This window comes from Spinacia oleracea, chromosome 2 (assembly GCF_020520425.1).
Source record: "Spinacia oleracea cultivar Varoflay chromosome 2, BTI_SOV_V1, whole genome shotgun sequence".
Lineage (NCBI taxonomy): Eukaryota > Viridiplantae > Streptophyta > Magnoliopsida > Caryophyllales > Amaranthaceae > Spinacia > Spinacia oleracea.
Genome location: NC_079488.1, coordinates 56,665,484 through 56,737,572, shown reverse-complemented (window position 1 = coordinate 56,737,572; position 72,089 = coordinate 56,665,484). Strand labels below are relative to the sequence as shown.

The 72,089-nt window shown below is 37.2% G+C and overlaps 4 protein-coding genes across 5 annotated transcripts; 1 reads left to right on the top strand and 3 right to left on the bottom strand.

Annotated features, from left to right (window-relative positions):
- The first annotated feature begins 33,339 nt into the window (after positions 1-33,339).
- LOC110806041 (DNA-binding protein RHL1) lies at positions 33,340-46,249 on the top strand. 2 transcript variants are annotated; one of them, XM_056836834.1, is made up of 12 exons: positions 33,361-34,066; positions 34,507-34,617; positions 36,145-36,231; positions 36,325-36,548; positions 37,919-37,999; positions 38,676-38,862; positions 43,363-43,402; positions 43,491-43,546; positions 43,656-43,704; positions 44,267-44,310; positions 45,011-45,049; positions 45,920-46,249. In XM_056836834.1, the coding sequence occupies exons 1-12, from the start codon at positions 33,743-33,745 to the stop codon at positions 45,953-45,955; spliced, it is 1,278 nt and encodes a 425-aa protein (XP_056692812.1). In that variant the 5' UTR covers positions 33,361-33,742; the 3' UTR covers positions 45,956-46,249. The 2 variants fall into 2 exon arrangements, 1 of the variants encoding a protein (XP_056692812.1); XR_008927840.1 differs by lacking the exons at positions 44,267-44,310; positions 45,011-45,049; positions 45,920-46,249 and adding an exon at positions 40,139-40,406 and having other exon boundaries at positions 33,340-34,066; positions 43,656-43,697.
- Positions 46,250-46,403: 154 nt separating this feature from the next.
- Positions 46,404-47,743, bottom strand: LOC130467434 (protein FAR1-RELATED SEQUENCE 5-like). Its single transcript, XM_056835939.1, has 4 exons — positions 47,532-47,743; positions 47,288-47,443; positions 46,925-47,240; positions 46,404-46,844 (listed from the first exon to the last, which is right to left on the bottom strand). Exons 1-4 carry the CDS (start codon positions 47,741-47,743, stop codon positions 46,404-46,406), a joined length of 1,125 nt encoding a protein of 374 aa, XP_056691917.1.
- A 451-nt stretch (positions 47,744-48,194) lies between these two features.
- Positions 48,195-49,209, bottom strand: LOC110806038 (protein FAR-RED ELONGATED HYPOCOTYL 3). Its single transcript, XM_022011677.2, has 2 exons — positions 49,086-49,209; positions 48,195-48,634 (listed from the first exon to the last, which is right to left on the bottom strand). Exons 1-2 carry the CDS (start codon positions 49,207-49,209, stop codon positions 48,195-48,197), a joined length of 564 nt encoding a protein of 187 aa, XP_021867369.1.
- A 340-nt stretch (positions 49,210-49,549) lies between these two features.
- Positions 49,550-69,267, bottom strand: LOC110806042 (biotin carboxylase 2, chloroplastic). The gene is made up of 17 exons (XM_022011684.2): positions 69,071-69,267; positions 68,905-68,975; positions 67,641-67,966; positions 66,764-66,905; positions 65,640-65,738; positions 65,453-65,509; positions 64,080-64,151; positions 63,727-63,816; positions 62,689-62,748; positions 59,572-59,757; positions 59,389-59,481; positions 59,225-59,306; positions 58,547-58,653; positions 57,503-57,578; positions 57,259-57,305; positions 57,111-57,173; positions 49,550-50,074 (listed from the first exon to the last, which is right to left on the bottom strand). Exons 2-17 carry the CDS (start codon positions 68,956-68,958, stop codon positions 50,018-50,020), a joined length of 1,611 nt encoding a protein of 536 aa, XP_021867376.1. The 5' UTR covers positions 68,959-68,975; positions 69,071-69,267; the 3' UTR covers positions 49,550-50,017.
- Between the last annotated feature and the right edge of the window lie 2,822 nt (positions 69,268-72,089).

Genomic DNA, 72,089 nt, shown 5'->3' with positions numbered 1-72,089 from the left:
GTCAATCTTAAGGCGGATCCGGACGTGCTGTGGACTATCTACGGAGGGACGACACTTGGAGTCCTAAAGACTTGTTCTTGTTCGGTTCGGGCGCAGCTAGGGAAGGCACTCAACAAAGAGTATGCATCTAAATTATGCTATATGATTATGTGTAAATAATATGTATTCCTGGCTAAATGGTTGTTTCCGCATGATTTATGAATTGTCATATGTATCATAACCTAACAGTGGTATCAGAGCCCCTTATTATTTTCATAATCTAAATTGCTAAACATGGTTAAATATTACAAATTTGCAAGAATTAAAATGGGTGATTAATTTTCGTAATTGTTAATTAATTGCAAATTGCGTTTATTTAATTATACGTACGCAGTTTTTCGGCAGTTTCTTCGTTACTCATCCAAATCGAGTGATTTTTGTATCAATTCCGCATGTAAAAGGCATTCTAAAATTTTGACAAAAATAGTTTTTTTCTGCCGAACCCAGAATTCTCAAATTCGAAGCCTAACTATGACTTTTCGAAGGTTTTAGTTTTTCGAATGCAAAATTTCGTAAATTTAAGATGTTAAATTAAATATTTGCGATTCTTGTTGATAAATCTTGAATTTTTGATTGACCTACAGTATATGTTTAACAAAATTGAATGCCTAGCCTTGTTAATTATGCAATCTAATTTGTAATTATGATTAATTTGTTGAAAATTAGAATAATTTAGAATTAATTTGATTTTCATAATTAATTATAATCTAATTAGAAACCTATGATTAAAAACCACCATAAAAATTGTAAATTTATGATAAATTTTAAATTTTTATGACCTAGACTTGAATCCATGACAATCGGAAATCAATTGAATAATAAATTTTCGATTTTTTCGCCCTAAAATTATGAAATTAATATTTTTTATTAATTTGTCATTAATTTTAAATATAAATTTTAAATTTTTATGCGATTCGTTCATATAACTTGCACGCACAAAGCAATGGACGCTTCGTGTTACCCTTAAGGGGTGTTGTATAGTGCGGGCATGCGACGACGAGCAAGGGAGCTCGTCGCCCGTGCGGCACGAATGCAATGAGCAAGGCATGGTGCACGAGCACAAGGCAGCAGCCCTGCCTTGTGTCGTGGGCCACGAGCTATGGACGAATGGGCATGGGCGAAAGGCAAGCCATGGCAGTCGCGTGTGGGCAGCAAGCGAGCTGCGCCACAACGCGCACTGCCTCGCGCAAGGGCGCGCAGCCTCGCGCGCAGCGAGCGCAAGCTCGCGTGCCACGAGCGCTGCGCCCAGCGTTGATCGCGCAGAATTGCTCGCGCACAGCGAGCGATGGCTCGCGCGCACAGCGAGCAATGGCTCGCGCGCACAGCGAGCGATGGAGCGCGCGCAGCGAGCGCTGGCGAGCGCGCACAGCGAGCGATGGCTCGCGTGCGTCGAGCGCTGGCGCGCGCGCAGCAAGCACCATAGCGTGCGATGGCTTGCGATGGAAGATGCAGCAGCTATGCGACGAGCGTATGGGCTGCGCGCACATGGCCAGCGATGGCTGTGTGCGTGCGGCCCATGGGCGTGCGATACGTAGGGTGTTTGCGTTGCGAATAGATCGTTTTGAATGTTTAATTTGAAATTTTTCAGTTTGCGTAATTTTAATTAATTTTAAAATTAATAATTTAAATTATTTCTTGGATTTTAATTTTGAATATTGTAATTATAATAAATTTTATTTATTCTAATTATTTTACTAAAATTAAAATCATGAATTAATTTAAATACGACTGAAATTAAATTAAACTTTTTGGATTCAATTATAAATTTATATGAGCTTTAAATTTTAATTAAATTTGTATGTTTCCGGTTAGACTAGAAATACATTTTTATGTTTAAAATTAGTAAAGCATATGAATTTATTGGTTTGAGTGGGAGCCCTTTTTAGTCATAAACTCTTGATTAGGTCTACAAATCCTTAAGGTTAAAACAACTTGATTAGAATTAATAAGGACTGAATAATTGGTAGATTATTGGTGCCCTTGATTAATTGTTGCAAATGTTTACGTGATGCATAATGTGTTTTACTAACCAGCTATGTGGGCCATTCATGATAATGAATGGGTGAATGGTATATATTGTATATGTACTGTTTTGCAGGTTATGAAGTGACTAGTATGGCCCAAATAGGATAGAAAATATGGTCTGCGTACCATTAATTTGAATGTAATTGGTCTAAAGTACCAAAGTCGTTTTTCAATTCAAATATGGTCTGCGTACCATCAAATAGTTGTAATTAGTTTTAATTATAGCTTATCCTATTTGAAGAAAATGGTGCCTCCCACGGAGATTTTCAAGACGGACTTTGAAGTTAAAGCTTCAAGATGAAGTCGGGCCATACTAGATCACACTTATCTTATGCATGTTTTAAGTTATTTATTGCTTTTAAATATGTCTTAAAATGCATGAGATCAAAAATCTTGATTATGTTGCATGATTAAGGATTTTAGTTCACTTAAAATCTAACCAACATAGTAAGAGCCTTAAGTTCCAAACTTAAAAATTGAGTTAAAAGGTGCCATGCCAAAATATACACTTGCTTGGATATCCTTTACATCAATCTAGTAATAGTTTTCGCTCAGCGAGGTGTTACTTATTGGTCCTAAAGGGGCAAGGTACACAAATAATTGTGAGTACATGTTAGTTTTGGTGAAACTCAACGATATAAGTAAGGAGTCCTTTTATGTCGTGGCAAAATCGATAGGTTTACCTAATAAGTTTTTAGACGTACCTGTCAACCAAGAGTAGTTTCTAGACTATTAGCAAAAGGCTTTTGCTTACCTAAGATGTTTTAGGATTAAGTCGACAAACTGTGCTTAGTTCTTCAATGATTTTAGGATCTTGGAATCATTTTATTCACACCTGCCGGAACAATAAATTCGAATAAAATGCTAATAACTTGTTGAAATTGCATGATTGCTTTGATTTTCAAGTTATTATTCATGATAAATGTTTAGACTTTGCATGCTTCAATGTATGTTTTAATTATTGTTTATAATTAAATATCTTGCACTGCAATAAATCCTTTTAGAAAGGTAACAGTAAATTTCCTCGATTGGTAGTGAATCCAAGAACGATTCACGGAAATGAGAGAAAGTGAGCAATTTAAAATGTACGTTTCTTTTAGCGACTTTTATGGTTGTTTTCGAATATCAAAATCGAATGGCAAACCAATTGGTGCTTGTGAATTCAAAATACAATGTAGTTTTGAGATCATAAAGCATTGAGTTTAATACGCTCAGCTTTACCAATGGTTAACAACCTAATATCTTTGTCCATTTAATTCTCGAATGAGTCTAGTCCCTAGACATTCGAATAGATCGATGCTTAGAGAACTTTAGAAGCTTCTGGTAAGATCATCTAGTTGAAACAAAATATTCAACATAAATTAAAATGGTAAAGAACCTTGTTGGTGACATTGGACATGTCTAACAAAGTATAAAAGTCAACACTAAAGAATTCAATTCTTAAGACTATAAGAAAGGGTACAAGAAATAGGAAAACGAGGAATAAATGAAAGGAATTTACGATTCCGTTTCTACCTATAAATTTATGTTTAAAGAGAAGTGACCTAGCAATCAAACTTCCTTGGTATCATATACCGCTTGAGGTTCTTACTTCGGTAATAACTCAAACAATGGAAGCTAGGATACACTAATGACCTACAAGTGGGAAATGAAGCATGGCAATGCTACATTAGTTGTAGGGTCATCTAGTTTGTTTTAAGTTCTTTCAAAAGCTGGAACTAAATGGCTATTTTGTTCCATAATCAGCATACCTAAATTTCTGCTTCAAACACAGAAAGACTCACATTCAGAAGAACAAAAACAATGCTTGTTTGTTTGTTTATTTGAATGAAATGGTCATTTACGGAATGAGTCAATATGCTTGATTAAAACAAACAACTCTTTAAAGAACTTTACTAGGTTCAAATCAACCCCTTGATTTGAGTTCCACTAATCTTTGGCATTGTTGCTTAGACCATATCAACAAGTTAACATTCAAAAGCTCTATTTTAATGGACTTTTGAAAGTTGGTTGATTTCTAGATCAACTTAAGACAAGCTAGTCTTACTTGTTGAAAGTAACAAAAGATATGAACTATTGTTAGAACGCCTAGACAATAGAGTTCAAAGCTAAAGAAAGATTTTATGACTTTATTATTTCACATGGATTTGAGTGAATATAGGTTTATTGACTCAAATGTGATATAAGTTGAATCTGTTTGGGTAGTTCCAAGATTCAGAAGTATAAAATCCACTTGGCAAGAAATCATAAAGATCTAGGTTAGATCATGTTGATGATTACTTGAGACCAAATATGATCATCAATGATTGTGTGTTGTAATTTCACAATCTAGGTCCATAAGATATGGCATATCGTAGTTGGAATAATCGAAGTCAATTAGTACTTGATTCGATCAATGATGAATCATAAAGACTTTTCCTATAATTTCTAAAACAAAATGCTCAACTACCACCAAACTAAACCAAATTCGTCAAAGCTATTGAAAAGTAATTTCATGATATCTTTTCAATTATATATATCTAAAGAGTTGCTAAACTCAGTGGGAGCTTAGTGTTTGTTATTCAACAAACTAAGGCCCAAGTCTAGATATATGTTTCATTGTGATTTATTCAAATGAGACACAAGGGTATTGTTTCTACCACGAATTTTTGAGAACATAATGTTTGTTTGCTCAAAATAATGTCCTTTTGGAGATTCGTTTCCAAAATGACAAGTGGGAGAAAATAGACCTCGAAAGTCTTCGAGGCAAACAACAAACATAAACGGACATTCCGGAGGCTTTTCGAAGTGCTTCAGAAAAACCGAACTTATTCTTTAAGGACTTTAGAAGTGGCTTTAAAGAATAGACATCTCTTAGAAGACTTTACAAGTGCTTCAAGGAGAACAAAATATTCAAAGGACTTTCAAGTGGCTATTGATATTGTTTGATGTTCTATACCCAAGTAGGCATAGAATTCAAGTCACTGAAACTATGCAATTCTTCTATTAGATAGTAAAGAAACCTACAACTTGCAGTCAAACTAAAAGAAGTGACTTGTAAGAAAGCTATGACGAAACCCAGATTCCCTAAAATGGTTAGAGGCCATATATAGACTATATGTTTAATTGGTTAAAGGCCATAAAACATACTCAATGTTTTGATGACAAAATTGAAATTTTGTTGATTTGCAAGAATAGTTTCACACCTATTGGTTGCAAGTTTGTTTTAAGGATAAAAACCATCAAACATGGAATTGTGTTCACACACAAAGCTAGATTAGTTGCTAAAGGTTAAAAGCAAATTCATGGCATGGATTGTGTTGAAACCTCATGCAAAATTGTAATGCTTAAGTCTATAATTCAAGCAATGATTGCATATTGGTACATATGGCAATTGGATGACAAAACGTATTCCTCAATCAAATGTTGGAATATAATATGTACATGGTATGTCATAGAATTTGTGGATCCAAATAAATGCTTGAAAAGGAAAGCTAGCTTATAAAATCTAAGTACAGATTTAAGCAAGCAATTGGGAATTGGAACTGTATTTTAAGTGAAGCTAATAAGCATTTTAGTTTCATAAAATATACATGATTCTTATAGATATATAAGAAGTTTAGTGGGAGTACTTAAAACTTAATTGGTCCTATGTGTATTACACACATATCTCTCTATTGTGAAACAACATTCAAATGCTAATGACTTAGATTTGAAATTATTCATCAATGATGGACCATGGCGAAACTTAGTACATACTGGGTATTAAGATCTATTTACAAAGATCTTATGATATTGTTTTGGATTAAGTAATGGCATTTACTAAATCAAACACGAAAGTCTCCATTGGAGATATTCGACCCATGTGAATAAATCTAAGTAAAGGATGTTTGAACTATGTATAAGCATTTACTAAGTTAAACATCAAAGGATCTAAATAAGATTCTTAACCTATATTATATGTCAAAGAATTTAGCTGAATTTAGTATCTACTGAAACTAGATAAGCTAAAGTTACATGAATAGAATTCAATTGGGAATTATTCTGCAAAAGAATTTATCATGTATGATATAATATGAGGATCGCCAAAAACGTATCGTATGACTTTAGCCATGACGAACATATACCAATCTCTATTGATCTAAGTAAAGATCAACTAGATTAAGATCAAGAATACTTATGGTACTTGAAAAGGTACATAGGAATAGTTCTTGATTCAAGGAAATAAAGATATGCTAAATATTGATGCTACACGCATAAACACTGGCAAAGGATCAAGCAAGACCCTTTGGAGTTAACCATTGATAAGGACGAGCTATAGAGCATCGTGTTTTGAAAATGGCAACATGGGTTGGAGACCATGAGTTGTTGCGTGGGAAATTAAAATAATAATTTCTATGTTCTAAGATATAGTTGGAGAATCTTCCACATATCTATGAACTGCCTGGATAGGTAAATCCAAACAAAGCATCACTAGCAACCTATACAGTTGAAGTAAAAGTAATTATTGCCTAAGAAGCAATAAAACAGGGTTGTTTAAAGTTCTTCACTGAACTTGGGTAGATCACCTATCTGCTGGCTTGATGGTTCTTCATTGAAAAATGCGTAGAACCACTCTTGAAGCAAGAAAAACGTCTGCTAACTTGATGGTTCTTCATTGCAAAATGAGTAAAACCACCATCGAAGTAAGAAAGACTAGATCACATAATAAACAAACTCGAAAAGATCTTATCATCATATCTCGAAGAACATTCGATGAAAAGGATATTAAGATTGGAAAAGCATGATAACTAAACCTATGCAACAAGTGAGAAGCAACACTCACGTTGTAGCACTGGAAATCAAGCATAGCTTTGAATTCCATGAATTGTTTTAGAAGATGGTTTTGAGGCCCATGGTTGTAAAACATTGGGGTTGAACATTTATCATATATGAAATGTATTTTCATATTCCATTTAATCTTGGTTTAGTATTAAATGATGAGTCCCTTCAAATTTGACGATATATTCAAGATAGACTGTCAGGACCAGTCCTGTGACTAAGAAATGTCTATCAAGTGAACTTGAATGTCAAAGGTTGAAAATGGTCCCTAGTCGGAGTTTTCTATAAAATTGGACGCATAGAAAACGTTAGACGATTAGAATGCAAGATGACTAGTAGTTCCGTTTCTTGAACTATGTGGACATGGCAATGTCATAATCATTTGCATAGATACTTACTTTGGGAAGACTAGTATCGGACAAGACCTATGAAACTTTACTGTAAGAGATGAAAATCTGTCATAAGTAAATTTCATTAAAATTATTAGACACTAAATCCTCAATACCTGAGTGATTTGAGATTACTTGTTTGAGAACTGGTTGCTTTGACGTTGACCAACCGTCGCACCGTAAAAGGAGGCTATAAAGGCAACGCTCAGGTAATCACCTATCAAACGAAGTCTAATCTCAAGATCGCAAGATTGGGATTGTCCTCCCATAAATCGGGATGAGATGCTTAAAAGTTGTACAAGGCCACTCGGAGAGCTAGAAACTGTGAAATGCATGGCCGTGCTCGGATGAATCATAGGCTATGATTATCTGTTTATTTGATCAGTTGAACTCTGAAACCGAGAAACACCTCTGGACATAATAAGGATGACAACTCTTACCTTATGTTCAAGAGCAAGCATCGAGCGACAAAGGAATTAGGAAATGCACACTTGTCCCTAAGGACAAGTGGGAGACTGAAGGAAATAATGCCCTTGGTCCAAGTATGCATTCTATGTTAAGTCTAATAAATGCGGTTCAGTATTAATTAACAAGTTAATAATTCAGTGAGATCAAGTGAGCTGAATGCCTAGCTAGAGGCCGCTTCAGTTCAAGTGGAATTAATGATATTAATCCACAGCTTACTCTTGACTGAACCCGTAGGGTCACACAAATAGTACGTAAACGGATCAAGTATTTAATGGCATTAGATACTCCATCTATGGATATTCGGAATCGGCGGATCTTGGTTTCAGTGGGAGCTGAGATCGTCACAGGCAAGAAATGAATACTCCGGAAACGATGATATTGCCGGAAACGGAAATATGGATCGTATCGGAAATATAAATATTATCCAAGTCGTAGATGTTGCCGGAAACGGATACATGGTACGTATCGGAAAATATTATCGGAAATGGAAATATTGCCAGAATCGGAAATATTGCCGGAAACGGAAATATTGTCAGAATCGGAAATATTATCGGAATCGGAAAATAATTCCGGAAACGGAAATATTAAATATTTGTTCGAAACGGAAATTGATTTCGGAAATATTAAATATTGTTCGTATCGGAAATGAATTCCGGAACCGGGAATTTAATCGGAAGCGTATCGTACGAATTAGCATCGGACGAGGCCTGCCGGACGAAGGCCCAGCACGAAGTCGGGCCATCGCCCAGCAAGCCAAACGCGCGCCACAAGCCCAGCCAAGGCAGCGCCCAGGCCACCGCAAGGCAGGCCCAGCGCGCGCCAAGGCCACGGCTGCGTGGGCCTCGTGGCGTGGGCTGCTGCTCGCACGCACACGCATGGGCGGCCCTCGTGGCTGCCGTGTGTGTGTGAGTTTGTGTTCATGCATGATTCCTAAAACTATTAGAGTTAGTATATGATTAAATTCCTATTCCTAAAAGGATAAATTAATTAATTAGAGTTCTTGTAGGATTCTAAGTTTAATTAATTCGCATCCTACTAGGATTCCAATTCCCTTTCCATAACTCTATAAATACGTGCCTAGGGTCACATATTTTCAGAGATTAATTCAAGTATTCAAAGTGAGTTTTGAGAGAAAAAATTCAGTCATATTTCTTACCTAAGAGTGCCGAAAATTCTAGTACCTTAAGGGCGATTCTAGTTGGTCAATCTTAAGGCGGATCCGGACGTGCTGTGGACTATCTACGGAGGGACGACACTTGGAGTCCTAAAGACTTGTTCTTGTTCGGTTCGGGCGCAGCTAGGGAAGGCACGCAACAAAGAGTATGCATCTAAATTATGCTATATGATTATGTGTAAATAATATGTATTCCTGGCTAAATGGTTGTTTCCGCATGATTTATGAATTGTCATATGTATCATAACCTAACAGTAAGAACTGCAAAGGAGAATTAGTGACCTGCAACTATTGTCAGAAAAGGGGGCATAGGGAGTATGAGTGCTTCACTAAGCATAGAAAGGAACAAAATAGTAATGGAGGTATAAACCAAGTGAGGTTTAACCAGTCTGGAGGTCAAAATTCAAAGCCTGGAGGGGCACAAAACAATCAAGAGAACTATAATAAGCCTGCAAATGATCACAACAACGCGAATAAGGCTCCAGGAAAGTTGTACATGATGAATCAGAATGAAAATGAACGATCTGCCGATATAGATTCTGGTACTTTTCTATTAACTCCGCGCAAGTTAAGCATTATTTAATTCGTGGTGACTTGTTCTTTTGTTTCGTCATCCGTTGTGAAAAGTATAAAATTAGTAGTTTTAGTGAAACAAGAATTTTGAGGATAGAATTCGTCGAAAGAAATTTTGGTTAGTTATTCCCTGGGGTGAGTTACGAGGGTGTAACTCGTTTTCTTTAAGGGGGGTAGAATGCGCTAGAAATTCACGTTTTTTTTACCTATTTTATGGCACTTTTATGCATTTTTATGCTTATTTTAGCAAATTTTACAAGTTTAGGCAAAGCAAATAGACTCTTCGCATAAGAAAAGGTGTTCATGAGTAACACAAACAGCTTTGAGTTGGCAAAAGAGTGCACATAGGTGGCACAAGTACTTCTCTAGTAAGAATAAGTTAAAAACTTTTGGGGAAAATGTGGGAAATTTCGTGTCAAGTTTCGGGACGAAACTTCTTTTAAGAGGGGTAGATTGTAATCCCCCGTAAATTTATAAATTTTATTAATATATTTTAACGTATATTATTTATATTTAAATAGAATTTATGAATTCTAAGTAATAAATATATAATTAACGTATATTTATTTTATTTTAAGTACGTTCTAAATACTTAACGATTTTTTTTGAACCTTATTATATTTATATATTTAATGTATATTTAATTTCATTTAAATATCACTAGTAGAAAAAACCCCTGTTGCAGCCCCCTTGTTGCAGCGTACATGTATAAATACGCTTCAACAACCAGTCGGTCAACGCGGGTCAAACCCTTTAAAGGGTTATCGCAGCGTACATTTTAAATGTTCGCAGCAAATGTGTTTGTTGCAGCGTACAAAATAAAAGCCCGCAGCAACAACCCGACTTTATCGCAGCGTACATGCTATTGCCCCCTGCAACAAGTCCGCATTTCAAAATTTTTTGCTGCAATAACGTTATTTCGTCAATAGCTTTTTCACTTAACAAAATATCTCAAAATTTTATTTTCCAGCGCTCTCTCAACTCCTTCTCTCCAAGCATCTGGCCTTCGAACTCAGCCGTCGAACTCAGCCGTCGTCGAACTCAGCAGCCGTCGAACTCAGGCGTTGCTCGGCCTTGCGTCGCTGTCTTCGCCGGGGGGTCTGTGTTCTCGCCTCATCTCCCCCATCGCGTTCTGTTCTCGCCGTCACAGTCCCAAGTATTTCGATCTCTTACTCTCTCTTGCGCGAATCTGTTTGAGGAGGTATAGTTTTCCAACTTTTTGTGTTTGTTTTTCCCTAATTTCGTATTTTTAGGGTTTGCTTTCAGTCAATTCTTGATTTTTTCCCCCAATTTCGTATTTTTAGGGTTTGATTACATAAATTATTCTTATTTTTTGTGTTAATTAATACATTTTTTTCCGATATTGATTGTTAGGGTTTGATTTTTTTTGGTAGCTTATAATTCATCTGTTGACCGGTTTCCTACTGAAAAGAAGAAGATTGTGGTGAGTGGGAATCCGGTTAGGTTGTTAATAAAGAAGTTTGTGTCAAAAGCCGTGGCAAGGACGTATTTTTTCCCTAGGTTGGCTAAGGTATTAGAATCGGAGGCGGTGGTGCTGCTGGTGCTTGGGGGATCCTTTGGGGCTAATTCTATGAACATTGCTCTATTCAATATTTATTTTCAGATGTTGGAGCAGCGGCCAAATTTGCATATAATTTGGGAGACTGGTGTTGAATCATTGAATGAGATGGAGAGCCTTGTTCGAAACCATCCTCGATTGGTATTGGCACCGTGAGTTTTCGATTCCCATTCCATTTTAACTCACCACTATAGCTGTTCCAATGTTCCATTGATGTTTATTTATGAGAAAGCTATTGTCATACTGTACTAAGTTGCTAACTAGCTGAGTAGTTTTACTCCTCTTCAATTGCTTCATATAACTATAGATAATCCTAGCCTATGTTGATTTACAAATTACAATTTGTCAAGATAAATCCGCAGGCTACATGCCAAGCTTGTACACCAAATGCATAAGATTTTGGTTCCTTGGAGAGGATATTTTGGCACTGTTGTACCACAAGTGTCCTATCTTCACCATAGATAATAAGTCATTGTTACGTTAGGTTAGAGCATCTTTGCTCGTGTTCCAATTCACTGTTATCCTGTAAAGAAATTCATATAATAACTAATAAGTGGTGACTAGAGAATAACCTATCCCAGAAGCAAGTTTATTCCCTCAGCTCTTGAATACTTGATTAATTTTAACAATGGCCTTTTTAGCTGTTTTGAAATGAAATGATTGTCACATTCCTTTTGGGGTTTGTGGTTGTCAGTTGTCACCCTTCCTCTCCTTATCACATGGGCCTCATCAAAATGTGTGATAATCCCCTATGTTATAGAATGAAGGGAGTATATGTTTTATCTTTTATTCAGTACCCAATTCTGTTCCTGGAAGTCAATGTTGTTGATCCAAATCTTTTCTTTGGTTTACAGGCCTGCTTCAACTGTCAATTTTGTACTTGACTTTTTGTGTTGATTTTGAACACGAAATCATTATCCGTAAACCTCTTTTGTCTGTTTCAGATATATATATATATATATATATATATATATATATATGCTTGCGTGTGTGTCTCAAAACTTTTACTATCATCTTTAGGATCAGTAAAGTCCATCTGATTGTTCTTTTTTTCCCGTACATGATCTGAACATAATTTTCGTTTTTTATAAGGTTTTTGCGTTCTATGGACATGGGATATGGAGCTGCAGATCTTATTGTTTCTAGGGCTGGATCGATGACTTGTACTGAACTACTAGTTACAGGGAAACCTGCCATCCTGGTAACAACCTTTGCTTCCTTTATGGTCTCTTCAATTTTTGAATTGCTATAAGGCTTGTTTGGTCGTTATAGGTCATATTAGGCTAAAATGAGGTTTTTTTGCTCCCAAATATGAAATAAAGAACCTTAGGACTCATTTTAAACATATTAAATGTTTTATATGATTAGTTTTAACTTTCCAAGACTTACTCCAATCTATTTATGCACATTCGAGACTTCTTTGGCCGTTATAGGTCATATTTAGGCTAAAATGACATTTTCGCTCCCAACTTTGATCTAACGAACTTAAAAACTAATTTCAAACTTATTACATGATTCATATGATTATTTTTAACTTTTCAAGACTCAATCCGATCTATTATGCACATTTGAGACTTGTTTGGTCGTTATAGGTCATATTTAGGCTAAAATGAAGCATTTTCGCTCCCAACTTTGAACTAAAGAACCTAAGGACTCATTTTATACTTATTATATGTAATATGAATATTTTTAACTTTCTAACACTCATTCCAATCTACTTATGCAAATTTAAGGCTTGTTTGGTCGTTATAGGTCATATTAGGCTAAAATGAGGCTTTTTTGCTCCCAAATATGAAATAAAGAACCTTAGGACTCATTTTAAACATATTAAATGTTTTATATGATTAGTTTTAACTTTCCAAGACTTACTCCAATCTATTTATGCACATTCGAGACTTCTTTGGCCGTTATAGGTCATATTTAGGCTAAAATGACATTTTCGCTCCCAACTTTGATCTAACGAACTTAAAAACTAATTTCAAACTTATTACATGATTCATATGATTATTTTTAACTTTTCAAGACTCAATCCGATCTATTATGCACATTTGAGACTTGTTTGGTCGTTATAGGTCATATTTAGGCTAAAATGAGACATTTTCGCTCCTAACCTTGAACTAAAGAACCTAAAGACTCATTTTAAACCCTTTACATGATTAATATTCTTAGTTTTAAGTTTCCAAGACCCTTTCCAATCTATTTACGCACATTTAAGGCTCATTGGGTCGTTATAGGTCATATTTAGACTAAAATGACATTTTCGTTCCCAAATGTGAACTAAAGAACCTAATGACTTATTTCAAACTTATTACATGTTTAATATGCTTACTTTTAAAGTTTTCAAATACTCATTTCAATCTATTTATGCACATTTAAGGCTCATTGGGTCGTTATAGTTCATATTTAGACTAAAATGACATTTAATCTAATGCTCCCATCAAATTTTTGTTTTTGAAGGTCTATACTACAGGAATGCGCCTTATGCTAGTGAGGAAATTGATGTGGTTCGTGAGCAATGGGCTAAGTTTTTTACCAGAAAGTATTTATTATTGGCCTGAGCGCGTTTGATCGAGTTGGCTTAGATGTTATAGAACAATATTTTGTATTAAAATGTATGCGTACGTTGAAATTGGAACGTACATATATTTAAATGTATTAGTACGTGCACTTTGGTTTTGGAATATATACAAAACTACAGTTATTGTTTATATATTTGTTATACAGGTTGTGATATTCTATTATTGTTATGACAGGTTTCTATATTTGGTGCAAAGTCCCTAAACAAAATTAGAATTTTCCCGCCAAAAGTGCTTTGTTGCAGCGTACATATATATGTGTACGCTGCAACAAGGGTCTAAATTTTGGCAAATTTTCAGACTTGTTGCAGCGTACAAATAGATGTACGCAGCAACAAGTGGAGTTTTTTGCAGCGTACACTTCTTTGTACGCTGCAACAAGTCACTATTTTTGCCAAAATTTTGACACTTGTTGCAGCGTACATACATATGTACGCTGCAAAAAAGTACTTTTTGCAGCGAACATTGTACGCTGCAACAAGTTCAGACTTGTTGCAGGCCCCCCAGTTGCAGCATACGATGTACGCTGCAACAGGGGTCTAAAAGCCCGCTGCAATAAGGGTTTTTTCTACTAGTGTATATTCTAAATATTTTAACGGTCTGTGCAATCAAGAATAATTTTAGAATTTTATGTTGAAAGAATTTGAATTAGGAACACTCGTTGAATTCGGAAAAACAATCCTAACTATTTTTGGATTCGATCAACCTCAATTCTAGTCCTAGCCCACTTGGGAAAGCCCAATAGTATAAACCCATAACCCCTTTTCTATTTCACGTAAATCACAAAAATATCTCAAACCCTTCTTCTTGCTTTAGCCTTCACGTGAAAGCATCCACGACGCACAAACCCTGCCCTCTCCTTGTCGCCGCCGTCCAGCCAGTCACGCCGGACCACCCTCGTCCCTCGCCAGCCGCCGGTAATCCCCCTTCTCCTCTCTCTCTCTTCGTTCTCCTTCTTTTCTTTTTTCTGAATTTTTCGTCCTCCCTCACCATTGCTTCCCTCTTGTTTAAGTTTCGCGCAGCCAAGTCGTGAGCCTCCCTCGCCGCCAGCCGTCGTCGCCGTGAAAGGTCGCCGTCGTTGCTCGGTAGTTCGCCCATCCTCCCTTCTCTTTTTGTCTTTCGTTCTCTTTCTTTTTCTATTTCGTTCGTGGCACTCATTCGTGCCCTGTTTATGCCGACAGCAACCGCCGCCCACCAGTCGCAACCACCAACCCAGCAGCTGCCGCGCCGCCGTGCCCCGGACCGCCGGCCGCCCACTCTCTTCTCTTTAGTTTGGTTGTTTTTCTTAAACCCTAAGTTATTTAAATGTTTAATTAAGTTTATTAATTTAATTTATGTCTCTTGAATTAAATTTATGATTTTTATGATTAAGTTATGAAATTTCAGATTATATGTTGTTGAAATTAATTTAATTATTTTCAGATTTATTAACTACGTTTAATTTAGGGTCTTAATGAAGTTTTATTAATTTAATTCATGCTCCTTGAATGTAAATTATAAGTTATCATGATTAAATTATATTTTCATATTATATATTATGTTTCAATAATAAATTTAATTTTCAGATTATGTAATTGAATTGAAATAAGGAATTTAATTATTAAAGCATGGATTTTTAAGGTTTTAATATTCTAAAATCATAATAGAATGATTATATATTATTAAAGCTATTATTTTTATGATTTTAAGAACGTTGATTATGTTTTGTGGACGTTTGAAATAATTTTATATTGCTGGAAATTTTAAAAGGGATGTTTTATTGGAGTTTAGAACGATTTGGGATCATTAGTTTAATAGTTATTATGCTTGGAGGTTATTTAGTTAAGTTTCGATATTGGGGATGGTTCAAAATATGTTTAGGATGTATTTGGAATACTTTAGTATTGCTGTAAATTGTTGGAAATTGATTGGGGAATTTTATTGGTTGTTTTTAGGCGGAGAATTCTTTGTGGGCGACTTTTGAATTCGTTAAAGTGGCCTATCAGTTTGTTTACACAAGGTATGTACATACCGTGTGCTTGGATGTGTGTTGTATTGAGAATATGATGAATATATTTATGAACTTGTCTATGTTGGAATTTCATGTTCAATGTCGTTGAATTAATGCGTTGAGCATAGAACTTTATTTATAAGAATTGAATCATGTTAGCATGGAATATTGATGCAAGCATGTTGGTTTTGTGGAACTTTATATTATTTAATATTGGTTTAGATCTTTATTGATCGTTGTTCCTCTTTAGATTTTCACTACTTTATAAGGGCCGAGGACCTTGTTTGGTAGTTGAACCTTATACCTAATAAAGGTTTTTAAATATGGATAAAGGAAGGATTAAAATAGTTGGAATTGACTCTTGGTTGAATGTTGTGATCACTGGTTTAATTCAAAGATAAAAGAAGTTGTGTTTACTTGTTGAATATAATATTTATGTTTGATGAGTCATAACCAAGTATTAAAAGTTAAGTCATGTAAAGTGAAAATGAGTAGCAATAGCTTTAGACTGTGCACGTCTAAAGTGACGGACAATCAGGAGTTGGGGTCATGGGTAGCCTATGGCTTTTTCTGGGGCCGGATTGATCACCGGTTCTATTTTTTTTTTTAAAGTCCCTCGATATCGCAGGTCATTGGGGTTTACGGAGTCGCGCCCGTACCTCGTCTTCCTTAGTGAAGAAGAAGAAGTTTCTAGTAGACAACTCAGTCCATTGACTATTTCAATTAAAATAATTTTAATGATACAAAGGTCTAGTTCAGTCAAATATAGTCTTCAAGTCAATATATCTTGATTATCCTTGCTTATGTTTTATTTAGTACCATGTTAGGATTGTTCGTTTAATAGAATCATGTTAGGATTATTATTGATTTAGTATGTAGTACTCAGCTTTGCTGATTACGTGCTTTTGCTTGTGCATGTTGATCATGGCTATGCCTTATTGATCCTGTGATGACCCAATCTTTGGTGAGCAGTCTCTAAGGATCAATAAGCATTGTCCATCTGCAGGTTTAAAGATGTTGCATCATTGGGATCGGGAATAGAGAGCTTGTATTTAGTTTTGATTTACTAAGTTGACTTGGGTTTGTTAATTGGGACCTTAAACTTGTCGTACTATTTATATTTCCTTATTTTCGTTGGATGATTTTTGGGACTAAACCTGTAATCGATTATTTATAAACCTAAAGTTAGTTTTATGTTTTCCGCTGCAAAATTCTGAATAAGCCGTTACGTTTTCACACGGGCGATAATGCCTTGATAATTCTCTACGTTTTATATTAAAAGATTATTTTAGAAAAGAGAGAATTGTCGGGGTGTTACGCAAATGTTTTTGGATTTATTGCCAAATGTGCTTTGAGCGGCATCACCCCTTCCCTTCCTGCTTTCCTTCGTCTTATAGTCATTGCCCCTTCCTCTCGTTCTCCCCAGGGATGGTTCACCCTTTACAGTCGTCGGGGATATAAGACGGTGGTGGGTAAGACTTCTAGTTGGTTTTGGTGGAGGAAGAAGTGGTCTATTGTTCGAATGGAAGACCTCTCTCTTTCAAGACGACTTTCTAGGTGGAACCGTCGGCCCCGCTATTTGTCTAAAGATGACGCCTTCCCTCGCCTTTCATCCAGGGAATGGGGACTAGTGAAGCCCCTGTTCCAGGCCGAGATGTATCGGATGTCGTCAAAGAGCCATGACTGGGTGCCTAATGCTTGGCTTCCCCACTTCGGCCAGTTCACCAATATAGTCTTTCTTTCGGCCGTTGGTCTTTGTTCCTGTTTGAGTAGAGGTAGTTTCCCATAGATTTTCACTCAACATCGCTCTTTTTTTTTACTAACCCTTGGCTTTGTAGATTCTGCCATGGATCGCCTATCCTCCGAAGACAAGGGCGTAGTGGACGTACCCGCTTGGCTGTCCGAGGTATACACTGAGGACATTCTCAAGGCCGTGGAGGCCAAGAAAAAGGACTCCTCCAAGAAGTCCAGCGAGGGTGCCTCTGGTGACGTCACCAAGGTAATTTTTATTTATTATTATTATTATTTTTTTTATGCCTCTGTGTTCTTTTCTGATTACGATTTGGTCGTTGATTTCCTACATTTTTAGGAACCCACTTCGCCAGCTACGAAGAAGCGTCCTGCATCTTCGATGGAGGCTCCTAAGCCAAAACGACCCTTCTTTAAGAAGATGGGTACGGCCGTTGCTGCAGCAAAGCCGTCGGTACCAAAACCGTCTGCTCCCCTAGCTGGGGGAGAGGTTCTTCCTAATTAGGCGTCCATTCCTCCTCCTGAGCAAAAGGAGGTCCCTCCCTAGGTGGACACCGAAAGGGATTTCGCTGCCGGAGCGGCTGCTAATGAAGTAGCAGCCGAACAGGCCGAGGCTGGTGACGCCACCACCTCGTCCAAGGAGGACAAGGGTAAAGGCAAGGAAGCTGAAGCTCCTTCTATTGATAATGCCTCCTGCAGCTTCGCCAATTGGTTAGTGTTTCTATATGATATATGCGTTTTATATAGAGTTTTTACCCCCGTCCCTTAGTACTTTTTTATCTCAAATGAGCTCTTCGGAGCGATTTTTAGTACTAATGTGCTCCTTGTAGTGTGTTTGTAGTTTCAGGTTCATCATTGTAGGAATTAACATATTTTTTTGCATTTCCTACTTATTTGAATCAATACAAGAGATTATATACTTTCGAGAGCGCAAACATTGAGTTGGAAGAATTTTCATGCAAAGCGAATAGTGAAAGAAGTAGAAAACTGAATGTCGTCCACTCTTTTGATCATAACTCGAGTTATACAACTCCAAATGCAGCGATTCAAATTGGGTTGGATTCTAGACTTCAAGAGCTTTCTAACGAGTAGTCACTCGCCTAATTCCGACTTATAACGAAGGAGATATGGTATTTTTAAGATACGGGATCGTGTAGTTTGACGAGCAGATCGCCTGATCGGGCGGCCCATTGCCCGATCGGACGACGACAACCCCTGGGCGCGGATTTTTGCTTTGTTTCCGGTTTTTTTCTTCTACTTTTGGGCAAGACTATAAATATAGCCCTTAGACATATTATTTGGGATCTTATTTTTCTAGTACCTTAGTTTATTGCTTAGTTTTTATTCTTTCTCTAAACTTTTGTTAATTACTTTTATTATTGCTTTCAAGTTTCAAACTTTAAATTTCATCCTTTGTTCTTCAATTTGGTATTTATTATTTCTTTCCTTCTTTATTCAATTTTAATTATGTTTTCATTAATCATGTTTGCTTTGTTTAAATTAAATATTTGTGAGTAGTTTATATTCTAGGGTTTTGGGAATCCATGAATTAATATGAAGGGATGATTGAATGTTGTTGATTGTTGGTATTGTGGTTAATTCCTATTGATTGATTTCATTTACTATGCGATTAGATTTGCGTAGGTCTAATTGTATTAGTTTAGCAATATCAAGTTAAGATTCGAGAGATGCAATTTGATGTTTAGGCTTGTGTCAATAGGTATAACTGGAATTAATACGTAGCGAGAGCCCGTTAATTCTAAGTCTATGATTAGTATCGATTCGAGAGAGCATGCTAATCTAATTAACTGTTCTATTGATTATTGATATTGTTTATCATCCCGGATTGTTGTTCATTGGTGAACCTATGCCCTAGACCTCTTAATATCTTATTTATTCCTCTTTTATTATTGTCTTAGTTTTAATATACAAATCAACCAACTTTCTTGTTTCCCAATAGTTTAGACCTTAGTTTTAATAGTAGAAAGAACGCTTGTTTCCCTGTGGATACGATCCTGACTTCCCTTGCTACCTTGTTAGTGGAATTAGGTTTATTTTTGACTAGGTGATACGACTTTAGCCTGTCACTATACTTTAAATCTGTTGTGTCAAGTCGGTATTTGCTTGATGTTTGATAACTTGACGTTTGGTTCAGTTGAGATGTTCAAGCGGATGCGGCGGGCCGAGGTGGCGAGCATCCCCCCTTCTGACGGTTTTAGCTCAGAGGCGAAGGATAAGATCCTTGCGGACGTGTATGCGGCCATCCCTGAGGAGTATGTGAGGTCACTCCCCGGGATTGACTTGGGGTTCTTTGGGTCCATTCAGTCCCTCGTCCTTGATGTGAGACACTTACTCCTAGATCTCTGTATTTATGATTATATATACTTTTTAAACTCTATTTTGTCTTCGGCAGCTTTTCATCCGATGTGCCGAGAGTAGGAACTACCGCTTTGATATGCATAATGAGATGCTCAAGCACAAGGACCAGATTGAGAATCATGAGCAATATGCTGAGAAGACGGCCATATTGATCAACTTGGACGCGGACAAGAAGATCAAGTCCAAAACGGAAGCTCTGAGGAAGGCCGAGGAGGACGCCGAGAAGTATAAAGAGAAGTTGCTGGAGAATGAGGAGAGGTTGGTCGTGCTGAGAAAGGAGTACTCCTCCGTCTCGGAGCGGGTGACTAATTTCTCTTCCAAGGTGAACGTCCTTGAGGGTCAGCTCAAGGCCATGCAGGGAAAGATTGAGGCTGTGCGCAAGGAGGCTGCAAGCTCTTTCAAGTTGGGCGAGGAGTCCATTTTGGAGAGTGCCCAAAAGGCGTGGGATCAGTCTATGGACGGGAAAGACTTTTCCTGGTTCAAACGCCGTATCTCCTACCAGATAGCCGTTTCGACGGCTAGACGCCTAGGCTTAGATCCCCCTGAGTTCGTTAGTGACGGGGAGGAGGACATGGAGGAGGACGAGGTGAACTCCCCTGAAGGCCAAGACGTCCAGGACGGGAGTTCTATTGCCCCTCATCCTTGAGCATCTTTTCTCGTGGTTGGTTTGAATGACGCCGTGGGCGTTTGTAATAACTTTGGTGCCTTTTGGCATTTATTTGATTTGTTTTGTTTGCGCCTTGAGCGCTATGTATAAACATTTTGTGCCGTTGTGCACTTTATTTTATTTTAATTCCATCAGTTCGTTACTGATTTCTTGGGAATTCTTTTTGGGTCCATTTGTTGGACGGAAACCTCAGTGTTTTAGGTGATCAGCCTAATTTGAGGTGCTAATCTAGGCCACTTCTCAGGCCGTCAAATGATTAGTCTTTTTAGACGTCATCCAAGGAGGAGGTCTTATGTCTGAATGTTTGCTCTTGTTGAGTCTTCTTTTTTTGGCGCCTTTCGAAGAGAAGGCGTCATGTTGGACGTCTGAACCCTTTGTGTTTATTAGCACTGGGTATTGTTTATTTAGTAGATATTGATGCCACTATTTAGGGATTGTTTTCTGGTGAGTTTCTTCACCCCTTAGTGTTTCTTTTTTAAAGGTTTAACTGAGACTTGTATTCGTCAGATAAGAAAATATTCATTTACTAAATTGCACGCTAAATTCACCGCGTCTTAGGCGGGCATTTACAGGCCGTTTTGTGGGCTCTAGTACAATAGCTAGGCCGTTTTGTAGGCTCTGAGTACAATAGCTAGGCCGTTTTGTAGGCTCTGAGTACAATAGTTAACCTAATGATATTCTATTTTCAGCCACTTTCTTCAATCTTGACCGCTTCTATTTGGACGGGTTTAGTTTCTTTGGCGACTTGAGGTTCATCTTCATGCTTTCGTTTTCCTCTGACTTTGGCAGAATCTTGCTTCCATGCTGACGGGTTGAGGGTCGTCAAATAACAGTCCCTAGCCTGTTGTTGATCTCCATGTATGGTGCCAATCACTCCATCATTGCACACAAACTTCAAAAGCATCAGATGGGTGACGACTACAGCTTTAATCTTGTTTAAGGTGGGTCGTCCCAAGATGACATTGTATGCAGTCAAGTCTTTAACAATTAGGAAGTCCACCTCCATCTTTCGTCCATTTTTCCTATCCCCAATTCGAACCGGCAGAGTGATGACGCCCACAGGGTGAATGATACTCCTTCCGAAACCAATGATGGGATAGTGAATTCTTTCGATGGTTTTGGGGTCATGTGCTAGGCGATTGAGGCATTCTAGACTCATTATGTCGGACGAGCTTCCCGTGTCTATTAGTATGCGTTTAACCCTCATGTTAGATATCTTGAATTCAACCACAAGGGGATCATCATGCGGAGTGGCTATCCGTCCACCATCTGACTCACATATTTCTATCCTTGGGAATGGATCCATGGGTGATTTTGCTGACAGCGGCACTTGTCCTAAGCGGCGAGCATAATCTTTCTGTCCTGTCATGGTGGATCCTCCAGCGGCCGGTCCTCCAGATATGACGGCTACAAATCCTCCGTCGCTGTGTTGTCCCTTGGTAGGTGAGGCAGGTGACTTGTTCTTTTTGTATTGGTTTTTTCCAAAGCCATGAGCATTCTACTGTAAGTAGTTCTTGAGGTGTCCTTTGGAGGCTAGGCCATCTAAAGCCCTTTTCAAGCTTCTACAATTCTTAGTTTCATGTCCTATGTCTTCATGGAACTGGCAATATAATTTGGGATCTCGACTCTCAGCAGGAGATTTCATGGGGAAAGGTCGATCAAGGTCGTACCTTGTCCCTACGTCTTTTAGTATGGTGAGAAGATCTGTGTTGTACTCAAAATATTCCCTTTCCTGCGGTCGTTCTCTCTGTGCCCAGGAGAGTTGGTATCATGCTCTTTTGAGAGGGCCCATGTGTCATTCACTCGTGGGGCTTTTCGGTCCACTTTATCCTTCTTCCCGGAGGAGTCTGCTGTTTCTCCAATCCTTCCTTCCTTTGACGCGCTGCATATTTCTGTTGCATGGATAAATGCTTCAGCCTCATCCAGGACCTCGGCCATAGTCCTTACACCCTTCTTAACCAGATCAAACTTGAAGGATCCCTTCTTCAATCCTGTGATAAAATTATCAAAGGAGACGCCATAATAATAATAATGATAATAATAATAATAATAATAAGGATTTCCCACATTACTTAACTCGTACCAGCAGCTTGTATTATAATACGCTTTACTAGCTTATTTGAGGTCTTGCAAATACCCAAGTCTAGTGAGAAGGTGCAGGAATTTTCATCCCACATCAACATTTAACAAACTCTTTGACTTTCATGTAAGAATTCTCACGACCACCATGACAAAATAATGGGCAAATAAAAAAAAATAATAAAAAAAAAATAATAATAATAATAATAATAAAAAATAATAATAATCATTACTAGTAGGATAATCAAAAACCCCGTTTTTATTTCAAAAAACAATCGTCCAAACCTTGGGAGTGTCACTGCTACATTTATTCTCCATAGAAAATAAATGCAAAGCAACAAAACTATTTAAAACCATTAAAGTCAAAATTAACTAAGTGGTCTAAAGGTGGTCAATAAAATATTACAACCAATTAATCCCCATAAAATAAATAACAAAATCCAACTTAAACTGGAAAAGAAATTGTCTCTTGACTAGGTGGTTATTCTAAGCGTCTCCTCACTCGTAGCTAAGTACCTTTACCAACCTGCAAAAATAAATAGAAAAGACACAAGAGAGACAAACTCCCAAAAATCAGATAAACTGAGTAATTCCAACTCCATCCCGTAAAATAAATAATTTTAGTTTGAAAACGTTTTGGGTACATAAAATAAATAATCAAACAACAAGTATCGATTTAATAACTCCATTATTAACTTATCACATAAGATCAATATTAATTAAGTGAGGGAAAGAGAACGCTAAGGGTCGCGCGTAACCCTTGAGAATGGCCAAGTAAGATGAGTACAGAATGTCCCTAGTGTGCACACCCCTCACTAATTAACTATGGGTCTCCGCGACCGCGCACCAATAGAATTAGGAGGAAGACTAAGCAGAAAGTTTAATACAGAATAATAGAAACCTACTAGAAGCCTACCGGGTCTCCACTGAAGTGCACCGATAGAACAACATCTAGAAGGGCAACCTGTTCCAAACCCTTACGGGCTTTTCCCTCAAAGATTACACTTTACGTCGTTAGTATTTTAAGAAGATTCAAAAATATAATCAACCAACACAATTAGCCCATCATTACCACGTAAGAGATTGTACATTTTAGCTAGTGCTTATCATATCAAATAGCTCAGTAAGATCAACCAATTTACGTCCTCATATTGGAAATATCCAATACGCAGCCTTAATTCACTATCATCACAATTATATCACTTTACTCCAATATTGCAATTCACAACTTAATAGTTCAATGTAATGTGCTACGTAGTCATTAAACAATATTAACAATAGTCCCATACTAGTTTCCCGTTATCTGATACTATACTCCACTTCGTATAATCTCAACAAATATAAACAAAAGATGTTGTTTCGTAAAGTAACGGTAGTAGTGCAAATAATATTTACATAATATTACTAACTTCATACATGCCCATAAATTCAAATCACATAGTTCACATACACAACCCTTAATCTCCCTATCACATAATAACACATATATATGTCCAAAATATTTTACTTAACGGGACCTAAAGACGATGGACATTGAAAATTACCTTGAACACACGCGTATTTCGAACTAGTAGTCTCCTTGCGTATCTCCTAAGTAATTATCGTCTGTAATTAAACAAAAATAAGTAAAACTAAATTAATACACGATACCTTAATCTACTGTTAGTACTCTCAACTTGTCCTATAATCTAAAATAACAAATTAATACCAGTTAATATGCTTTAGCGCTACTTCAAAACCGAAGGTCAACTATCACTTATTTCTTAATTAAATATTTATAAAATCAAACACTATACAAAGGTATAAAAGTTATGTTAATTTAAAACACATTAAAGAAGTTTACGAATGAATCATTTAGAAAGTAAAATAATTAATATGCAAACGTGTTGGGGCTAGATTGAGGGTGAATCCATGCTTACCAGATAGAAGGGATTGAGAATCGATGGAAGGGGAAACGATGGTGATGAAACTGACGGCTGACAAACATAAATTTTGTTTTCTTCGAGCCACCTAGGAACATTTTGGGAGTTTAAGGGTATATAAATAACTAGGGTATTAGGGTTTAATTAGGAGACTTAATTTCAGAAAATTTATAAAATAAATCTGAAAATATACTTGTAGTGACTATTAGTTAAAACTCATTAAAAACTTTATTTTAATTGTAAAATTATCTTAATTTATCAAAATGATTTATTAGAAAATACCCGAAAATTCGGGGTATTACATCTACTCCCCCTAAAAACAAAGTTCGTCCTCGAACTTAAGGTTAACCCAATGTGCTAAAAGAACGATACTGACCTGTTAGCATCCTATTTCACCCCCCTTAAAAAGAGTTTCGTCCTCGAAACTTAGCATACCTGCTCAAATAGTTCTGGATAACGCTTTTTCATATCGTCCTCGGCTTCCCACGTTGCCTCTTCGGAATTTTGATTCGACCATAGCACTTTAACTAACTTAACGACCTTATTCCGCGTACTTCTGGTTTTGGTATCAAGAATATTAATAGGGCGTTCTTTGGAGGTTAATGACTCGTCTAACTCTATAGACTCTGGTTGGATTACATGGTTAGGGTCATGGATATATTTTCTGAGTTGGGAGACATGGAAAACATTGTGGACATTGGCTAACTCCATTGGTAAAGCTAACTGATATGCCACCTCTCCAATTCGCTTCAATACCTCATACGGGCCAATGTACCTCGGGCTCAACTTTCCTTTCCTTCCAAATCGCATGACGCCTTTGGTCGGTGACACCTTAAGTAATGCTTTTTCTCCAACTTCAAACTCCACCACCCTTCTATTCTGGTCTGCATATGACTTCTGCCGATCCTGGGCTGCCTTCATATTCTCTTGTATCAACCTAACCTGCCTTATTGTTTCTTCTATCATTTCTGGCCCCAATGTCAACGACTCACTAATATCACTCCAACACAAAGGACTCCTGCATTTCCTCCCATATAACGCTTCATAAGGTGTCATTCCTATGCTTGCATGGTAGCTATTATTATATGAGAACTCAATCATAGGCAATCGCTCATCCCACGACCCACCAAAATCCATTACACAAGCCCTTAACATATCCTCTAGAGTCTGAATCGTCCTCTCTGTCTGCCCATCGATAGCAGGATGAAATGCTGTGCTAAACTTTAGTATAGTACCAAATGCTTTCTGAAAAGTACCCCAAAAGTTTGACAAGAATCTCGGGTCCCTATCTGAAATGATGTCCTTAGTAACTCCATGCAGTCTCACTATTTCACGAACGTATGCATCTGCTAGTTGGTTCACATTCCAAGTATCCTTCATGGCAATGAATCTTGCTGTCTTTGTCAAGCGATCAACTATGACCCAAATTGCATTCTTTGCTGTCTTGGTAAGTGGTAATGCCATCACGAAATCCATTGAAATCGACTCCCACTTCCATCCTGGTACCTCTAAAGATTGCAACTTCCCTCCAGGTCACATATGCTGAATCTTTACCTTCTGACATGTCAAACATCTTGCTACAAACTCAGCTACCTCACGCTTCATGTTAGACCACCAAAAATGTTGTTTAAGATCCTTATAAAGTTTATCTCCGCCCGGATGCACTGAGTATGGAGTATTGTGAGCCTCCTCTAAGATTTTCCTCTTTAGATCTTCATCTTTTGGAATGCACCATCTTCCCTTATATTTCACTGCTCCAGTATCGTCGATTTCAAAGTCAATAGCTGCTCCTTCTTCCTTCATTTTTCTCACCTTTCTCAACCATTCATCTGTTGCTTGCTTCTCTCGAATCTCATCGTATATGGTAGGTTCTACTGACATTGCATTCAACTGAGCATCCACTTGACCAGCTTCCATCACCTCCAGATTCAGCTTTTGAAACTCCTTACATAACTCCTTTGCCAACACCATTGTGTTCATCGTGTGGCTTGTCTTTTTGCTTAATGCGTCAGCTACCTTGTTTGCCTTGCCTTCATGATACAAGATCTCCAATTCGTAGTCTTTTATCAGTTCTAGCCATCTTCTTTGTCTCATGTTCAACTCCTTTTGAGTGAATATGTACTTCAAGCTTTTGTGGTCTGTATAAACCTTACACCTCACACCATACAAGTAGTGTCTCCAAATCTTAAGAGCAAACACCACTGCCCCTAGCTCCAAATCATGTGTGGGGTAATTCTTCTCATACTGCTTAAGTTGCCTCGATGCATAAGCTACAACCTTCCCATGTTGCATAAGTACACACCCTAAACCGTTCTTTGATGCATCACTATACACCTCAAAGCCATCAACTCCCGAGGGTAATGTCAAAACTGGTGCAGAGGTAAGTTTTCGTTTCAACTCTTGAAAAGCTTGCTCACATTTCTCATCCCACTGAAATCTCGTTGTCTTTTTCATTAAATTTGTCATTGGTTGAGCTACTCTAGCAAAGTCTTCCACAAATCTCCTATAATAACCAGCAAGGCCTAAGAAACTCCTTACTTCTGTCACACTAGTAGGTCGATGCCAATCAGTCACTGCTCGAATCTTAGATGGGTCAACTGCAACTCCCTCTTTCGATATCACATGGCCTAAGAATGCTACTTTCTCTAGCCAAAACTCACACTTAGAATATTTAGCATACAACTGCTTTTCACGGAGTATCTCCAACACTCTTCTTAGATGCTCCTCATGCTCTTCCTTATCCCTCGAGTACACCAAAATATCATCTATAAACACCACAACAAACCTATCCAAATACGGCTGAAAAGTTCTATTCATAAGGTCCATAAAAGCTGCTGGCGCATTTGTGAGTCCAAAAGGCATGACAGTGAACTCATAATGGCCATATCTTGTGCGAAAGGCTGTCTTAGGTATATCTTCTGCTGCTATCCTCAACTGGTGGTATCCCGACCTCAAATCAATTTTCGAAAAGATCCCAGCACCCTTAAGTTGATCAAATAAATCCTCAATCCTAGGTAACGGATACCTATTCTTTACTGTGACATTGTTTAACTCTCGGTAGTCAATGCACAATCTCATGCTCCCATCCTTCTTTCTCACAAACAGAACAGGTGCTCCCCAAGGTGAGACACTCGGTCTAATGTACCCTTTCTCAAGCAACTCCTCTAACTGCACTTTCAACTCCTTCATCTCTGCGGGTGCCATCCTATATGGTGCCTTGGAAATAGCTCCTGTCCCAGGCACTAAATTTATTTTGAAATCTAACTCCCTAGCTGGTGGCATCCCTGGGATTTCTTCTAGGAATACATCCTGAAATTCTCTTACTACCGGAATCTGTTCTATGGCTTTCTCTTCTACATTCACATCTTGCACATGGCACAAGTATATGGGGTAACCTTTCCTAATATAAGAATGAAAAGTCATGGCTGACACAATACTGAGTTCAGGCTTAGACACAACTCCATGGTAAGAAATTCTATTCCCCTTTGGCCCCCTAAGAGACACTTTCTGGGTGTGACACTCAATTCTAGCCCTGTACTTACTAAGCCAATCCATTCCCAAGATTACATCAAAATCAGTCAGGTTAAACTGGATAAGGTCTGCAGGTAACTCAGTCCCAGCTACATTAATGGGAATGTTTTGGTATAGGGATTTACAAGGCACAACTTCCCCAGATGGTATCACTATATTGGCTTGACACGACGATGAAGGTTTCAATGCATTTTTACTCACAAAAGAAGTGGATACAAAAGAATGAGACGCCCCTGAATCAAAAAGTAGGTAAGCAGGCTTAGAGTTAACTAGAAAAGTACCCGTCACAACGTTGGCATTGATGCTAGCCTCATTCTGGTTCATGACATATATCCTTCCATTGCTGGTCCTCCCATTGACATTGTTCTGGTAAGTGTTTGTTGCTCCAGCATTACCATTGTTGGTATGTCCATTGACATTGTTGTTCGAGTTCCTTCCATAGCCGCCTCCATTGCTATTATTGTTTCCATTATGACCTTGGCGATTATTCCCCTGCCTCTTGGGACATTCACGTGCCTTATGTCCAGGCTCCTTGCATTCGTAGCAAGTGATTGGGTCTCCTTGGCAAGTACGACCACGATGGCTCTTGTGACATCTCTTGCAAGGAAGGGATCCTTGCTGATTCTGATTTCCTTGGCCTTGGTAGTTGCGGTTATTGTTGTTGTAACGATCGTTAGACCTGTAGCCACTGCCATTACCATTGCCACTTCCATTGCCATAGCCATTACTATTTCCTCCATAGCGAGGTTTCTTGTCATACCCTTGCTGGTTGGAGGTTTCAGCATTATTTCTCTTCTTGTGCATATTCTTCACCTCTTCTTCACGTTTTATCACCCTTTCGGTGTTACAAGCCCTTTCGTATGCTTCTTGGAATGTTGCTGTTGCGCCAGCTGCTATCACTTTCTTCTGAATTCTGAAAATCAACCCATCTTCAAATTTTGAAGCCTTAGCTCTCTCATCAGGTACCACATTGGGACAGAACCTAGCATATTCATTAAACTTCTCAGCATATTCTTGCACACTCATGCCCCCAGTTTGATTGAACCTACTGAACTCATTGTATTTCTTTCTCCTTATGTGTTCAGGGAAGAAACGTCCCTTGATAGCCAACTTGAACGCATCCCAGCCAAAGTTCTCTTGGTTTCTTAGTATAGGACCCTGTCTTTCCCACCATAAGTCAGCATTTTCGCGCAAATAGAAAGTTGCCTGATCCACCTTTTGAGCATCAGGTGTACCAGCAGCAGAGAAGATCTTGTCAAAATCACGTACCCAGTTTTCAACCAACAACGGATCCTCCTTACCTAGGAATAGTGGGGGTTTCAATGCAGCTAGCTTCTTAGCCATGGTAGCTTGTGGGTCATTATCAGCATGGTTGTCGTTGTTGTTGTTGTTGTTTTGCAACTGTTGCTGCAACAACAAACCCATAGTCTGGTTTATCTGTTCAAGGTTCCTTAATCTAGCAGCGAGTTGTTCCGGGGTTTCAGCCATTTGTTCTACTCTTCTTGTACGAGACCTAGTGTATACGTTATAGTTTTGCATACACACTCTGCACAATTTAACACTGGTGTTATTACCACACATATTTCAACGCGGCTAATGCGTTTAAACTCATAGTATTTGTACATGTACCAAATGTTAACATAAACCGTCATCACAATTACACTTATTAAGACTATTTCGTACCCCTATAATTAAGAAGCACATAATAATAATAATGATAATAATAATAATAATAATAATAAGGATTTCCCACATTACTTAACTCGTACCAGCAGCTTGTATTATAATACGCTTTACTAGCTTATTTGAGGTCTTGCAAATACCCAAGTCTAGTGAGAAGGTGCAGGAATTTTCATCCCACATCAACATTTAACAAACTCTTTGACTTTCATGTAAGAATTCTCACGACCACCATGACAAAATAATGGGCAAATAAAAAAAAATAATAATAAAAAAAAAATAATAATAATAATAATAATAATAATAATAAAAAATAATAATAATAATCATTACTAGTAGGATAATCAAAAACCCCGTTTTTATTTCATAAAACAATCGTCCAAACCTTGGGAGTGTCACTGCTACATTTATTCTCCATAGAAAATAAATGCAAAGCAACAAAACTATTTAAAACCATTAAAGTCAAAATTAACTAAGTGGTCTAAAGGTGGTCAATAAAATATTACAACCAATTAATCCCCATAAAATAAATAACAAAATCCAACTTAAACTGGAAAAGAAATTGTCTCTTGACTAGGTGGTTATTCTAAGCGTCTCCTCACTCGTAGCTAAGTACCTTTACCAACCTGCAAAAATAAATAGAAAAGAGACAAGAGAGACAAACTCCCAAAAATCAGATAAACTGAGTAATTCCAACTCCATCCCGTAAAATAAATAATTTTAGTTTGAAAACGTTTTGGGTACATAAAATAAATAATCAAACAACAAGTATCGATTTAATAACTCCATTATTAACTTATCACATAAGATCAATATTAATTAAGTGAGGGAAAGAGAACGCTAAGGGTCGCGCGTAACCCTTGAGAATGGCCAAGTAAGATGAGTATAGAATGTCCCTAGTGTGCACACCCCTCACTAATTAACTATAGGTCTCCGCGACCGCGCACCAATAGAATTAGGAGGAAGACTAAGCAGAAAGTTTAATACAGAATAATAGAAACCTACTAGAAGCCTACCGGGTCTCCACTGAAGTGCACCGATAGAACAACATCTAGAAGGGCAACCTGTTCCAAACCCTTACGGGCTTTTCCCTCAAAGATTACACTTTACGTCGTTAGTATTTTAATAAGATTCAAAAATATAATCAACCAACACAATTAGCCCATCATTACCACGTAAGAGATTGTACATTTTAGCTAGTGCTTATCATATCAAATAGCTCAGTAAGATCAACCAATTTACGTCCTCATATTGGAAATATCCAATACGCAGCCTAATTCACTATCATCACAATTATATCACTTTACTCCAATATTGCAATTCACAACTTAATAGTTCAATGTAATGTGCTACGTAGTCATTAAACAATATTAACAATAGTCCCATACTAGTTTCCCGTTATCTGATACTATACTCCACTTCGTATAATCTCAACAAATATAAACAAAAGATGTTGTTTCGTAAAGTAACGGTAGTAGTGCAAATAATATTTACATAATATTACTAACTTCATACATGCCCATAAATTCAAATCACATAGTTCACATACACAACCCTTAATCTCCCTATCACATAATAACACATATATATGTCCAAAATATTTTACTTAACGGGACCTAAAGACGATGGACATTGAAAATTACCTTGAACACACGCGTATTTCGAACTAGTAGTCTCCTTGCGTATCTCCTAAGTAATTATCGTCTGTAATTAAACAAAAATAAGTAAAACTAAATTAATACACGATACCTTAATCTACTGTTAGTACTCTCAACTTGTCCTATAATCTAAAATAACAAATTAATACCAGTTAATATGCTTTAGCGCTACTTCAAAACCGAAGGTCAACTATCACTTATTTCTTAATTAAATATTTATAAAATCAAACACTATACAAAGGTATAAAAGTTATGTTAATTTAAAACACATTAAAGAAGTTTACGAATGAATCATTTAGAAAGTAAAATAATTAATATGCAAACGTGTTGGGGCTAGATTGAGGGTGAATCCATGCTTACCAGATAGAAGGGATTGAGAACCGATGGAAGGGGAAACGATGGTGATGAAACTGACGGCTGACAAACATAAATTTTGTTTTCTTCGAGCCACCTAGGAACATTTTGGGAGTTTAAGGGTATATAAATAACTAGGGTATTAGGGTTTAATTAGGAGACTTAATTTCAGAAAATTTATAAAATAAATCTGAAAATATACTTGTAGTGACTATTAGTTAAAACTCATTAAAAACTTTATTTTAATTGTAAAATTATCTTAATTTATCAAAATGATTTATTAGAAAATACCCGAAAATTCGGGGTATTACACCTAGACTGAGGGGTCGCTGTGGAGCCGTCCTCTCAGCGCTGTAGATTAGCATGTTTTTCCGAATTTCATCTTGCAATGTAGTGCTCATCTGTTGTCGAAAGGTCTGATTCATTTGCTGTTGGAATCCTGCTAAGATCTCGCGTAGGGAGCCCACCGAGACTGGCAAATCTAGATTCTCATCTAGCACGGCGTCTCGGACGCTGGGACTTAGATGGCCGCCTGGCGGAGACGCCTCAGTCATTGGTTCTTCTACAACCACCTCAGCCTCTTGTACCCGTCGCGGTGTGTTTCCTGCATTTGCGATTCGATTGGCTTCTTCTATGTGACGTTGGCTTCTTTCGAGGGGTCGTCTCTCTTCTCCTTCACCAGTGTACTCTCTGTCAGAGTGTAGTTCAGCCATGACACTGTACCTGCCCACAGACGGCGCCAAATGTTGTGGGATCTTTTACGGTGCTGACGTGGCACGCGTTCCTCGGAGGTATCAAGTATGACCTGGCACGAACTTCTGGCAACCTGCAAAACAAGAATATTCCCGTAGGAATATTCCCTCCGATGCTTAAGTAAGTATAAGCTAGAGAGATAAGTAATTTGTAGAGAGAAGGCAGAGCAAAGATAGTTTTAGGTTGGTGCGAATGAATTGATTGCCTTTTACCTAAGGATCTGCACTATTTATAGTGCTAGGGTTTCTTGGGAACTGGTCCTGCATTATTGGATGTTATGCAAGATCAGGACATGTGTCCTGCTAAGTTTTGGAGGCTTGGTTTAGACTAAGTGGGCCTCTTAAGCGTTTGGGCCTTTTTCTTTGGGGAATAGCAGAATGGGCTCCTTCCTGAGCAGGTGGGTCCCATGACCCACTGATGGGTCTTGGCCCTGCGTGTGCATGTGGGTTTGAGATTTGCCTGCTGATGGGCTTTTGGGCCTTCTTTCTGGGCTTTAATGGTACAGCCAGGTGGCGTTCTTTTAGGCCACATCAATAACCACTACCCACTTCTATTTTAATAAAATCAACTCATCTTTTTAAAAACCCTGCGGCGGTTAAATTGTTACTTATATTAAAACACGGAGGAAGTAGAACATAGTCGCATCCCAGGAAAAGTATACTCCGTGTATCAATAACTGTTATTTGTGAATAGTGCAAATAAAATAGCATTTTCGTAAATAAATCGTTAGGAAATCTAAAAAAAAAGTGGAAAGAGAAAAAGATACGAATAAAATGAATTAACTGAATAAAACATGAGATTAACAGAATATAACTTGAATTTAACATAATAAAATGTGAGCTCAAATAAAATAAAAATTAACACATACGTTCCCAATATTGATGAAGGAAACGTTAAAGGTCAAGCTTTGGAAATTACCATATCCTTAAACGAAACTGTTGGCAGTCTTAAATAAAAAGTATCTGGAGAAATTCAACTCCCAGTAAACAAACAGAAAATTGAGTGGAAAAGCTGGTGGTGGGAGTAGCGGCCTATGGTGGTTGGTCGTCAAGAATGGCACGATGGTTAGTGGTCTGCAACAATTGCTCAAAAGGGGAGGAGCGAAGGGGGGAAGGATAAAGGGTAAAATTGTCCTTTCATTAAAAATATGCGGATGTTTTGACAAACGCGGACGTCGATTAAAAATGCCCGGTGGAATCCCCAAACATCCCTAGCCAAACATACACACAATATCCCTCGAACAGACCCAATTGTTTGATATTCCCGCCCATCCCAATCCCAATCCCAATCCCAACCCCAACCCCAGTAGGTTACTGCAAACTCGTTCAAGCAGACAATCTCACTACGGCAAAGGGGAATGGCAAGAGAAAGGAAGAAGAAGAAGGCAGATAATCAACAAGAAGAAGAAGCAAACCCAGAAGCACAAGAACGGAAGAGACTCAAAAACCTCGCTTACACCAACAACATTGTTTCACAAACTCCTGCTAAAGGGTTTACACCTCTTCATCCGTCCAAAACTGTTATCAAACACCATGGCAAAGATATTCTCAAGAAATCCCAGAGGAAAAATCGGTATCTTTTCTCTTTTTCTGGGCTTTTAGCCCCTATTTCTGGGGGTAAAATTGGTGAGCTCACTGATTTGGGCTCCAAAAATCCCATCCTTTACCTTGAGTTTCCTCAGGTAATGTTGTTCTTCACCTAAATTGTTCTTTGGGTGTTGTTTTTGCCCTTTTTTTGGTGAATATTAGGTGAATTTGGATTTTATGCTCATTTGCTGATTGTTTGTAATTATTAAATTTGTAGGTTTTGATTATAAACTTAGTTTGCCAATTCTTAATTTTGCGAGTAACAAATACGTATTATTGAGTGAATTTGGGATTTTGTTCTCAACTTCTCATTTACTGATTGGTGGCAATTCTTAAATGTTGGGGGTTCCTGTGTTTCATCCGTTTTTCTCTTTTAAAGAAAATTAACATGCTGCAAGAATGGATTTTATCCCAAGTCTAGGGTATTACTCCCAATACTTTATGTAAATTATGTAAACTCACATGCTGAATAAGCTTACTGTTCTGTTTAGCAGAATATATGCCAGATTTATGAGGTTTTCGAATGATGAAACAGGGGAGGATGAAGTTGTTTGGGACCATTGTGTACCCGAAGAATCGATACTTGACTTTGCAATTTTCAAGAGGTGGCAAAAATGTCATGTGCGAAGATTGCTTTGACACCATGGTGAGTTTTCTGTGCCCTATTGTTTTTCTCTGATACCGCCTTATGTTAGATTGAAAGTATTAAGCTTATATGATTTCTTAAGTTACTTTTAGTATGACATTAGAAGGCAGATCATCTTTTTATAAAGATGTCATGTCATGCTACTTTTTTTAAAGTCGAGGAATACATCCAAGGATGGTAATTTATAATGCATGCCCTTGATAAGGTTCAACTAAGTGGCTGTTTGGTTCATTGATTGGAATGCATTGGTATGGAATCTCATACCAAGGGGGTATGGATTCAAAATCCCTTACCAATCTAAAGTTGTTTGGTTTAATACTGGAATGGATTTTATATCCCATTTGCAATGCTTGGTTCACTATTGGAAAGAATTAAACAACCAAACATAAATTTTTTAATTAATTTGTAAAAAAATCGAATACCAGACATTCAAAACAAGACGAGAATAAAAAAGAATACATAAGAAAAAGAAAAGAAAATGGCATCTCAATATGAGCACAGTGATTTGGCATTTATTGCATATCTAAGATTTGAGGGTGCTTAATGGACAAAAAGTTGGGTTATTTTTTATCTGTTTCCAAAACTTTTACATGTTATAGGGTCCATATAGTTGTAATTTTGTTTCTCCAATCATATCGAATGAAGATAGTTATCAGTAAATCATATAGATTAAGATTCAATATCTTTCTCTAGTTTTTCATGTCATACTTATTTGATTCAGGAGGAGTGGGAATGGTACTTGAAGAATCTATATCATGTAAACATGTAATCTCATTCCTATGGGAACCTCTGCTAGCTGATCAATCTGATTGTTTCTCAAGGGGAAGGCCTTTCAATTGCTTCCTTCAGGATCTATGTTTTATGTAGTACTTCCTCTGTTTTTCTTTACTTGCAACACGTCCTTAAAACGGAAACATCACAATACTTGCAACAAACTATAAATGGAAAATTGTTGTGTATGCAGTGACATTTATATCCTTACTTTATTTTCTTTTTTAACTCCTAACCTCTTACCCACCAAATAAAATATTGGCACTTTCTATTTATGCCCTCATAATGAAGAAGTTTGATTCCTTTTTCTTAAAGTGTGCTTCCTTTCCATGAAGTAGAAGATGGTCGTCCCGTTATCGCTTTTGGGTCAATTGGAAACAACCTCTCTGCAATTGCAGGGTAAGGTTGCGTACACCCGACCCCCCCTTACCCCGCTTCTTGTGGGAACCTCTTTGAGGCAATGGGGTAATGATAATGTGTGAAAAGGTGTATGTTGCAACTATATAGATATGGAGGAAGTATAACTTTTTGTTTGTTACATATCTGCAGCATCACCATGTCTCATTACATAAGTAAACGTTCCATCACAGTAGAAGGCCTGGGGGGGGGGGGAATAAAGTTGAACAAGACTGACCAAATTACATGATGTGGTGACTGATTCTGAGGCTTCCTGTGAATGACTGTATTTTACCAGCTCCAACTAATGTACATTGGGTTTTACATCTACTCTGATTGTTCTATAATTTTTATATGCAGATAGTATTTTCTGATGCATTTTGGGTTGGGAAGAAAGAAGAAAACCCAGATGAGGCCAGATTGGATTTCCCAGAAGAGCTATATGAGGTTTCTGTTTTTCATGAATCATATTCAGAAAATATATGTTGGTTATGTGGTAATTGTAGGCATAACTATAATCTTATGTCCCTTTGGTATCAGGGTAAGCATCCCGAGGTTGATTTTGAAGGGGGTGCTGGTTCAACTCCTACGAGAAGAAAAGATTTCATGAAAGTAGTTACCAAGTCTACTGAAGAAGAATCACTACCTGGGTCACCAATTGATGAAACAGAAGTTATATCACCTGAAAGGTGTCAAAATCTGATTGATCTGGAAAACAGCACGCCAGTCAGGCAATCAGGAAGGACTGCTGGCAAGAGATTCAAGTATGAAACCTTTTTTCTGTTACATTTAAATATTTAATAACCAACTGAATCTTATATCCGCAGAAATGTCATAAATTTCAATCTTGCCACGGAGCAGTAAAGCAAGTTAAAAACTTAAAACCCATTGTTCGTTACTCTACGCTATTGTATTATGCGTTCTAATTTCCATTTAACATGCAAGAAGGGTTTGCTTTCGAGTTGTCCCTGTATCATGTGATTACACCAATTCTTTCCCATATCTCTGTCTTTTCTGCTGCATTGAGCATTGACTTTTCTTTCTCTATGGCTTTTATCTGAATACCTTCTCCATTCTTCAAGAATAGCTTAGCGGATTCCCTTGTTGACTTGTTGTCAAAGAACTTTATTTTGAGTTTGAATTTATGATTGAGGTATCTTCTTCGACCATTAACATATGCCTCCAACACATGAAGCAAGGAAGCAGCGTGCGTCCAAGTATCATATACATGGATGTGGTTCTCTGTTTAAGATTTGGAGATATGACCTGAAGCTTCCTGCTTATCACTATCTAGTGTTGATGTTTCGTGCTTTGATTTCCTTCTTTCTAGTCCTTTCTTCTACATTCAGCAGAATGAAATGGGTGTACCTTTTATAGGGAAATCATGTATTTGCTATAATATCTCTTTGCTTGAATAGTAAAGAAAACAGAAGTCTATTGTCTAGAAACTAGTGGTGGCTGAGATAAGGATGCTTCGTTGGTTATGTTACTGTACTGTAAGATAAAATTAAATAAAATGAAATTTATGAAGGTAATTGATAGGAAATTGTGAGAGACGAGACTTAAGTGTGGGCAAATTAAGTGAAGGCATCCAGATCCTCTTCCCTCGTCATTGTTTCTTTGTGTGTGTCTCATTATCTGCGTGTTTTGCAGTTTGTAGGCTCTTCTTTACTGCCACTTGTTTCTATTTCACCTCTTGGCTATTGTCATTTATGTGGTGATTCATTTTGTTTATCTGTTATTTTTTCGTGTCTCTTTGGCTATACATGCTGGTGTTGATCGAAATATGCCTGTAAGTGTTATAAAGTTGTTATTATCCTGGATGTTGTTGTCGTTGCTGCAATGTTGCTGGAGTTAGTGTCAATTTCTGCTCCGGGGAGTACCACATTATTCTCATCTTGGTCTTCATTGTCATCATTATTATTGTTTTTGTTACTACAGTAGTATTACTGCTACTAATAACAGTATCACTTTTCTTCCTTTCATTTGTGAAAGAGTATGCGAGTTTCTCAGAAACAGCTTCCTTAGTAGTCTTTTAATATCAGGGCCACAAGGGTCAATAGCATTTTGACTATTGTGTTTCGCTTGGCATCAAAGTTGAGGCTGATGTTGTTGCCTTCCTTCCTTGGTCCAGTTTCGCTGAAGTTTCTTCAGGGGAAGATCCTGCTGAGAGTGCCAGTGATGTGTCTGGAGAACTAAATGAGGACACTGCTAATATCCTTCATGTTATCTGTCTTTGGCTTCACATTGGAAGTATATTGTGCTGGTCTTGTCTTGTTCTCCTTTTGAATTGTTGCATAACCAAGTCCCTCCCAAGAACTCTTACAGCTAAAAGTGTTGGTTTAATTATAGATGGTTGTATGAAGTATTGCAGCCTTCTTTTTGTGAATTGTGGCGCTGTAATGCATGAACAAAAAAACTATGAACTATTTATTAAAAAAATCTAGTGGAAAAGTACTAATTTTTCTTAGCTCGTTTGCTGGAGGGTTACATGGTTCTTTATGTAATACTCTACTAGCACTTTCCCCTAATCATGTTCTGATTACTTCATAGATGCAGGAGACCATTAATGTGAATGTGAGATGTTTGTTACTCACAGATGAATATTTGCTTTTAGATCCAAATTTTTTTATTTATTTTTTGTGATCCAGAGATATGTTGTGTCCTGTGCTTGTAGATGCATTCTTTTGTGAGTCATGCATATTGATACGGATTACTGTGAGATACTTGTTTGGTACTAAGAGTTCTGTTTCCTATTTTTCTGAGTAACTTATTTCCTCGTTAAATAATTATCTTTCCCCCTCTTTTTATATATCTCAGAGTTATTTCTGAGTCTCTGAATGATTTCTTTCTACAATACCAAAAATTGTCAACCTTAATTTATAAGCACAGAGTTCCAAGTCGCGCTCAGTTGATCAGGATCTTGGTAATCCAGAGAGTCCAAAAGCAAAGCACGCATCTGAAGACACAGCACAACCGCCTAGGCGTCCCGTGTCAAAATCTGGAACTAAGGAATCATGTCGTACTTCACTTGTTCAATCCACTATATCAACTCTGTTTAAGAAGGTTGAAGAAAAGGCAAGCATCTTTTTTGCTCCTAGTCAAATTTCTCATAGAAAAAAAAGAGATTTTTTGGGCTAGTTCTTCAGTATACACCTTTCCTATTAGGACTTAGGACAAGATAAATTTGTTAAGAAGTGGAAATGAAATAGCATCATGATAAGGTGTCTTTACCTCTAACCCCAATAACACAGAAGATTCCAGAAGAAAACCCCTTTAGATCATGTCAAAACAGAATGAACATCCATTTAACATTTTCAAATTTCTTTTTCCTTATGTAGAAGTGTCAACCCTATATTGTTGTGAAGATTCGTTCCTTGATTATTTTTCAAATGATGTCCAAGAGTAATACTATCAATTTTTCTGATAGTTGTTAAAGCTTAATTTGAAAATCCTTATTCTATAGTCATCCACCATCATGCTGTGTGCCTGTGCATTGAGGAGAAGCAGCTAAAGACCTTCATCCTCTTCAGTCAATTATCTTCTTCAACCCCCTTGAAAATCCTAATTGCTAAAATGCAATGTGTAATCCTGAGAACACAAAACTTATCCAAATCCTAATTGCTAAAATGCAATGTGTTATGCAATGGGTCTCATGCTTATGATAATCCTGAGAACACAAAACTTATCCAAGCCATTTATCAGAAACATTCCATATCAGTGTCTCCTAAATGTGCCGTTCATACTTGTAAAATATTTGTTTGGTTTTTTTTTTTGTCCTTATCCAGTTCAGTAGGCACTTTTAGATTCTTCACACTATCATCAAAAACTTCTATTGGACTCAAAAAGTTTTTTGTGGAAACCTGGAACTTCATCTTTGATCACTCTTTGATCAATCAGTAGAAGAAAATATTACCCTGCATTATTGTCTTTTTCGATAATTTCACTGTTTGATCTAGATCTGTGATATCAAAGTGGAGTTTGGTCTTGGGAGTCCATAATTTCCTAGCATTCCAGATAAGTCTATGTTTGCAAAGCATTAAAATGATGCTCTCCTTGCACGTAATATTTATGTTAAGCTCAATAGTTAAATGTCCTCCTTATTACCTTCATAGATTTTCTTTTGAGTACGTATAGCAGCAATCTGTGAATTATCTTTTTGAGGTTTTCCTTGCACACTTGGTTAAAAACGTGGTCATGGTAACAATCAAACTATTAGAAAAGTGGATGCTGGCAGCTGTTAAAAGAATAGTGGGCAATATCTGCTGCACTGCTTTGGCTGGTGGGCCACTGAGGCAGTATTAAGCATTTGAAGTTGAACCAAGGTTATGACTAGTAATAGCATGGTGAACAGGTACAAATGGAAAGGATCACTTATGCGTGCTTACTCATTGCCATGTCTTCCTTCAGTAGCTGTGTACTCTTATGGCACTTTCATGTGATCATTTTGCTTCTAGTTGATATAGACTGCATTTGTCAAACCCTGTTAAAGTTTAGAATAAATGAAAACGGGCTTCGACCACATTCATAAAGGACAAGGAGAGTTGGACCACTTTTAATCCGTTGTAAGTCTTCATCCAAAACCAATCCACAGTGGTAGGAGCAACTTCCCAAACTTTAAGGTGATTATTCTCTCCCCTCTTCACTGTACGCAAATATTATATTCACACGGAGGGAATATTATTAAATGGTGAAGGTTATAATTATTTTTATGATTTCAATCATAATTATATTGGTGTATACGAAATTTACTTAACTTTGCTGAAATCAACTTAATTTTACTTAGTTAAACTTATTTTCGGTAAATGTGAACTTGTTTTTCAATAAATGAACTGAATTTTGCTGTACTTTTTTCTTATCAGTTGAAAATGACAAACCAATAATAGGGAAGGATTAAAATATTTCCTTTTAGTCACTCTAGGGTGAAGGATACAAACTTATAGAAAACTATTAGGTGCACGCGGGTGCACCGTGCACCCAAGGGTATTTCAATGCCCATGGCTAGTCCCTCTCACATGTTCTCCTCACATGTAAGGGGAAAATGTGAGAGGGTGCACGGTGCACCCGGGTACACCTAATATGTTCTACAAACTTATTGCTAGGAAATTTAAAGTCTCTTATCTTTAATAAAGGGTTGTAACGAAGAAACGCTTTCTTATTAGTTATAAGGCACATAGTTCTGTACCTTTTAGGCTCTTTCTTTGATGATATATTGAGCTCTACATTATAGTTCTCATTCTTTGGGGTGCAAAATCATTTTGCTTATCTTAACACTAAGGCCATGCTTGGATTGAGAGTAATGCTTGGATTGAGAGTAATGTGTTAAGAGGGTAATAAAATGTCAAACTAGGAAAAAAAATAAGCGATTAGAGGAGGTGTTAAAGGAGAGAAGGTGGTGACAAATGAAATAACTCGGTAGTGGTGGCACGAGGAAGAAAAAGTGATGAAGGAATTATTACCCTCCCGTCCTCCACAATGAGGGTAATAATTACCCACCCCTACCCTAGGATAACTGTTATTCCCTTAATGAGGGTAAGTCCCCCCTTCTTCACCTCTCACCACACCATCACTACATATCCCCCTTTACACTCACACCATCTCTACCTCATTCTTCCTTATATTTACTTATATTCGCTTCTAGTTTCTTAAGTTTGACTTTTATTACCTCCTTAATTAATACATTACCCCGAATTCAAGCATGCCCTAAGGGTTTAAACTTTCCCTTTTATTCAATGCTCAGCGATAGGCCACAGGATTGCATAAGAGTCAAATTGGAACTTAAAACCTAATATAAGCTCTGTAAAATAGAGCTAGGAATAGAAACTATTACTTTATGCCTTTATTGCATAGTCATTGGTCACTCAAATGACTCTCACTTTCTCGGCATAAACTGTTATCCTTTGTACACTTTTTGCACATTCTTTTGAAATGGTTGTCAACATGTTTTTTCGAAATTTGAAGCACGCATCACGTGCATTTAGATCTAGTATATTTATATCCTGGAACAAAAGATGAAGCTAGGAAACTAAGAACATTTGGTTGGAGATCCTGTCTCTAGGCTTTCTTGTTTCTTTCGTGCCCGTAGGCTATTACTTACTTTGTTCCTGAGTAATAACGGGCTGGCTAGCAAGCAAGCTGGCATGGCATAGCACGAACGACAGGATGGCTCTTATATGGGTTGTGGCCTTGTGGGTCGTGCTTAAGAGATTGGCACAACACAACATGAGGCGCAACAGGGATCCTTTGGGCCGGTATATTCAATTTATAACTAAGAAAAAGTTTGGAAAATGTTTAAGGTGAGTCAGGTCACACACAAGCTGGCAAGTGCACGGCAGAAGTCCACCTAACTGGCATGTGTGCCATGGACTCGCCCCTTGGAGTGTCTGGCACTGGTTGGCCATGCTCCCAAGAACCACCGGCCTAGTGTAACTTTCACTCTTGAGCATTTACTAAAATATTGAGCTAGATTTCTTTTCAATTCAATTTCTGAAAGTTTTTAGTAAACACTTTATAAGTAATGCACTGGATATTTGGATCTGCCCTTTTCACCCATTCATGATGCTATATGGCTGTCTAAACAATATGTACTTCCTGTTTTCTGTTTCTTTAACTAATTGAATTCTGATTATTTCATACTAAAATGTCATAGCTCTTCATGATCTGGTCCTGTGTATAAAAAAGTGCAAGGCACACTAAGGCGATAAGAGTCCTAGAGACTAAGCGCAATGCGCAAGCGCATGGCGTGTGCCACATCAAAGTGAAGCGCACTTTTTAAAAATCAAAGGTCAATTTACTATTGTGCAATTATATCCGACTAAAAGAGAGTATTTAAACTACTAAAATATACGAACATCAGATTTGCTTCCTTATTACTCTTTATTTTAACAAAAACAAAACATATAACAGAGTGTTTATCATGCACTATTCACTAGGAAACGAATATATTATAAAGATGTCTTCTTCTTTTCTTCTTTTTCCTTTTCTTTTGGACTCTTGGCCCACTTTCTATTGTTAAGGATTAATAGGGCAACTTAGTGACAACATAAAAAGAGAAGATTCCAACATAAAATAAAACAAGATTCTTTTTCCCCAATAAAGCGAAAAAAACCACGCTTCATGCTCTTCTTCCAAAATGGTTCGCCGAGCTAATTAATCCCTTTGCCCTAGAGCTTTGCGCTTTTTCAAACACTTATCTGGTCAGCCACAAAGTGCTGCCGTTCCACCCCGCCAATTTCCTGAACCCCTCTAATTTCTTTTTCCTGTTTCACGATTGCCAACGCATAACTTCAACCATTTATATCTTTAATTACCAATAAATGAAAATTTTACGAAAAAGTTGATATTTTGAATAAATACATTGAGACGAATCTAACAAGACTCCACATGACTATGTTTTTTCTTAATTATAAATCACCCAAGATAATCAAAGTATGGGGTGTGAATACTGAATAGTGTAAAATGCAGAATGTTGCAACAAAAAAAACGGAGGAAGGTGTTATTATTGCCTCTCTTTGTATTACGTAGTGAAATGTCTCTATTATTACTCTAAGAATCTCTCATTTGATGTATAATTTTCAGAATACATCCGGAAGTTCGAAAAAGATCGCTTCTTGTAAAGGTTTCCACTTTGCCTCACTCGCATGCACTGTTATTTAAGTTGTTATAAGTGGAATGCTCAGAAATGTGCAATTGTTGACCTTTTTCAGTTTCTAGTGAGGAGATGCAGCTGAATAGTTCAAAATTAAATATCAAAAAAGTGAAGGTATAACCAACATAGTGAAGTTTTACATAGTTTAGTATACTATCCTTGACGGGAATAGTTTGTTTGAGATAATTGTGTGGTCCATATCTTGATGCAAATTGTTGTTCAGGCTGCAGAGCAGAAGAAAGTAGAAACTGTCACTCAAGTGAAAAAATCAGGTACATACACTGATTGCATTCAATACATGTCCCGTTATGCGATTTCTGGTGGATTGGCTTAACTGAGACCTTTCCCCTGGTTTGTGATCTTTGTTTTAAGTTACGGTCTCTACAAATCTATTATGGGCAATGGATGGGCTTCCTTGTCTTCTTCGGGTGGAAACTTTGGGTGTATATGTTTAAATGAAAATCTTTTCTATTTTGACATCCCGAATTTCTTTTTATTTCTTTTATTGGTCCTTCATGATAAGTTGGAGGTTATGCTAACTTCTCATTGTCTTCCTATCGCAAACAAATAGATTGATTTTGAGATAGCTTAAAGCACAACTCCTGGTTTTTGCGTCAAGCGAAACTTGGACTTCCTTTTTCCAGTTAGAGAAATGTAGTTTTCAAGTTGAAAAACAGAGGCATTTGGACACTAATTTCTTGTCTTCTGATCCTTTTAAAATTCCTTTAATTCAGTGCGCAAAGGTTGTTTTCTATTTTGAGCACATTTTTAGCTTTAATCCTTTGTTCTATTTGTGTTTTCAATATTGTTTTTGTCACTGTTCAAATTCTACAGGGGCAAAAAGTGTTAGAAAAAAGCAGAAAGCTGAGCTCTCTGAGGTATTCTATTCTATTAACGCACTTTATGTATTTATCTAATGATCATTGCATCAAAATTTGATGGAGCATGCTGTATTTTTTGTACCATTATTCAATGTGAAACATGTGGTCTTGATCAGGTTGTGTTGGTTTTTCCTAGTCCAAAAAGTGATTGAGAGAAGGTGTGGGATTTAACTTGCTCTGATTCTTGTTTCTCCTCAAATTCTGAAATGCCCCAAATCTCCTGGAAATTTAGTTCAAAGAATATAGTTTCAGCTATATTACAAGTCTAGTAGCTCTTCAACACGATGTACTTACACCATTATGTTCATGTTCTGTTATGCCCATACAGTGACAGAATGACCCCTTCTGAGCGACTGAGCAACTCTTTTACTTTTTTTCTATACACTTGCCCTTGACACTTTTTTTTACCTATCGGAGTTCTAGTTTCTGTTGTCGAACTTTGGTTTTCCTGCTTACATCTGTGTGCATAGTGGTTTACTAGGGTTTGATCTTGTAGAGAAATCAGCTCTGAAGATTATTTTTATATTGTTGAATGAGATAACTCTTCATGTCAAATAGGTTTCCAATTGGTAGTTTAACATCTCCCAGTGACAGATACAATAACGTAAAAGAATTTATTTTCCCTTCAGATCTTGGAATTTATGACTTTGTACCTGTTGCTAGCTTGACAGTATTCTTTTATTCCTACCTTTTGCAGGTTGAAGATGATATTGAGGAATCCTCAAATGCCTCGGAGGTGACATCCTATTTTCTCTTTTGTATTTCTTTCAACACTAGTTAATTTTCAGAATACACAAATTATTTCTTGAACTTTCCTGGTTTAGTTGCTTGTGGGCTGTTGAGTAGAACAGTGTAAGGAAAAGTAAGTTGGCCGATTGGGCTTTTAATATTTCAAGGGGGCCGGGTTGAAGGAAGGATGAGATTCGTTTGTGTGTGCGTGCGCGGCGTGGGGGGTTGTCTCAACTCATCAGTTTAGTTTTACACCAGCTTTTAAGGCGAGGTTTCCATTTTTTGTAAGTTAGTTTCTTACCAGTTTATTTGAGTTTTCCTATTCAAAATCTAGTAGATGCAGGCGTTTCCAAGGGGGTTTATGTGGTAGATGTGTTAAGGGAAGTTATTCATGTGGGTGGATCAATTCCAATTGTGGTTGTGTGAGGCTCATTAGCAATGTTGGTAATTTGCTGAAATGCTTTAGCTCGTTTTCGTTTTTTCCTTTGGGAATTGATGGAAGTGATGAGGAACCACTGTGACATACTTCCTCCGTATTTTTTTTACGTGCACCATTCCTTTTTATGATATGTTTTCACATGTTTTTTGGTATGGTCACACACTGAATACCCACTTTATCCTTACATTTTATATTTACCATTGTTACTTTTTTTTTTTCTTTTTTCCTTTTGTTATCTACAATTTTTATTAATTTTTGTTCCAAACCTAAATGGTGCAAGTAAAAAAAAAATCGGAGGAAATATTTGATGCTTTCATTCGCGAAAAAGGAAAATAAAATATACTCCGTATGAAGGTTTCAGGACCTGTTAAGTACGGAGTATTAGAGATAATATTTGCTGAAATGCTTAAACTCGTTTCTGTTTATTTATTTATTTAGGAAATGAATGCAAGTGATGACGATTGGCTTGGTTGAAATATTTGGTCTGTTATCTCCTAGAGAACTTCATGTGTAGTGGCCTACTTGGCCTACTCCCTTCCTGTCGGATTTCGCAATCCCTTGACGGGTAGACAGACAACTCAACAACTCCACATTGTAAAGGGCTTTCCAGTTTCCAGGGTTTTTTTAGAGAAAAAGTTATGATATTTATTTTCGATTGATTGTTTTTCCTGCATTATAAGTTTAAAGAGGGCATTGTTGAAGAATTTTGGTTGTATAAGATTCTCGGATTCTTTTTTTTATATATATTACTTATGAAATTGTTAAATACTTCTCATCTCAAAAAAAAAATAAAACCAGAACCTTTTGAGGAATTAATTAATATTTTTATTAGGGGATACTATTTCTTAGATGAGGTATAGTAATCTCATTACCACGTAGGTAAAACGAAAAGCTGAAAACTAGCTAAAAGAAAGGGCGTATTTTAACTTGGGGGGATATATTTTAGCTGAAAACTAGGTAAAACTCGCTTTAGCTTTAACAGTTTCAGCATGTTTTTCAGCACATTTCCTCCAAGCCTTCTTTTTGTTACACTCCTTCTCAACAATATCCTTAGGCCTCTCGTTTGTCTCACCTTTTTTGGATCTTTAATGGATGGACCATCCTTTCCATCGTGACCAGGAACATCAATGCCCTCAATCGGCTCTGCAAAATCAATAGCACCCCTAACAGTCTCAACCTTTTGCCTTAACAAATCAAATGCAGTATCGATTTCTACTCTAACTTCAAGGAAATCTTGACAAGATGTAACAAAACGAATAAACTTCCTCATAGTTTGGAATCTCCAAACAGAAGCGGGAACAACATTTGCTTTGGAGGATTGTTCATCCACAACAGCACTGCACATAGCTTCTTTCGTCCACCTCTTCAAAATGATTGCTCAGGTAGCATAGCAACACACTGTATACTATATATACGAAGAATATGAGAACACAATAAACCCACTTCATAAATATGCTTGCATGTACAATTGGACTCAAATGTAATTTTGTTAAACATAATCTCATGCCTTATCAAATCAGCTATAGCAGGCTTCCATAACAGATAAACAACTTTTTCTGCATCTTCAAATGTACGTTCCTGATTCAATGAAATTCCTTTCAGAAATTGCTCCTCAAACTTCATATATAGATAACTAGTGTACACCTTCCTTGCATGCACAAGTATACTTACATTGGCAGCATCCATATGCCGATTGCCCCTCAATACACGATAATCATGGTGATTTTCTTTTCTTTGCTTCGCCATGCAGATATAACATCTAAAAACAAGTGATAAAAATCACATAAACCATCTGTCTTTCTCAACCTATCTTTAATAGAATTATTAGTCGATTCTCTCCTTTGAGAAGACAAAGCTCCACCGGAGAAAGAATCCTTAGAATACGCACGGCAACAATGCTCTCTAATCACATACAAATTATTCAACCATACATTCTTCTCACACTTATAGTGTTTAATGAATCTGAAAGTTAAAATGAATATGAATATTACATGTTTAGAATTGAACAATACATATAAAGAATTGAACATAAGAATAAAAGGAAATATACCTTGGCCAATAATGTTCAAACTCAGCAACAGTATCACAGTACTTCAGAAGATAACTAAACAACTCAGGAAAAGTAGCAATATTCTTCTTTGAATTCTCTCCAAGATGCCATGTACACAAACGGTGCCTAACACCCGGAAACACATCCCTAATAGCAGCAGCAATGACAGGAGCTTGATCTGTCATTATAGTTTGGGGTATTCCGCCACCCATTGATCGCAAAAAATATTCAAACAACCAAATAAAAGAAGGAATACGCTCATTAACCATGAACCCCAAACCAAAAACAACATTATTGCAATGATGATTCATTCCAACAAATGGTGCACATATCATATCATACTGATTTGTCCGGTTATGTCGTATCAAACACCAATAAATCACCAAAATATTCATAATCTCTTTTCATCCTTTCATCCCTCCAATTAGATGTTCATGTTCATCTAACTCAAAATCGTAATAAAAATCACTCTCGGAAGAGTGTCTTTGAGCAAAGTACCTAATTAACTGATTACAGTCTTTACCATCAAGTTTCATTGTCTTTTCAGCAGCCAAAGCGTTGTATGCATCAGCAGTAATAAACCCTAAATTAGGAGATCCTCCGACTTCTTTTCTCATTGAACGAAGCAGATGAGACACTCTACAACCACTGGCTTTCATTGCATTAGGATACTTGAGGCTGCTCCTCTGTAATGTCTCTTTGAGACCTAAGCAAGTATCTCTTGGCAGCGGGAATCATATGATGATTGTGAGTCATGTTATGCCTCACTACAGTCCAAACACCATCCTTGGTAATACAAAGCTGAATAAAAGCAGTACAACATGTACGCAATTCAGACCTCTCATACTTCCTCAATGTTTCCTTCTTAACATCTTTAAAACAAGAATCCACAAACCTAACGTCTTTAAAAGCAGTACAAACAAATCTACGCATAATCCACAAATCAGTTCTACGACTGGTCCTAATTAATCCCTTACAAATACTGAAACCCTTCCTAAATCCATAGACATTATACATTTCATAAGCTTCATTATCACTCCTAACTTCTTTTAACATTAATTCTGATGCAGATGCTTCTTCAACCACTACTACTTCTTTAGACACTGTTAAAAAATAGAGGGTAAAGATGATGTTCAATTTAGATTGTACGACGTTCATATATTAAAACCAAATGTTCATAATCATAAACTTCAATAAATGTGTTGTAATAATAACGTAATCACAACAACAAAAATATTCACAAAAGTAAATAACAAAAATCATGTTCATAATATAGGTGAAATATGTTCAAAATCATCAAAAACAAAATCTGTAAATTTTCCAGAAAATAATACAATCTGGAAAATATTCAAAATCATAAAAAAACGGATAAACAATTCTTCAAACTAGAACCTAATATAACTATGAACGTAAAAAATACATAAGAATTATTTTAATAACAATTGAATCAAAATCGCTAATAACATAATAGAAACTAATTATTTTTTTTAAAACCAGAAAATCAGAATCGCAAAACAAAAGAAAAACAAAATAAAATAATTGAATCAAACTCACATTCCTTCATCAACGCAGAGAGTATTAAGGAATTATCAGCATTAATTTCAATAAGTATAGCATCAATGGAAGCTTGGCTAGTAAAATCATTCATAGAGCATAATGTTGAAACAGAGGAAGTCATGGATGAGATTGAAATCAACGAAATTGAAGGAGAAAAACTGCGTAAGGGCTTTGGAAGAGGAGAGAGAAAATTTTGAATTGATTTCAGCGCGATCAATAAGCAAAGGGAAAGAGGGAAAATAGGAAAGAAATCTGACGCTAAGGAAGGAATGTGAGATTGAAGGAAAAACAGCCAAAACGACGTCGTTTAAGGTCATATGCACACTGAGATGCGTGCATAGGTATCCAGCCAAAACCAAAAACCCAATTGTGTAGTTAATTGGAAATTAAGGCAGTTTAGGTATGTGAGTAATACAACTTACCAACGTTAGAGTCATTGCAACTATTTCAAAACCTCGAAATAAGGGAAGTGTTGCATCTTAATAAAACAAAGTACATCATGAAGTTTGTAATGCAAAAAATTATTACAATAAACATGCATATTCCCATTCTTTTAAAGATAAAGAAACAAAACATTTGACAAAATTCAAAGACATTCACACTTCCAGGCGCAACTTTTCATCCACTGATGTTACTGTTCAGTCATCGACGAACCTTCCGCTTCATTTCTAAACTCATAATCACTCTCGCCCATAATACAATAAAATACAGGTGAGCTTGTAAGTAAAGTTTCTTCTCTGTTTTTCATGGGGAGGGGAGGGGGGGGGGGACTAAATGTTGAGGTTGAATGGCCAATTCCTTCCAACTGGATTTCTTGCCTTTCTTTGTTGCGTCATTTGGAGAAATTATTCATTCAGATCACAGAAAGCCAGAAAGGTAATTCTATATATGTAGTTACAGAGCAGATCAGTGCCTAACCGAATTGGCATCTACGAAGTTGCACCAGTCACTTCTTTGGCAGGAGTTGCAGCAACAATCTTTTGGGGCTGTATCCAAGAAAAATTAATAGTTCATATGCTGACAATGAACAAAAACAACTTGTGATAAATTTAAGAAAAATTAACAAGTGAAAAGCAATGAAGATATTGGTCGGTAAAGTTGGCAAGCAAGTTACTCGAAATCAATTCCGTGAAAGGTTAGCAACATCAAGTTCACTCAAACATAAAGTGTCGGGCTCAAGCAGGGTGCTAACCGAAAGTCCGACAAGCTAGTGGGTTATGCAAAAAACTTAATTGAAAAAACCATTCGTTTAATTTTTGTTGCAAAAGTTTGACTTTCATGGTTGTCGTTGTACAACCTTAGTCATTAATATCTTCAATTATCAATAAGTAAAAATTATGAAAAAATGATATTATGAAAATGTACATTGAGACGTTGCTAAAATCTACATGACTCTATGTTTCCTTATATTACCAAAAATTGTCAAAGAGAAGTTTGTGAATAGGGCAAAAGTCAAACGATTACCAGTCTTGCCACTAAAAGTGTACTGAGGAAATAGTTTTTTACCATTGCGTTTGACTTGTTATTAGGTGACCAAGAGATTAATTTCTTTGTCCATAAGTAAGATAACTCAACTATTTTAATAACACAGAATAACATAAATGTTGGTATAAACAATGGGCTGCCTGTCGTCTTTTGGCCATTTGACTGGCGGTAACTGCAGGGAATGGTCCATGTCTAAGCTATGGTGCCTTCCAGCACCTTGCTTACCCTCCATTGAGCAGCAGACTGGATGAAACATGTACTGTTCCAACTGCCAGTTGCGTGTTCCACAGGTCGGCCATGATTCATGCTCTTAACACCCTATACAACCATAATGTGAAGCAAAACACCGAAGTACCATATGATTGACATTGTCCTCGAACAACACTCTCTCTCTCTCTCTCTCTCTCTCTCTCTCTCTCTCTCTCTCTCTCTCTTTGAATCTCTATTACATAAGCCAACTCTTAAGGTGTAAGGTGTCCACCTAAAGTACCTAATATGCCCTTACATTTTTATGTACTCTTTTAAATTTAATATTTTAAATGTTCATATGTACAAATAAATGTCCATTTCTGATGTAGCCAAAGATTCATTTGTTCTTTTGGCTTTGGTATATAAAGGACTAAATCAAAATAACTCCCAAAACCTTTCCATGAAGTAGAAGATGGTCGTCCCGTTACTCTTCTTCTTTTCCCTATCTTCTTCTCTTTCCTTTGAATTGAAGTGGGTCAAATCCCTGGTAACTTGCTTCTAGACCTGGTTATTGGGTTATTGGACCTGGTTATTGGGTTATTGGACAGGTAGCCCAATGGTATAGGGTTTAGATCAAGTTAATAGGGTTCTTATTGGGTAGGACTCTTATTGGACTTTTGGACAAGGTCAATATAGGGCCAAAACACAATAATTTTGAAAACTAAAATAGTTATATGATATAAAAATTTATATGGATAGCTTCGTATTCACTTGTATTAGCATACGACTCTTTTTCTTTTTCTTTTCCTTTTTCCTTTGTTTGTTTATTGACCCGCCCACTATCGTCCCATAACCCGCTATGACCCGCACATTATCAGCCCGCTAAAATTGACCATTTCCTTACGGGACCCGCTTTTGACCCGCACCGACCCTGAACTGACCCGCCCAACCCAATAACCAGGCCTATTTGCTTGTAGATGCTAAAGTCAAAATAATGTTTAAATGTTGATTTTCAACCCTCCATCGATGCATGATGTTCAAGCCTTCAACTGTATTTTTTACATTTATATTTGGTAATTTTTTTGTTTGATTTGAGTATATGGTGTAAATTTTTTAGATTAGATAGATTTGTTGTAATTGGTAATGATGTTGTTGGATTCAATTTATGATTATTTTGTTATACTAAGTTTGTTCAATCTTCTAAGCTTGACAAGGGTACATCAATGGCAGATTCCGATGATGTTTCCGAACAGTCGATAAACCCAGAAAATCAATCGGACGATTTCAATCAAATCTTAACCCCAAAATCAAGCTTAAGAGATTTACAACAACAATCACAAATCAGAGGAGACTTTAATGCGTGGCTAAGTGGATTACACAGTGGTAAGGATGTTCGTACCCATTTTTCACATTCAAATATTGGCGGGAATGGCAATACTCTGTTTCAATCTATGAATGATGATGATAATCTGACTCAACATAATGCTGTGATTATTGATGAAAATGTTGATAATACTGAATCTAGTACCCAAACCCCCATAGTCCAGATTGAATTTGATGATATTAAAGATGAAATTGCTTACTGGGAATCAGCTGTTGTTTGCTATGTGATTGGGGCTAACCCACCTCAGAATGTTATGGAGGGTTATGTGCGCAGAATCTGGGGGAAGTATGGGGTAGATAAGGTTGCACAGGTGGGAAGGGGTATCTACATGGTACGCTTTACAACAATGGAGAATTGCTCCAAGGTGTTGCGGGGGTACCAATTTTTTGATTCCAAACCACTTGTGGTGAAACCTTGGTCTGCTGATGTTAATTTTAGCAAAGATCCTGTTAAGAAACTGCCTATTTGGATTCAGTTGCATGGTTTGGATGTTAAGTACTGGGGGGAGAAAAGCTTAGGCAAGATTGTGGGCCAACTTGGATCATTGATCAAAGTTGATCAAGCCACAAAAAATAGGGACAAACTGATGTTTGCCAGAGTCATGATTGAGGTGCAGATTGATCAAGAATTCCCTAATGTGATCCATTTCAGGAATGAAATAGGCATTATGGTTAGCCAGCAGGTTAACTATGATTGGTTACCAATTACATGTTCTGTATGCAAGGGGATGGGCCACACTCATGATCATTGTAGCAAGAAACAAACTGGAAATGCTAGGAAAATTTGGGTGAAGAAAGCAACTCAACCAATCAAGGCACCTGTGCCACAGGAGATGGTTTTGTTCAAGCCACTAAGTTCAGCAAGACAATCAGCAGACAGACAATTGAAACCAGTGGTCACTGCAAACTCATTCCAAACATTGCCTGATTCTGATACTGAGGCTGTTCATGAAGAGAAGGAGGTGCAGTTAAGCAATGTGAGTCCATCAGACAGGGGGGTGATATCCCCTTTGTCTAATGGATAGAGTTCTCTGCTGGAATGTCAGGGGGCTAAACAAACACTCAAACAAACACTCAAAGCAGATTAATGTGAGACAACTGATCCAATCTCACAACATTAAATTGTTTAGCCTCCTGGAAACAAGGGTTAAGGGTTAAAGCACCAAGAATGGGTGATTTGTATCTCACAGTTTGCCCAAACTGGTGCTTTACCACCAATCTAAGTTGTCATCATAATGGCAGGATTATTCTTGCCTGGGACCCTGATGTGTTCAAAATGGATATCATCCATATGGGAAGTCAGTTGATCCACACATACATCACTGTAAGAAGCTCTGATAAGGGGTTTTTTTGTTCATTCATTTATGGTTTCAACACTCCTGCTGAGAGAGAACCTTTATGGTCCACCTTGTCTTCTTTTGCCTCCCTTAACCAGCAGGCATGATTGATTATGGGAGATTTCAATTCCATCATGGAAATGGAGGACAGAATTGGCTCACCTGTGAGGCTTATCAAACCAATGAGGAACTGCATGGCAACCTGCAAACTCACACAAGTCAAGACAGTAGGAAGGCATTTTACTTGGAATAACAAGCAGGAAGGGGAGGCTAGGGTTTTCTCCAGAATAGATAGAGTGTTGTCCAATACTGCTTGGGATGACATGTTTGCTAATGCTGAAGCAATGTATCTGCCAGAAGGGACCTATGATCATTGTCCTATGATCTTGAATACCTTCACTACCAATCAGTCAAAGAAACCCTTCAGGTTTTATAACATGTGGACTTCCTCTCCTGACTTTCTTCCACTGGTGGAAAGACACTGGCACAGGTTTGTCTATGGATGCCACATGTTTAGAATCACTCAGAAGCTCAAATGGATCAAACAGGATCTAAGGGACCTGAATAAATCTGGTTATAGTAATATTGAAGCAACCAAAACTCAGCTGCAACACCAACTTGCTGATATTCAAAACAAGCTCCATAAAGACCCTACCAATGTCACTTTAGCAACAGAAGAAAAAACAATTGTTGCTGCATACAGAACTGCAAATGAGAACCATCTTTCTTTCCTTCACCAAATTTCTAAAGCTCACTGGCTTCAACAAGGTGATGAGAATAGCAGACAGAGAAGAAAACACAACAACATCCACTCTATTCAGAATTCCACTGGTGAATGGGTGAACTCTGTGGAAAAAGTTCAGGAAGCCTTTTTAGACTTTTACAGAAATTTATTTGAGGCAAGAATGGATACTAGATCTCCCATCAAGAAGGCAATCATGGATAGAGGGCCAAGACTGACTGAGGATCATGTCAATATGTTGAATTGCAATTTGTCCATGGAGGATATTAAAAGAGTGTTAGATGATATCCCAAGCACAAAGGCACCAGGATTGGATGGGTTCAATAGTCACTTTTTTAAATGCACTTGGGATCTCATTAAGAATGATATGCATGTTGCCATTAATGACTTTTTCAGAACTGGGAAAATGTTGAAGGAGATTAATGTGACTTCCATCACTTTGATCCCCAAAGTCAGTGTCCCATCTTCAGTTGGTGATTTTAGACCCATAGCATGTTGTTCTGTTCTTTACAAATGCATTTCTAAGCTTCTTTGTGGGAAGCTAGGTGGAGTTCTCCCTGACATTATCTCCCATAACCAAGGAGCTTTTGTTTCTGGCAGATCCATTCTTCACAATGTTCTTGTGTGTCAAGACATTGTCAAGATTTATAGAAAAGGGCAACAGCAGGCTAACTGTCTTATGAAGCTGGATCTTAAAAAGGCCTATGATACTGTAGAGTGGGATTTCATTGAGGAAATCATGCTTGATCTTGGTTTCCCTAGCCATTTTGTTAACCTCATTATGACTTGCCTCACCACCACTCAATATTCCATCTTGATTAATGGTACCCTTTCTGATTTGATTCATCCTAGAAGAGGGTTAAGACAAGGGGACCCCTTGTCTCCCTTGCTCTTCACCCTATGCATGGAGTACTTTTCAAGGGCTATGCAAACAGTAGGTGAACACCCCTCTTTCAAGTTTCATTCCAGGTGTAGACCTATGAAACTTAATCACTTATGCTTTGCTGATGATCTCCTCATGTTCTGTAAAGGAGAAAAGGAGACAGTTCAACTCATGATGGATGGGTTTGGTGTGTATTCTAACACCACTGGACTCATGGTTAACCCTCACAAGTCTTCCCTATACTGCTGTGGAATTCCAGATCATCAGCTCTCCTCTTTTACTGATTTGACTGGTTTTGGCATTGGTTCTCTCCCTTTCAAATATCTGGGTGTTCCTGTCTCCCCTCTGAAGTTGAAAGCTAGTGACTGTGATTCTCTCATTGATAAAATGACCTCCAAAATAAAAACTTGGAGTTCAAGACATTTTTCCTTTGCTGGGAGAGCTCTCTTGGTTAATACTGTTCTTATGAGTGTGACTGTCTACTGGTCACAAATGTTTATTTTCCCCAAAACTGTCCTGAAAAGAATCAACTCCATTTGCAGATCTTTCCTTTGGTATGGGAACTATGATGATTCCAGGCCTGGCCCTGTGGCATGGGATAAACTTTGTCTTCCTAAAAATCAGGGTGGATTGGGTTTCAGAAATCTGCTTCTGTGGAACCAAGCTGCAGTGGGAAAATTAGCATGGGCTATATCTAGAAAACAAGACAATTTGTGGGTGAAATGGGTTCATACTGTTTATGTGAAAGACAAGAATTGGGATGACTTCATTGCCCCTACTGCAGCAAGCTGGGTGGTGAAGTTTGTTTGCTTGGTGAAGAACAGTTGCAACACTCTTTTGCAATCTCACCAGTGGCTGAGAACATCTAAGTACTCTATCAAAAGAACCTACACTACCCTATGTCATCAAGCAGATAAGGTTCATTGGCAACAATATGTGTGGAACAGACTTTCTGTGCCAAAACACAGATTCATTCTTTGGCTTACTATGCTTGATAGGCTGAAAACAAAAGACAGGTTGTATAAGTTAATGGTAGGGTCTGATGACCTTTGTCCCCTTTGTGGTACAAACTCTGAAACAGCAAACCATCTCTTCTTTGATTGCCATTTCAGTATCAACTATAAGAACCAGATTATGATTTGGCTGTGTTTCCAACACAGCAGGAATTCTGTTGCTATCCTCCTTAAACATATTCAAAGATATGCCAAGAGCAAGGTCCAGAAGACAGTTATGTACACAGCTGTAGCAGGCCTAGTTTATCACATCTGGAAAGCTAGGAACTCAGCAGTATGGAGAGCTCAAGTGCCAGTGATCAAGAGCACTGTCAAAATTATCCAAACTGAAGTTAAGAGTAGAGTGATAAATTTGCTTAGTAAGAAAACTTGTAATAGAGATAAGGATTGGTTTTATAGCCTTTGAGAGGCTAGGGTCTGGTTTGGCTTGGTGTTCCTAGCCTTTAGTTGTCTTGTTGCCTGTTTGGTCTGTTGGGACCATTCTGGGGACCATTCTGGGGACTGTTTGTAAATTGTAATGGTTGAGTTGGTTGATCAATAAAATTATTACTTGCTTGCCAAAAAAAAAAAAAGTTTGTTCAATCTATTTTTTTATTTTCTTTAACCTTAAAAGTGAGATTTGGTTTGTTACAAGCATTGTGATAGAAAAAAATGAAATTTTGACCGGTACCAGTGCCGGTTCCAAAATTTAGGAACCGGTGTTCACCGGATCCAACGAATTAAATCGGGTAGTCGGTCACGCTCACCCTTGGTTTATACACGTAATTAACAAGTGCCTTTCCAGGAGAGAAATTGATCTAATGAATAAGAAATGATTATAAGGTGTGATTCAATGAATAGAGTAGGCCCTTTTTAGAGAGAACTAAATCATAATCCCTTAGATATAGCTTTCATTTGTTAATTTCATATTGTTTTCCCTCACATGCCATCCAACAACCCAATAATGTAATAATGTCACTATGGGGTTTATTGCTTGTGTAGGTGTCTTACCTCTGCGAGCTCCTGTTCATGCTTTGGAATGAAAGCAGTATCTACTTTTCCGTTTTTAAAATCCTGTGGATAAGCATAAGCAAAGTTTAGAGAATAGAGATAAAAAGGGACTATGTATGACGGTTAAAATGATAAAATAAGGATTCACCTCGATATCAAGAATAAGTTTATGGTATTCAATAGTTGTGGGGACCCCTGCATGAAGAATACCAGTTGAGTTTGATATTGATAAAAGGACGACACCACAAGTACCACAAATGAAAAGACTTGCTAGAACAGTAAAGTTGGACGGTATCACCAAACCAAAGATGTAAAAGGAACCACACAGATGAGTGACAATTAACACATCTTCAACAGTGAGGTGCGAATCCAGTGAGTTAGTTCACACTTGCCTGTAATAATTGTATCATCAAGAGCCCTCTTCATACGCGCAATGGCTTTCTCTCGAGTGGGAGCCCAAACGATCAGCTACATTAAGAAAGATGCAGTGCTAATTAAATACAAATGACGCTGATATGAGGATAACACATCAGAAAATGATGCAGTCACCACACACAACCCCCCCCCCCCCCCCCAATTGAAAGACAATTCCTTCCATTATTTGTACTCTGATATACCCTTTTTCTTCCTTGCTTAATCTCTTTCTTGACAAGATTCCAATGTATTCAACACATTAGGCAACATTCGATTGTCGTCCAAGAAAAAGAAAAACTTGCAAATATTCTGAAACATCAATTGGAGGGACAATCTTGTACACTACCGCACAATATAATTTTGCAAAATACGTAAGGGGTCTTGCAGGAGAAAAGTCTCCAATTGAAGGGTCCCCCACTCCAGATAGCATGCACGATAACACAACAATCCCCAGTACAATGAATTCAAAAACCTAAAACTCATGAAGTAGAACGAGAGGTTTGGATTGTGGTTCTAATGTCGTGGCGTAGAAAGGAGGATAGCAATGTTCAGGAGCGGAGGTGCTGCTAGTGGACCAAGTAGGTCTTGCTGACTCGGATAGTAGAGAAGGTGTATGGGCAACGGAAAAGAGGGATGGGAAGGCCTGTCAGATATTAGCAGTGAGGCATGGGAAATGAATAGCGGGATAAAGAAGATAACTAATTTAAGTCTTCCAGTAACTATATGCAGCTTTTAAACCTGCTATATCAGATAAGGGCACTCATTGAGTATTTCATTCAGATACAAAGAATGGAAATAGTCCTCTCTGAGTGTTCCATACTTGCGTGAGAAAGAAAATGGGAAACAGAAACAGGAAATTGTGACATGGAGTTTTGTAAGGTGGAAACTGGAAAGCAAAAACACAAAAATACTAGTGCATAGTGTACAAAACTCTCCCGATGTTCCCCAACGAACTACTCCCGGCAGGCAAGTATTTTCGATTACAGGAAACATTAAGAAAGGATTTTATACAATAGACAAACCTTGCCAAGTAGAGAATCATAACTTGGCGGAACAACATAACCAGGATAAACATGGCTATCCATCCTCACAAATGGTCCTCCAGCAGGCAAGTAACTGGTAATTTTCCCTGAGAAAAGAGATAAACGTGAATATTAATTTTCTTTGTAACTTGGTGTAGCTTGTATTACAGGAAACAAGAGAAATGCAGTTTTGCAGAGAACTGATACTAATTTGGACAAAAAAATCCATCTCTGTGCACTGGATTCCATGGAAAGTGACATGAGATTTTTCAACACATTAAGGACAAGGAAAAAATACCAGCTTTGCCAAAAAAACAAAAGAACAAAAATATATTAAAATGAAAATTACAACTGACAAAGAAAATATAATATTATGGATGGGACTGTTGGCCCAAAAGATTATCAGCAATGAGTGTAGATACTAACTTTTCCTGATGGTTATCGTCATGCACATACATCACGCCAAATGTGGTGCTAACGAAAAATATCAACCCTAGTTTAAAAGCATGTAGAAAAATATATCTTCCCCAACCAACTTAGACTTGGAGGAAGGAGTTAGTCAGAGAGGGGGCGAGGGGCTATTTGTGGCTGAAAAAAGAGATCGTTTTATATTCTGAAAATATATGCAAGCAATCCAATGTACAACTTCAACAGGGAACAGACAGAAGAATTCCATACCAGGCCCAGGTCGGAATCCTTTGAATGCATCTTCTGCGTTGATTCGGCATTCAATTGAATGTCCTTTAAGCACTATATCTTCCTGCAGATTGAAAATTAAGAATGGTCAAGCATCCCAATAGCAATGTCAAGATAAATACTTGCAGAAAGATAATGATGTATGCCTGTTTGTAGCGGAGTTTCTCTCCCATAGCTACTCGAATTTGTTCTTCAATCAAGTCAACTGAAGATATCATTTCTGTCACTGGATGCTCAACCTTAACACAAAAATGATAAACATCAAACAAAATACCAATTACCAACCTAGCATATCAATATATTACTATTTATTCGCGACTTCTGTCTACCTGGATTCGGGTGTTCATTTCCATGAAGTAGAAAGAACCTCTTTCATCCAAAAGAAACTCCACTGTTCCTACACCAATGTAACCAATAGATGCTGCAGCAGCCACAGCAGCATCACCCATGGCTTTCCTTAACTCTGGAGTCAGTGCAGGAGAAGGTGCTTCTTCAAGCAGCTTCTGGTTTCTTCTCTGAATAGAAAGATAGGCACATAAACATTAGCACACTAGGAAAGCTGAAAGATAGACCAGATGGGTGTGCAAAGAGAGGGAAGGCTGGTTGATAGATATCCGGAAATTCCCACAAAATTCAACTTATTCTCACCGAAATTCACTTAACACACACGAGTGACAAAAACATAAGAGTTAGGAACCTATTATGAGCTACGTAGTACGGAGTATGAATTAACTAATCCATGTAATATTAGGAGAGCAAATAATTTAGTCAATAGTGCTACACTTGCTTTGCCTATTATCAATGTGAAAGGAATAGTAAAGAAGTACGCTCTCCGCCCAAAATCCATGACCAATATGAATGATATTACAACTTCTCCCAAAGAGAAGAAGTGTTATGGGATATAACAAAAATCTGGCAAGTCTTTAAATGACAAGTCTTTGGATCATGGGAGCAAGAGCTCTCTGAAGACCATGTTAGATGGAGCACCATAGGCATATAACCATTTTCCACAATGCATACAACAATCTATCTATCGACAGTGTTAAGAATATAGTCATAGCTTGGTCTTTTATTCTCACGATAATCCAGGATTAATCAGGATTTTCCTTCACATATAACCAGGTTGAGAAAAAGAAACAATCACCCCCAACAAGTGTACAGCTGTTACAAAACAGTTGACTGATACAGAAGATTTTTTTTCCAAAACCCTTTTCCCTTTCACCACACCTGGCCCACCATGGCATCATCCACCCTTCCCCTTTCCCTCCCAAACCACTGCTTTCATCCACTCCCCTGACTACTGCATGTCCCCCTCGCCACAGCCCCTCCCGAACTATAGGCAAGGAAGGGGAAGGGGGGGATTCTTTTAGATATTTAAAAATAATTGAATAGTTTCGAGAAATAATGTCATGGAAAACTTGTGAATAATGGCAGAGGTTCGTGGAGAAGAGTGGGTGTGTCCTTTGAATATAGTTGACTGGTTGCAAACTTGCAAATTCGATTTGTGGGTTTCGGATAATAAGTGAAGGAGAAAACGGAACTATGGCGGTATGCTGTTTCGGCGATCTTGTGGACAATTTGGTTGGGACGCAATGCTTAAATTTCTAAAGGAGCATCGGTTTCACGTGAGTTACTATGGGACAAAGTAACTTTGTTTGCATCCTTGTGGATTAAGGCAGCTAAAATATTAATAACTTAATTGGGAAATTACAGCAGAATTGGACTATCCTTCTGAGGACACTTTGTCCTCTCGTTGTAACTCTCTTTTTCTTAACAACTCCCCCCCCCCCCCCCCCCCATTAAAAAACAATGGTGAAGGTTTATTTTGTTAAAATTGGTTTTTTTGACCTCCAGATAGTAACTCCAAAACCACATGATAAGGGTAATTGAATTGCAATGAACCTCAATTTCTCTTTTAAGCGAGTTATTAAAGGTCAGTTGATTGAAACTCTTTTTGGTGGGAAATTCTGTTAGAAGGTTGTTGACAGTTTTCGTAGTTTTAAGGAAACTAATTGTCTAAAAAAAAATTGTCTGTTTCAGATTTAGAATATAATTGTTTTTAGCATTTGAGTTGTATTTATAGATATAACTGTCACTTGTAAATCTCATTTTTTACATTAATAAACAGTTCTGATTTCCCATCTCTTACTCTCTCTATACTTCCATTCTATAGATGTTGGATTGTCTCCTACATTACCACAAGGTCACTATGTAGAGTCAATTTTCATAATTTACAAATTCTAATATCACAAGGTTCTATTTCATGAGGCACGATTAGGAGTACATCAGTTCACCGGGAGGATCGCCCTCCCAATTCGAAGTTTTTTTCCTGGAAGCCTAAACTGGTTGGTCTTCAAAGTCAAAGAAAGAGTGAGAAGAGATATCGGGTGTTCATTCAATTAAAAAAAAAGTTACAAAAAGTAGGAATAAAGTTGGCCAGTTGAAGTGTTACAAAACCCCTTCAAAAGAAAAATTTACATAAAACTTTTGGAAGTTAACAAAAAGCGCGAAAGATTACGTGAGTCTGAGCAAAAACATTGGGTCCATTTTCACAATCAATCAATAACTATATACTAAAACAGACACCAGGAAGACACATGTCACTTCCTGGTGCAACTTTTTCCGCCAAACATTTATTTACTTTTTTACTTCATTTTTAATTTTGCATCACTTTTTTTTAGGAAACGAAGATAGAAATGAAATAAAAATATAATCCCTCCATCCCTATTTAATCGTCACACTTTCCTTTTTCGTCTGTCCCAATTTAATTTCCTTTTATGGTACTGACCCACCATTACTTTATTATCTCTCTTCCCACTATCAAAAGTTAGGTCTCACTCCTTCTCTCATTCAATTAAAATATTTCTCGACTATCTCTCATTACACCTACTCTTTCTATTAAAAAATAATAGATAAGCCGCTCTTTTAGGTATTTGAATATTTCCCAATTGTTTTGGCACATTCTTCCACATGCAAGATAAAACGACCAAACAACCCCTAAGGACAACATCATAATTATATGCACAAGAGCACTTGTTTAACAATTTGCTCCCAACGAGAGGCATCTATTGTTTACTTAATAAATCATTTATTTGTTTGATGACCTAATGTTCAAATACACGTTTGTTTTTCTTCTTTGCTTTTTCAACATAAACGAACTAGAAACTTATGGACTAGCGGCTTATATATGTTCTGCTATGCATCAGAATTTCAAGGTCCAAGAATAAAAATTAAGAAAACCTGAAGATTGAGTTAGTTACACTTACACCACACAGAACCAAGTTCGAATTCATTTCATTCAAAATCCAGATTAAAAAAGAACTGGCTTAAAATCTGAGTAGAAGTATAGGAATTGATATACTTATACATATCAAATGAAAACGGCTATCTATTAGGTTGATACTGATAGCTTGCATGTGGAAAAAGAAATGGAAATAAAGACATGCCTGAATACTGCAATCACGCTCTCCAAAGTGAATAACATTTCCATATTTATCTGCAAGAACCTGTTAAGGGTAGCAATATACAGTTAGCATAATATATCACATGACCAGGTGAAAGTGTGAAACAAAAAGAAAGTGACAGCCCAGATCCAATGAAATTCTAACACTAACCACCTATCCAAAACGATACATATTCCATTTGGCTCGTATAGAAGTTATTTAACTTGTTTGATCTATAAGCATTTTCCATTTGCCACACCACTCAAATTTTTTCCACCCTCATAAACTAAGTATACAAATCTGTAACGTATTTTACTTGTAGCATACTTTGATGACTTTCTTACTTGATGAGAACTAGAAGACAAACACGAATAAACACAGATTGGATAAATAGAGTTTCTTACATGTATTCCTTGAAATGAAAAAGGGAAATAGACCCACCCATAAAAATTTACTTAAAGGGGAGAAAAGTCAAGTATCCAAAAAAAACCCCAGATATTTTCTGACAAAGGAATAAAGGTGGGGAAATATTCAGAAGTAATATAAAAAGAATTGCCAATGTGAATCATCTATGTTATGTCAGGAATCTTTTTAGCCCATTAGACTAGAGTTAGGAAGGAACGATGCTTTGTGTTACAATCATTCTTTTTCTTTTGTTATTAAGTATCATTTCACATTATCAGTAAATATTGTGTTAATCTATTTGATGCCATCCAATGAGCAGAAAACTAACTCCAGGTTGTCTAAAGCCATCCAATATTCTCGAGGCTCACTCAACACCTCCACCCCCACCCCCAGCCCCCCTCCCGCAAGCAAACCTCTAACAAGAAACGGATAAGAATCCATACATTCAGGTCCTAAAGCTTCATTGTACATATCAAAGATATATGCACAAGCATATCACTAGCATCAGGCATAGATCTAAGATTCCAGATACACCACAGCGTGTCATATAAAGGACATCCAGTGGCCTCAATTTTATGTTGTACATGCAACAGCAGCCTATAAATTGATCAAAACTCTATGTTACTTGTTAAATACCTGAAATTCAATATGCCTTGGATTTTGTACGTACTTCTCCAAATAAACTCCATCATTTCCAAATGCAGCTGCAGCCTCACTCTTAGCTTGCTGTAGGAACATAGACGCAAATTAAAGAAAGAAACAACACGGATATCAACTTTTGTTTGGACATACATGCACCAATATAAAACTCCTAAGCAGTAGCTGACTCATGCTTGAACCAATCGTATTAGACCCCCAGAGAGTAAATACAAAAATTTAAAGCACGGAATTCCATATATATCAGACACGTAGAAACAACTTTACAAAAGAAACGTTCATAAAAGAGAAAGGTACAGATCGTAAGAAAAAAGCAGAAGCTTGATCATCACCTGCAGCAACTTGACGAATTCATCGGGCTCTTTAGCAAGACGCATTCCACGGCCTCCACCCCCTGCAGTTGCCTTACAACAAAAATTTATAAGACTCTCAGGGTATTACAAAGATCTTTTGGCAACGCATGCCAGCCAACAAATAATAAATGTAATGATATTACCAAATCAGTATGCGTACTCTATATTAATAAAGTCAAACTAAATGCAGAAACTACATATAGAAACTCCCTCTGTTTCATTGTAATGGTTACACTTGAGCTTTTTCACAACAACGAAGGAGAAATGATTGGGAAGTAAGACAGATGTATGGGAAAAGTGGAACGTAGAGAGAAAAGTGGAACATAAAAATCAGGTGAAGTGGAATGTCGTAATAAAAGAATAATATACAAATCAGGTTGAGTGGACTGTTGTAAGAAGAGAACAATAAAAAATTAAAAAAATACAAGAAAAAAAGAAAAAAGGGGGTTGAGGGGAATGGAGTAAGTAGACTGAGCAGGGTAGAGTGAAAATGAATTAAAGGAGGTGGGCCATATAGCCTAAAATGGAAAAAAAGCAAAGTGTAACCAATTAATTCAAAAAGTCCAAAACAAGAAAGTGTAACCATTATAATAAAACGAAGGAGTATACAGTAAGCGCACAGCACAGATTCTTTGGTAAAACTAGGCAGTTTAAAGTTGCTATATAACAGAAAAATCCGTCCATATGGGATTAAAGAGAGGCAATACACCAATACACCTACAAAATCGCTGGGCTTTTGATGGAAAAGATTGATAAATCTTCCAAGTTAAGTACACCGTACAAGTAATACTTCAGAATCTCTAGCATCATATGGCACGCACTAGACGCAGAGGTGAAATGGAACCCATTTTTGATGAATAACTGAGCTTGTGAAGATGAAGATCACCTATATATGTTCTTATCTGGGATCTGAATCATAATGAACATATGTAACACTTTCAAGAACAAACTTCAATCATTGAATCACTCTTACGAACTATGATTTAGAGGAAAACATTTTGTGCATTAATATAACATCACACTACTATTCTTCATTTTTTAGGGAGCATTATTGATGATGTCATATCCAATTAGCAATACCACATGGAAGATATTGTAAATAAATTCTTTAGCTAATTCTTTTTAATATTATGATACAACATAAAATATAACATTTAATCCGCATATTGCACAGACATAATATCTACTCAAAATAAATTGCTGTGAAATTAACAGGAAAAATGATAAATGGAAGAAGCATGGATAGAAGACATATATGCATGTTTAAAAACAAATTTGACGCATCAACAGAGTCAGAACTGACTAACTGAGAGATACTTCCAAAAAATCAAAGTAGAAGTGTAGAACCCTACCTTGATCATAACAGGGAAACCAATTTCATGAGCAAGCTTTATTCCTTCTTCTGTGCTCTGCATATATCAAGGAAGACATAGATACATGTTAGAAAATCTGAGCCTACAAGAAAAGATTACCACAGTGCTACAACTAGAGGTAGCAGTAATCAATAGTACAATGAAAGAAAATGGCAATAAATTGTACCTGTAATAACCCATCACTTCCAGGCACAGTTGGAACACCAGCCTTCTTCATGGTTTCTCTAGCAGTTGCCTTGTCACCCATGACGCGGATGCTGTCTGGCTGTATATTTGCAAAAATATTAGAGCGAGTGGAGACAGCTTTTTTTCTTCTTTTCTCAGATTGAGGAGTGGGGTGTTGAAGTGTGGGGGTAAATATGGCAGTAACTAGGTTTCATGAATAAAAGCATCGACAGTAACTAAATGAGACACATCGTTTCTCTGTACAGAAGAGTGATACGAAGCTATGACTTCTTTCAAGCTCTTCCTTTTTTTGAAAGTGCGCTCAATGAGAAAAAGTAGGTCACTTGTCTCAGAATAAATACTTGCTTGGTCTCTCCTTTCTCCATTCAACTCAAACTATTAGTGTTCATTTCTTCAATGAAAGGATACGGTAAGACAGTAGGATACATATGACACCTGAAGTATTGAATAGGCCAAAACAAAATGAAGGCCCGGAATAGCCTATACAAGAATAACCCTCAGTTTTGCACCTTTTTTACCCGCTTGTGTGCAATAGTCTGAGCAATATAGGGGTCTATAGTTTTCTGGTTTTGGTGACGTCTACTTTAGTTTTAAAGTATGTAGTTGACTTCTGCTTTATCAAATTTACTGGAGTGTTTCTAAATCACTTTATGTTGTCAACATTTAGACAATGTTGTGAAGATTAAGCAATTTCTGAAAACACCTAGTTTTCCATACCATAGAACACTTTAACTTAATTGTAAAATTCATCAGATTAGGAAGCTAGTAAATCCACCTACCCAAAAAAACAAAAGAAAGAAAGAAGAAAAAATGGGAAGATAGAGTATTTTGGGAACTTTGAAATCCATCTAGGAAATAAAATAAAATTGTTACATAACACATTTTCAGATCATAATAGGATAAAAATAAAGGGCTTTTATGTAATACAGGTTCCCGCAAGAACAACTTAGTCTAGAGGAATCCTCATTGGCATTCTTTATTATTTCTCTTTTCTAGCTAAGTTTACACAAACATGAAATTTTAGTTGAAAAATCACACAATATACACATAAAATGTGTACAATAAAAAATTAACAAAGAATTTAGAATGAGTGGAACTACTTACATTCGGTCCAATAAAATTTATTCCATGCTCTCTACACATCTCGACAAAAACAGCATTCTCGGCAAGAAAACCATATCCAGGATGTAACATACTGCATCCACGGCTCACAGCAGCAGATAGAACATTGGGAATCACCAAATATCTGTAGAAGATGAATTAGTAGCAGAACTTACGCGTGACAACTAAAAATTTGAAAGAAAATGGATAAACCATTTCTCTCTCTCTCTCTCTCTCTCTCTCTCTCTCTCTCTCTCTCTCTCTCTCTCCCTCTCTCTTTTTCTTTTAGAGGAGGACAGGGTGACTAGGCTTCCCTTTACAAGACTTTAACAAGAGAATTTCTTTTTCCTGTGATAACAGCTCCTGATCAAAATTTAAATTGTCCATTGTATATTAAGTTAACGTATATGAAGTATAATGCTTCCAAGTATACTTTATGAACCCTTACAAGAAAACAAAATATTGACAAGTACATCTCTTGTGAAGGGCTATAATCCACACGGATATTGTTGATAAAATGACAGAGGCCATACAAAAGAAGAGTCATTCCTTTCAATAGATGGAAACTGTGCATACAGAAATTGGAGACAATATATACAGATTACTCTTTCCATCTAATATTGGGATATTTTGTTATGGTACAAAGTGGTTCTTATTTCACATGTCCTCCTAGAGTCCTAGGCAATTAGTACCAGAAAAAGGGAACGCAGGGAAGTTTATAATGCGATAACGAGTGAATAGTTTTTATTGCACTACAAGAGATTCCTTACACCCTAATCATGAAATTTTGAGTAGAATATGTAGGAGAAAGATCAATCACAAATCAATTATTAAAGTAAAAATCATAGAGCAGAATAAAACTTTAGCATCGGCGACTTACGATTGATTACTTGGAGCTTCACCAATACAAACAGATTCATCTGCGATTTTCACATGGAGTGCATCCTTGTCTATGGTTGAGTAGACTGCGACACATGGAATGCCCATCTCATGAGCAGTTCTAATCACACGGACAGCAATCTCACCTCTGTTTGCTACCAAAATTTTATCACCGCGACAAGTTGCACCAAGAGCTCCACCACACTTTCTAGCTTTACGGTTTATCCGAAGAACCTGAGTTGACTGCCCAGGAAAGTTAACCCGGCTCCCTAATGCCAAGCTAGACGGAGCTGTCCTGATTCCCTTGGTCTGGTTCATCCATAAGCCCTACAATTAAAAGGTCATTTACAAAAGATTTCATGAGCCATGAACATGCCAGCAACTCATGTAGAAAATGCTTGATCAGAAAAACAAACCTAAGGTATTAGTATTATTATTTGTTTTCAACTACTTGAGAATGTGGACAATCATAAAACCATAGCAACCCAGGAGGAAGGTATTGAATATTGAGTAGTCTAACTGTACACACCCTTATCCCAATCTCCTAATCAACCAACACCAGCAAGCAGGATGTTTCCAAAATGATAATATATGATTGTATACGATAAGCCGGCAATTATTCAATTCCACTTTTATCTAGCAAATTGAGCAGCATCCAGTCAATTATCTTGATCCGAAATCAATCATTTTGCACCTGTCTATTCAACAATTACTATTGTGTATACATGTTACATGAATTGAACTTCCTCCGTTTCATTATACATGCAAAACACTTTTTGGCACGTTATTCGATGAAGTGATCAAAGAAGGTAAAGGGACAAATTAAATAAAACAATATAAACCTTCACAACCTAACCTTTTCCTCTTATCTGTGGTAAAATTATTTTAGTTAATTTGTCCATTTACTTTATCTAATCTCCTCCTTAAATTGCGTACCAAAGGGGGTGTGTTGCAAGTATAAAGAAATGGAGGAAGTATATTTTAAATATCGTTTTTCATAAAATAAATACATAATACAAATGTGCAGATAATCACATACACATTTCTAAACCAATAACATACATCAAGTTACTAAAACCAATACTAAAAGAAACACCAAATTTGAGAAATGCGAGGCACTAATCACTATATCTAAGTTGTCCAATTCAGAACGAAGCCTATCCAATTCTACAGAACTCCAAATGGCAAAAACAAAACCCAGCTCATTTTCGATAATAACAAAGCTGAAATCAAAAATCAAAAAAAAGAAAAAAGATTGTGCTTACAGGCGTAGTAGTAGATGGTGCAGTTACAGATTTGCAAACCATAAATGCGTCCATAGTTTCCGATCAATCTCCTGAAAAATTAAAATAAAATCATTCATGAAAACCAATGGAAATGTGCAAATTCAAATGTACAGAAAAAATGTAATGCCAAATTGATAAAACTGACCCGTAAGAGAAAATGGCAATGTGAACTCTGAGCTCGCAAATTGGATTCAAAATTCTTGGGATTTGGAGTAGTTGAAATTGCAGTTGCAGATTGGAGGAGAGAAAGAGGAGTGAGGTGAAGTTGTTGAGAAGTAGAGAGTAAAGACTTAGACGATATAAACGATGTAAAAGGAGGAAACAAAATAACAAAGGGAAATGTATTAAAAATTCTGTAAAACGTTCATTAGCGATACTTAAAAAAGAACCAAGTTTATCGATTGAGGTTGGCCTGGCGTTTGGTTCGCATATTGGTATAGTGGTATGTAGGCTTGGTTATTGGGTGGGTCGGGGCGAGTCGGGGCAGGTCACTAGCGGGTCGGGTCATTTGCGCGTCATATAAAAATACATGTGGGTCAGGGTCATAAGGGTTAGGGGCGGGTCAGGGTCATAGCCAAAAGCTTATAGGGTCGATAGTGGGTCAGGGCCATAGCCAAATTTGCCAAATCTATATACAAAAATTTTATGAACGAAATAGAAAAAAATCATTCTTCAAGCCGTATGTAATATGGAAAACAACTCCTGACAATAATATACTAACCCATTATTATTATTTTGCATATATAGTTTCTAAATTTGTTGACAACACCTAATAATAAATAATTAAAAAAAAAAAGTGAATACAGGATGTTCAACTATATCAACAAGCAGTATCAACAGAAAATAATGTTAAACTGTATCAACAAACAGCGACCCAACGATTCTGAGTTTGATTATTGGAGATGCGACGAGCTTTCGATCGATTTCGTCAAAAAAGGATAATTTGATTATCGGTCGATTGATCAGCGAGAATGAGGAGAGAGAACGTTGACAGCCTGATATACCAGGTATTGGGGAGAAGAGAGAAAGAAAAAAAAAGCGTGTATTTTTTTTTTATGGAAAAAAAAAGCGTATATTTTACTTTACCCGTTATTGACCCTTTATTTTTGTTTTAAGTTATTGGGCTTATAAACAATACCCTATAAGAGCCCTATAAGCAAATACCCAATAAAGGCCATGTCCAATAAAAAGGTAAAGGGTCAAGACCCTTTTAAAATTGACCCGACCCTTATACCCATTGGACTACCCTGACCAATAACCAGGCCTAATGGTATGTGGTTGAAATCAGGAATGATACTTAGGTGGTATGGGTTTGAAACTTGATTCTTAATATCATGTGTTTGGATCAGTTTAGGGATGAGTGTTTTCCTTTTATTTGATACCTGAAGTAACAGTATATATGAGTCATACTCACCTCCCCCTAGGTTTCTAAATCCCATACTGTAGACACCTAATTTGTGTCTCCCCTTTGGGATGATGACGATACCATTATCCTTGTTAGGCGATTGGAGTAACTCCAGGCGGAAATCCCAATTGCTAAGAACACCTCCAAAATCCAAGGTCCAAAATCCAATCCCCGAGATCGTTCCCCTCCCGGAACTCGATACAAAATACAACTTCCAAAATCCAATTTCAAAATCCAAATTCAATCTCAATTAGTGGACCATCCCATTGGTTTTACTAGGCCTTTTCCACTCAAAATCATATAGGCAAGTCAAATTCGGGCGCTGACCCACAAAACCGAGCATGCCGGGCCCCGCCCCGTAAAACCGGAATTCAAAACCCGAGAAAGGCTTGTTTTTAGACGCAAATTCAAGTCTTAATTACCTCCAATCAAACACTACACGCCAAACATCGTACTATTCGTACGAAGGTACACCCATACAAGACAAATCAAGGAAGGCATCTTTCCGTCCTTTTTGGCGGCATTCAGGCCACGTCAGCAGCGCCCAGCGCTGGCCTGGCACCAGGCGCTGGCGTTGTAACACCCCGACAATTCTCTCTTTTCTAAAATAATCTTTTAATATAAAACGTAGAGAATTATCAAGGCATTATCGCCCGTGTGAAAACGTAACGGCTTATTCAGAATTTTGCAGCGGAAAACATAAAACTAACTTTAGGTTTATAAATAATCGATTACAGATTTAGTCCCCAAAAATCATCCAACGAAAATAAGGAAATATAAATAGTACGACAAGTTTAAAGTCCCAATTAACAAACCAAAGTTAACTTAGCAAATCAAAACTAAATACAAGCTCTCTATTCCCGATCCCAATGATGCAACATCTTCAAACCTGCAGATGGACAATGCTTATTGATCCTTAGAGACTGCTCACCAAAGATTGGGTCATCACAGGATCAATAAGGCATAGCCATGATCAACATGCACAAGCAAAAGCACGTAATCAGCAAAGCTGAGTACTACATACTAAAACAATAATAATCCTAACATGATACTGTTGAACGAACACACCTAACATGGTACTAATAAAACACGAGTAAGGGTAGACAAAACATGTTAATTTGACGACCACACTTTACTAGGCTAGGCTACACTGGACTAGACTTTTACGACAATAACATTATTTTAATTGAAATAGTCAATGGACCGAGTTGCTACTAGAAACTTCTTCTTCTTCACTAAGGAAGACGAGGTACGGGCGCGACTCCGTAAACCCCAATGACCTGCGATATCGAGGGACTTTTAAATAAAAATAGAACCGGTGATCAATCCGGCCCCAGAAAAAGTCATAGGCTACCCATGACCCCAACTCCTGATTGTCCGTCACTTTAGACGTGCACAGTCTAAAGCTATTGCTACTCATTTTCACTTTACATGACTTAACTTTTAATACTTGGTTATGACTCATCAAACATAAATATTATATTCAACAAGTAAACACAACTTCTTTTATCTTTGAATTAAACAAGTGATCACAACGTTCAACCAAGAGCCAATTCCAACTATTTTAATCCTTCCTTTATCCATATTTAAAAACCTTTATTAGGTATAAGGTTCAACTACCAAACAAGGTCCTCGGCCCTTATAAAGTAGTGAAAATCTAAAGAGGAACAACGATCAATAAAGATCTAAACCAATATTAAATAATATGAAGTTCCACAAAACCAACATGCTTGCATCCATATTCCATGCTAACATGATT

Bases quoted from the DNA above. Each gene is read 5' to 3' on its own strand.
- LOC110806041 (XM_056836834.1), top strand. From the start codon at position 33,743: ATGGCAAGAGAAAGGAAGAAGAAGAAGGCAGATAATCAACAAGAAGAA. The intron at 38,000-38,675 runs TATCCTTCATGT...TTTATAAGCACA, and splicing joins CTAAATGAGGACACTGCTAA to GAGTTCCAAGTCGCGCTCAG. The intron at 45,050-45,919 runs GTGACATCCTAT...TTATTTATTTAG, and splicing joins AATCCTCAAATGCCTCGGAG to GAAATGAATGCAAGTGATGA.
- LOC130467434 (XM_056835939.1), bottom strand. From the start codon at position 47,743: ATGGGTGGCGGAATACCCCAAACTATAATGACAGATCAAGCTCCTGTC. The intron at 47,241-47,287 runs GTTGAGAAAGAC...ACTTGTTTTTAG, and splicing joins AATAATTCTATTAAAGATAG to ATGTTATATCTGCATGGCGA. The intron at 46,845-46,924 runs GTGGGTTTATTG...ATCATTTTGAAG, and splicing joins CATGCAAGCATATTTATGAA to AGGTGGACGAAAGAAGCTAT.
- LOC110806038 (XM_022011677.2), bottom strand. From the start codon at position 49,209: ATGACTTCCTCTGTTTCAACATTATGCTCTATGAATGATTTTACTAGC. The intron at 48,635-49,085 runs GTGAGTTTGATT...ATTTTTTAACAG, and splicing joins CTCTGCGTTGATGAAGGAAT to TGTCTAAAGAAGTAGTAGTG.
- LOC110806042 (XM_022011684.2), bottom strand. From the start codon at position 68,958: ATGGACGCATTTATGGTTTGCAAATCTGTAACTGCACCATCTACTACT. The intron at 57,306-57,502 runs GCAAGTGTGAAC...TTCTTCATGCAG, and splicing joins TGATGATACAATTATTACAG to GGGTCCCCACAACTATTGAA. The intron at 57,174-57,258 runs GTGAATCCTTAT...GCTTATCCACAG, and splicing joins AACTTATTCTTGATATCGAG to GATTTTAAAAACGGAAAAGT.